The sequence below is a fragment of the Phalacrocorax carbo genome, chromosome Z (genome assembly GCF_963921805.1).
Source record: "Phalacrocorax carbo chromosome Z, bPhaCar2.1, whole genome shotgun sequence".
In the NCBI taxonomy this organism is placed as follows: Eukaryota; Metazoa; Chordata; class Aves; order Suliformes; family Phalacrocoracidae; genus Phalacrocorax; species Phalacrocorax carbo.
In genome coordinates this window covers 73,399,954-73,462,305 of record NC_087548.1, presented here as the reverse complement: position 1 = coordinate 73,462,305, position 62,352 = coordinate 73,399,954, and the positions used below count along the sequence as shown (strand labels likewise).

Sequence of the window (62,352 nt, the reverse complement as noted above, 5' to 3'; positions counted from 1 at the left end):
CTCATATCAAAATGAGATGGTGGTTCAAGTCCAGTCCTGAGGGCTGAAGGGAAACTGGAGGAAAGCAAAAAAAAATAAGGCACTCTGATTTCACCTGCAGGTTGGGACCCTGTGGGTGCCTTTGGCCATGTGCCAAGAACAGAGATGGGAGATGCACATGTGGCACTCTCTGCATGGAAAGACTCCTTATCTCAGCGAATAAACTCACCCCCACCGCACACACCCCCCCCAACAGCCCCCCCCATTCTTCGCAGGTAAGGATGTGACTCATCTTGCAAGGTGCTTCTCAGCAGGTATGACCCAACTAGCCAAATGCTAATCTTAAAATGTGGTGGGTGCTGGGTGTTCTTTGTTAGCTGAGAGATGTGTACCTGGTGGCTCAATTTTCCTTGAAAAGACTCATGTTTAAAGAAGTCTGTGATTTCCACAAAAATGCATGCAATTGCTTTGGCATTCCTGACACTCCTTACCTCTTCCAAGGGTAACACAGTTCAAGACTTTGCAGGAATAAGGAAACAAAATTTGACCTCTTAGATGAATCAGCTCCTACGTTTTCAGAGGCACTACCAGATTTGTAGACTGATACAGTGTTAACATGATGCCATTATAAGCCCACATGTGTTGCCTTCCCAGCTTGCCTGTAATCAGAATATTGCTGATTGAAACCTTGATTTCACATTACTAAAAAGCTGCATAGGCCCTCTAGGAGATAAGAAGATTGGAAAAGAAAGGTTGGAATGGGCAACACAGGGAAAATAATCAGTGATGCCCGAGTTCCAGGAAAAAGAAACTCCTCTGGGAAAATGTCTCTTCAATCACTTACTGTAACTACAACTGCCCACTGATAACCCCAAGGCCAGGATGAGACATCAGGTGTGCTGGATGGCACAACCTGGCTGATTTAATGAGTTGTTTCAATAGTTGATGTGAATTAATCTCCTCACTGCATGCCTGGATCTCGTTGTTAGAAGTCAGGTTGCCTGTTCTGGCAGACAATGCATCCTGGAAGATCAGCTCCACAAGCAAGGCTAAGCCATTGGAAAGCATCTTTTCTGAGGCAGAGATGTAGTTCTACTTGCTGCTTAAATACTGGTCTATTAATTCTTTCTCTAATTCCTGAGGGTGCTAGGGGATGCTGCCCAGTCTTCAGCAACAAAAAAAAATCAGTGTTTATTACAGTGTTGGTCTCCTCTGGGTGAAAAAACAGAGCAGAAAAACCCGCCTCACATGGAGTTTGCCCATCTCCTCACTCCTGTGTCCTCACAAGTTTTATTTAGAGATACACAATTCACATGCCAGCTGTCCCTTGAGAATGGTTAGTGGCAAAGGCAACTCACCCCAGATAAGCACTCCTGATATTTCCTTCTTAAGCTAGCTCTGTCCTCACACAGGAAAAACCAAACATGGCACAGGAAGATTTGGGAGCAGAGGGATCTGCAATCAGTGTTGTGAAGGAAAGGTGTGGGACAAGACTGAGAAGCTAAGGACATGCCTTTTTATTCAACTTAAAGTCCTACTCTAGCATCAGCAGACCCTGATGAAAGGGTAAAAAAGAGCAAGGACGTTGGTATTTGCACTATCAGTTCAGACTCATCAGGAAACTGAACATATTTATTAAAATATGCCTTAAGCACATTGCAGTATGTTGGGCTTGGTTAGTGCTAAAAAATGCTTTCTTGATTCTTATTATAAAGTAATTGGTGAGTTTGTCTTTGAAAAATGAAGCTCACCAGATAATTTTGCAGCATTTAGAGAGCTTTTTGCTCATTGCCTTTCAATAGGTCAATAGGATGATGTCAAGTACATTGACTGATGCACAACTCTTAAAGTGAGGCACCAGAAGCAAGTCAAGAAGGCAAACTGGAGAGCTAAGTTGCTGATTGCACTTCACAGGTCAAATGTTCTTCTCAAAAACAAAAGGCATGAGACATGAACAGGAAAAATTCCTGTACTCTTACATCATGCACAGGTTAAATTCTATGTTGGTCTCTTCCTCTTCACATACTCTGTTTAATAAAGGCCATTGTTTAAGGTTAATTAGATTAGTTTCACACATCTTGGAAGCCATGGAAAGATGAACAGCAGCAAATAGATGAGATGCTCAGGAGAAACTTACTTTCTCTTTCTGGCTTTGAGGTTGTCCCATCCCAGTGGCATCTCTCTGCTTATGTTCCTCCTGGAAAAATAATGAATTCAGATCACTTTTTCGGTAAAAGCTTTTGTCTCAGAAGACACAAAACCTCCACAGTGAGCCTGTGCAAGAGCTCCATATTATAAATGCAGCAAAGTAAGGAACCCTTCTTTTTTTTCCCTAATTCTTTTCAAAGACATGACATTGTGGTGAGCTGATCATGGCAGGAAAGAGAGTCAAACTTTAGCTAAGGAAGTGGCCTCATTTTCTCAGGGGCAAGTGGTTTCAGGAGTCTCTACTGGTGCACTTTGTCCCCTGGCAGGGACAGGGAGATGTGCCTGACTTAATGCTGACTGTTCTCTACATTCATATGCATACCATCAGTCTTACTCTTTCTTCATTTGGGCCTTTCACACAACACTAGCAGGGAAAGAAGCATTTATTTTAGTGAAAAATGTGATTGTGAAAATGTAAATCATCAGCAGGCTGCAGGTGTAGCTTGCTGTCTTCTAAAACTAACTGTAACTCACTTTTATTTAGCACTTGACATTGTCTATTTAATTCAGCATTGAAGTTTTATACAGGTTTCTCATGGGTCACACTTTCACTAGCTGACTTCAACAGCAAAAACTAACATAGGTGAACTATATTTAACTCAAAAGAAGCAATAAAAGAACACATGCTTATTAATCAATAGTAGAGGAATCCTACTAATCTATTTCTAAAATTGCTTCCTAAACTAGAAGTACTCATTCTTCAAATGACTATTGGGTACTCTCTTCCCAGAAGGAGTGAGTTAGTATTTGTTATCAAACATTAATGTGGCTGAGAGAGATATGATGGCCAATGACAGACTGCAGTATGAGAGAAGCAGTTTGGAGATGTAGTTATGTCTCTTTCCTCCTGTGGATAAAGACTTCCTAATCTGAATTTATCTGAAGAAAAATTGACAGAGAAATCAATATACTTATTCACAGACTAACTGTGGGTGTATCTTGCACAGAAAACAGAACCAGGAGTTTATACAAAAGTCTACTGAGATCTGTGTTAAGAAATTGTGTTTTTCTGAGCTTTTACTAGTTTGAGAAAATTAAAAATTGTATTTGTTATCCATTCAAATGAAGAGTAAGTGATCTGAGATACAACCACTCTATAAGCATATTAAATTACATATTTGTACATAGACTTTGTGCTAATACATGTTAGTATACCCTGTTGTATCTAGGAAAGTAATGAAATAGATCTTTCTGAATTCTCAACTCTGTGCTATCATTTGTTGTACAACCTTTCTTTTTATCCAGAAACAAAATTCCTTGTGCAGTTTGTTGGTGGGTTCGTTTTTTGTTTTTTTTTTTTTTTCCCTGGAAGGAAGAAGTAATGGACCATTCAGAAAGAAACAATCTCTGCGAGGAAAGATGCAAATCAATCATCTGTGAGTGGCCGATGTCCCCATGCAGTCACTTGTGCTGGGCAGCCTACGGGGAACGGAAGAATACTTGTCTCTGCCGACCTGGTTCATCCTGGGGGAAGCAGTTTGCCATTGCCTGCCGTGTGGAGTTGTCTCCCCTCCTATCCTACCCCACAGACCAGGATTGTCCCTCTGTCTGTCCTGCTGTCCAGTGTACTCCAGGCTCAGAATCAAATGCAAGGAGAATGTAAGAGGAACAAGACTACCCAGGGGCAGAGAGAGCACCTGGAGAGACTAGGGACAGACAGAAACATCAGTGGCTGTAATAACCACCTAGGATTCATAGACTATTTAAAAGGAATACAAAACAAGTATTTGCAAAAGATAAAATTTGCTCCTTTCTCCATGAAGTGCAGGTGAGCTGGCAGCTGCAAAAAATCTGTAGAAGTTCTTGAGGAAAAGGAAAAATTTGTCAGTGGGCTTGAGAAAATGGTTAGACTGGTCTTGGGACAGCAGGATGACTCTCCTGCTATGTACTGCTGGTTCAGGGGCAAAACCTATGTAAGCCATGATAAGCTGATCCTGCCCCACTTCTCGTGGCCCCACTGCTGTAAGAGCTGGATGGCATGATAAGGAGCATTTGTCTCTGGACATATGTAATGCAAAGAGCTCTTCTGCAGAAAGACGCAGATGACTGCAGGTTTCAAGGGAACAAATTTATTTCTTTGCTCCTCCAGTTCATTGCAGTGGTAGCCATCAAATAACTATTGCCTCAGGTTTTTAAACATCAGACTCATCACCTTTCAATCTGGGGCAGTCCACTGTGACACTACAGGGTTTTAGTCTGTTAATCTCTACATTCCTCCACTCTCATCCATTTGTAGCCTACCATTCCCATCACAGCTGTACCTGTTTTAGAGTTTCAGAAGGCTTTAGTAAAAAGTCTATGTTAGCTGTTTTTTTAAAGGCTCTTTAAAACCCTGTCTGGCCTGGAAACATACTCTGGCATGGGGCCCTCAGGAGGACTGTGGCCAGTTGCTAGCTGTCAGCTTGCTTGTGAGCGCAGCCAACTTTCTTACCAGCTCTTCTCTCCTCAGCTTCTACTCAGGGAAACAGGCATGACTATATTTTCCTTCACTTGTTCTTTTTGCAGCAGTTCTACATAACACTGTGGACTCCACAGGATGTCTATCTTCCATACTCCCACAAAAATTTGGCTATCTCAGTGTTACGATTACATGTGCCCCCAACACAAGAGTGCTGACAGACCTCCTTGAAGTCATTACCTGTGCCATGCTTTGGATCAAGGCCTAATGAACTGCAGTTATTTGAGGAGGGGTTTTGTCATGGTTTAGCCCCACCCAGCAACTAAGCCCCACACAGTGGCTCTCTCACTCCCCCTCGACAGTATGGGGGAGAGAATCAGTAGGGTAAAAGTGAGAAAAGTCATGGATTGAGACAAAGAGAATCTAAGAGGTAAAGAAAAACAGTAATAGTAACAATAATAACATAATGAAAAGGAAAAGCAGAAACTGCACACACAAGCAAAGCAAAACAAGGAAAGCTGTGGCTGGAGAGCTGCCTGGTGGAGGACCTGGGGGTGTTGGTTGACAGCTGGCTGAACATGAGCCAGCAGTGTGCCCAGGTGGCCAAGAAGGCCAATGGCATCCTGGCTTGTATCAGCAATAGTGTGGCCAGCAGGAGCAGGGCAGTGATGGTGCCCCTGTACTGGGCACTGGTGAGGCCACACCTCGAATCCTGTGTTCAGTTTTGGGCCCCTCACTACAAGAAGGACACTGAGGTGCTGGAGCGTGTCCAGAGAAGGGCAATGAAGCTGGTGAAGGGTCTGGAGAACAAGTCTTATGAGGAGCAGCAGAGGGAGCTGGGGTTGTTTAATCTGGAGAAGAGGAGGCTGAGGGGAGACCTTATCGCTCTCTACAGCTACCTGACAGGAGGTTGTAGCGAGATGGGTGCTGGTCTCTTCTCCCAAGTTACTAGTGATAGAACGAGTGGAAATGGTTTCAAGTTGCATCAGGGGAGGTTTAGATTGGATATTAGAAAAAAGTTTCTTCACTGAAAAAGTGGCCAGGCATAGGAACAGGCTGCCCAGAGAGGTGCTGTAGTCACCATCCCTGGAGGAATTTAAAAGACATGTAGATGTGGCACTTAAGGGCATGGTTTAGGAGACATGGTAGTGTTGGGTTGACAGTTGGACTTGATGCTGGAGGTCTTTTCCAACCTTAATGATTCAACAATTCTGTGATTCTAAGGAATTCATTCTCTCCTTCCCATGGGCAGGCAGGTGCTCAGCCATCCCCAGGAAAGCAGGGCTCCATCACGTGTAACCGTTACTTGGGAAGACAAACGCCATCACTCCAAACATGCCCCCTTCCTTCTTCTTCCCCCTGATTTATATACTGAGCATGACATCATATCATATGGAATATCCCTTTGGCCAGTTTGGATCAGCTTTCTTGGTTGTTCCCCCTCCCCTCCCAGCTTCTTGTGCCCCTGGAAGAGCATGGGAAGCTGGAGAAGTCCTTGACTGGTGTAAGCACTACTTAGCAACACTTAGCCACTACTTAACAACAACTGAAACATCAATGTGCCACTGGCACTATTCTCATACCAAATCCAAAACACACTATACCAGCTACAATGAAGAAAATTACCTCTATCCCAGCCAAAACCAGGACAGTATCCACCCCTTATTCCATACCATTTCCATCATGCTCAGGTCTCACAGTATCCAACACAACCTCACCAACCACCACCCCCCTTCTCATCCTTTGACGTAATACACAGATATCATTCCTTAGTCTATGAACCAGCCCTGTAAAATGTCCATAAAATGTCCACAAATGTCCACAGAAATGGCCACTGAGTTCATTCAGTGCATGACTTTGGGCTCCATCTGTTCTGGTGGTCACTCAGCACAGGAGAGGCGGTGTGTTGCATGGAGTTACTGGGCACCAAAGCCAGCTCAGGGCGGGTCGCTGCTGCACTCGCACTGCTGCTTCCAAGACTTGTCCTCCATTGGTACAGGTCGTTCCTGCTACAGTAATTCCTATAACATGCAACTCAAATCAAGGGTTATAACACTTCAAAGGTATTTCCATCACAGTCTCCACCCCTGGCCCCTCTGGGCCAGGTTATAGGTTTTAACATTGCAATGAACTCCTCCCCTTGCTCCCAGCCTGGGCAGCATCAAGGGGTTTCTGCTATAGTAATTCCCATAACATGTAACTCAAATCCTGGCTTACAACAATTTAAAGGTATTTCCACCACAGTCTCCACACCAGGCCCCTTTGGATCAGACCATTGGGTTTAACATTGCAATGAACTCCTCCCCTTGTCCCTGCACTCGCTTGGACTTATCCCCAGACTGCCATCCCTTAGGGGAGTACCTGCTCCAAGTGGAGCCTTATCTATGAGCCACAGTCTCTGTGGGGGCATATCTGCTGTGGCATAGACTTATCCACAGCATCAGTCACTCTGAGGTGCGCCTGTTCCAGCGTGGCTTTCTCCATGGGCCTTCAGGGATACACCTGCTCCAGCGTGGTCTTACCCACAGCCACAGTCCCTTCAGAAGTAAACCTGCTCCAGCATGGCCTTACCCATGGCTGCAGTCGCTCCAGGGCTGTACCTGCTCTGTCGTGGGCTTATCCATTGCAACATGCTTTGAGGTGCCCCAGCATGGGCTCATGTACAGCCACTGATGCTTCCGGGTACATTTGCTGCAGCACGGACTTACCTATAGGCACAGATGCTTCGAGATATACCTTGTCCTGTATGGATGTATCCTTGGGCCACAATTCCTTCAAAGATATTCCTGCTGCAGCACAGACATAACCATGGCCACAGACTCTCTGAGATATACCTGCTCTAGCATGGGCTTATCCATGGCCACAGATGCTTTGGGGTGTCTGCTCCCGTGTGTCACACATGCATCCACAGGTCACAGTCCCTCCGACTTGAGTTCACACTGGAGTTCCAGCCTGTCCAGTGCAGCAGCACAGAAACAGCAGCAGGGCCCTGGCCATCTGCCAGCCCAGGCGCATGGCCATTGCTCTTATCAAAAGGTTCCCAGGCACAGCAGAGTAAGGTGATAAGCAGTACAGCAGTACAGCAAGTAGCGAAAGTAAAAAGCAGCCACTAACGAGCACTAGACTCTAATACACAGCAAGGCAAGCGAGCCCCATGGCAAGCACAGAAGGTGGCTGATTAATAACCAAACAGCAATAACAGCTATAAATTCAATCTACCGCATTCCAACCAAAGCTGTGGTTATCTCAAATCCTTTGAGCCCCACATTGAGCGTCAAAAAGGACCCTCATGGTTTAGCCCCAGCCAGCAACTAAGCCCCACACAGCCGCTCGCTCACTCCCTGCCCCTGGTGGAATGGGGGAGGTAAGGGTAAAAGTTAGAAAAGTCGTGGGTTGAGATAAAGACAGTTCAGTTAGTAAAGCAAAACAGAAACAGTAATAATAATATAATGAATAGGAAAAGCAAAAACTGCTTGCACAAACAAAGCAAAACAAGGAATTCATTCTCTCCTTCCCATGGGCAGGCAGGTGCTCAGCCATCCCCAGGAAAGCAGGGCTCCATCACGCGTAACCGTTACTTGGGAAGACAAACGCCATCACTCCAAACATGCCCCCTTCCTTCTTCTTCCCCCTGATTTATATACTGAGCATGACATCATATCATACGGAATATCCCTTTGGCCAGTTTGGATCAGCTTTCTTGGTTGTTCCCCCTCCCCTCCCAGCTTCTTGTGCCCCTGGAAGAGCATGGGAAGCTGGAGAAGTCCTTGACTGGTGTAAGCACTACTTAGCAACACTTAGCCACTACTTAACAACAACTGAAACATCAATGTGCCACTGGCACTATTCTCATACCAAATCCAAAACACACTATACCAGCTACAATGAAGAAAATTACCTCTATCCCAGCTAAAACCAGGGCAGGTTTATTATTAAGCTGATACCTTTATCACTAGGCCAAATCCCTTCAGTTCATTACTGAGGCAAAACCCTCCTGGTTGCAGTCAATAAATCTGTAGGCTGTGGCTGGATGCTGCATGTCTGAAGCAAAGCATCATAGTTTAATTGACTACCTTTTGAATTGGTACATAACTCCTAATAGGTGCCATCTATCAGCATAGAAATAGAAACAGGGACTGAAATGTTAACGTTGCTTAGTTTAGTTCTGTCAGGTGAAATACCCAACTGTTTCTCTCTATGGGAAGAGAGCTCAGCATTACCAAAGCAGGCATTGTTGATTTGAAGTCATGGACTGTCTTCTTTTAATCAGTGATGGAATGATAACGGACAAATGCATTCAGCTGCAAATTTCACACAATATGTGGCCCAAAAGCCTTTGGCATACAAATACTGTAAAAATCCAGTTTGAAGTGGGTTTGCTGCAAGCAGACACCAGCTGAACTTTGCATGCCGTCAGGACCTCGGGGCCCACTGCTACGTGCTGTACTGTGCGTTAGAGTACTAGCCCTTCTGGAGAGATACAGTACTTGGGCAAATCTTATCCTTATGGTCTGATCCTGCCAACAAGGTATGGTATGTGAATGTAAGATACCTGATTAGAAGGTACCACAAAGTGATACACAGGTACTGATTAATAAATAGCAGCCCTGCAAGAAGTCTGGAGCTTGTTTGTAGCTAGACTGAATTAATTGGCTTTATGTTCCAGTTCTGGAAGTTCAGCATGAAATCACCAGAAACAACTATCAAGGTCATAGCAAGCTTCATGTCTGCTGCAGATGTTTACACCTAGCACGATTTTTTAAATTGCATGCTTTCGTTCACTTTGATAGGATTATTTGCCCCAGGTCATGGTGAGTCGTTTGTATGGATCTGGGATTGAGTTCCCTAGCAGAAGTCTGCTTTGCCATTCCTTCTTCTTTTCCTGTGCTACACATTTCTCCTTCTTAAAGGCTACAAATGCGTCCTTCTTCCCTCTGCCTCCTTCAGCATTTCTACCTGCTGTGAAATGTATTGTCCACCCACAGTTATATCTGAAAAATGACAATAGAGAAGACAGGCTTGAGAGCCTCTGAAGAAACGTGGAGCGAAAGCAGGATGACTGAAGCTGATGAAAAAAGATAAGGTATGGTTACCGAGCTGCATAGCTAGCAAATTATTTCAATAATTCGAGCTTAAATCTTTCCTTTTGGGCTTCCTTGCTGGCACAGACCTTTTGGTTCATGATGAAGAACAAGACATGTTTAGTCTTAATTACAGTTCATCACTTCATTATTTTCACAATTTTGATTACTTTGCTACTTGAATCAGCACAAGGATAGAGTCAAAATATCATTTGGAATAGAGGACTAGGAAAATAACTACCAAAAAACTAGCACACTGGGCAAAAATTTGTTGTTGTATTACCTGTAATCAGTAACACGTGAAGTGTGAAGGAAGTAAATGCTGTCCCTGTCTGCTGGCAATGTGCTCTCAGCTGCTGTTATCATTTCAAAATAATCCTCACCTGAGTGGAAAATAATTCCTTCTGCTTTTCCTCAGAGTGACTGTTGTCCTCCTGTTCTTCAGTGTGATGTGTGCCACGGAGAGAGGAACTAAAGGAACTTACTGCACGTGTTTTTCCATCTTACCAAGTCCAGAAATCACTTTCAGAGCAATTTTGTATAGTCACAAAGCTGTCCTTGGTTACAAGATTATTGTGACATTGTTATTAAAAATTGCTGCAGCAACAACTTGCCAAATGAACCATTAAAAGCAAACCAGACTCACTGAACCACAATAAAATTCATTAAAGGCTGCTTGGGGCAACATAATGGTCTGTGAAGGTCTTTATATTTTTAACTATTCGTCTCTTCCACTAGCTGTGACAGAGCCCTCCACCTCTCTTTTTATCTCATTTGAATGCAAATAGCCATTTCAAAAACCAACTTCCTTTTAGTGACAAGCTCCTTTGGTGGTATGTCACTGTTAAAGAGGACAATCTAGTGACATGTAGAAAGGTGAATTAGGCAGGGAAAACCACCTTTTTACTATTAAAGAAAACGATGTGTTCTTTCTGCTTTGTCTGACTCTGCTTGAGTCTTTTTGGCTGTTGCTTTCCCTCATGAACTCTGAGTACCTCTTTTGTGGTTGTTGGTCTTGAGGCTGAAGTTTCAGAGATGCTAAACCATTTTTTCTTCAGATGACAAAAAAAGGAAGTCCAAAACTGATTCCTGTAAATGGAGGGCGCACAGTGAGAGCCTACTGTGCAAAATATGAGCAGTAGCTTGCCTGTGTCTTAGAGTACGTGCCAACACTGCTGTCTAGCTTCTGCAGAGGTTTTGTATGCTTGCTTCGCTTCAGTTGCTCACATTCATGTGTTACACAGCTTTGTTGAGCCTCCAGTGGTGAGTCAAGGTCCTCTAGCATTGACTTCTGTTCAGATACAGAAACGTCTGAAGTGGTCACAGCACAGGATGAGTGATGGCAGATGGCTGCAGCAAACAATAGAGGAGACCTGAAGTGGCAATGCAGCAAGAAAACTAGCCTGTATTTGCAGATAGGGAATTGAAACCTATCTGTCCAAACTCTTACAGGATTTTCAGCAGCACCATAATTCAGAGAAACCAGTCCTAAGTCTGTTCAGTGTTTCTAATCATAAGGCACAGGTAACATCCTTGGACATGGTCCTCTGACATTTCACCCTCCTTGGGACTCAGTGTTGTCTTCTGCTTTCCAATGTCTCTCTCTTACCCTTATCCTTCTGTGTGTCATACCGTGCATGCATCTTTTTTCCTCTTCCACCACAGAATTTGTAGCTTTTGTTTCTTTGTCTGTGGTGATCTGGGAGCTACTTGTACTCTGAAGTACTGTCTTCAGATTTATATGCATTTTATGTCTCATCGCCACTGGGATTTTAAGATTGTCAGGTTTCCATTTACCAAGAACTTGCGTGTATTTACCAAAATCTGTGTTATACAGCTTTTAGGTATTGCATAAATAATAGAGAGGGTAATAAAAGCATATAATTATTATTAAGAAGGTAGAGGGTTCTATTGAACTCTAGTTTGAACCCCCATAATTCCTCCATTTCCAAACAGTGTGTGATGCAGGAATGAACCAATTATGTTCCAGCTTCCTTGCTGGTATAATTTGGGAGAAATTGATTATCACCAGTATGTTAAAATGATTTAAAGCCAAATTTAGCCCATGGTTGCCTGGCTAATGATTTTGTTTCCAGTTTTGACTGTTTTCAATAGCCTTCATTATATAATTCAGCCACAACGTTAGCTATCCTTACATATTCTTATCAACCTGATAATTAACATGTCTCCATGGGTACTGCCTCATGTTAGTGAGGCAAGGTTGTATTTGAAGGAGAATCTTTTGTATCTGTTGAAGCAGCTTTAGTGTGGCTGCATACCTGGCTGAATCAATTAATCATTTCATTAAACAGAAGTTTGCTTAGCTATGCTAATCAAAAGCATGCTCATCACAATTTTTCCAAACAACACTCTGAAACCAAAACATACAAACAAAACACTTCAAACCAGCCTTGCTCTGATAAATAAGCTTTGCTTTATTAAAAAGGATTTAAAAAAAAAAAGATCTGAGTGGGATTTCATCAGCATTTTGAATATATTCCTTTAGGGATGATAGCATTGGCAAAATAGCCATCTCTGCTGATTTTGTCTGAATGGTTAATGCTGCCTAAGGAAAGTTATTTGCTGTACTATTTTGAAGATGTCAGGAAACACATGCTTTCTGCTACATCTTTGTGGGCAAGGAGAGGATGATGGATGCCGAGCACTGGATCCAAGACCTTCTAGCAACATCCCAGAAGCAAGCTGTGGGGGTCTGCATGAGCTTCTTGACTCCTGTGAGGAAGCACATGAGCTCAAGCTGAACAGAGAGTCTGAAAGGGAAGGGAAGGTGGAAGATAAAACATACATGGTAACAGTGTAAGTGAGCAGCTTCAGACACAGCTTCTTCAGAGACAGGTAGCCCAGTGTGTTAAGAAATGAAACAACCTGCATCAAAACTGCATACGAAGTGAACTTTTAATTCTATTGACAACATGCTGAGCTCATCTTCTCTTATTTTTAAGACTAGTAATCTACTAGAGGTCTTCTTAAATTACTTTCAATCCTTTTCTGAGGAGCTTGATCCGGGACAATGATCCTTATGGGCTTGTCTTCAAGACAATGCATAACATCTGGGCAGAAGAATCACAGTGAATATTTGCTCTAATGTGGGAAACTGAGCTGAATCTAAAACTCAAATTTCTGGGATCTTTTTGGTGACCTGGAGCTCACCAGTGTATGTTTTATTATTATTTTGGTGTTACAACACAGAGAATTTTCATGCTGAGGCGGCAGTTTCAAGTCCTTGGGATGCACATGATTTTAATTCTTGCTTTCCTGAAAGAGCTAGTGTTATTGGGCAAGTAGCAGAGGCAAGCAGAAGGGTGAGCTACAGAGACAGAAGCTGCAAGCTGTGTCCCCCCATTAGACTTGAAGGAGGTACTTCTCAATCTCTGTGTGAGTTTTGATCCCATTCACATGTTACCTGGGAGAAAGAAAGTTGCTTATTGCTGCTGCCATCATCCTGACATGGCTTCAGGCAAACGTCAGGATGTGGAGCTGAGGATGTTTCTTAGACACTTGACACTGACACATGGTGCTGTGATAGCAGCACAGGAGAGAGAAGAGGGAGAATAGCCAGGGCAGAGACTCTCAGTTCTCTTAATATCTGCAGAAACATCACAGGTTTTCTAAGTTAGCTAAGGACAATGATATAAAAAGACCAAGTTCTCTTTCTGCCTCCTTGCTGTCACTGTGCAAAGTCCTAGTTGGTGGCAGGGACATTTTACAGAATCACAGAGTCACAGAATCCCAGGTTGGAAGGGACCTCAGGGATCATCTAGTCCAACCTTTCTGGGAAAAGCAGAGTTTAAACAAGATGGCCCAGCACCCTGTGCAGACGACTCTTGAAGGTGTCCAACGTAGCCAAGTCAACCGCTTCCCTGGGGAGATTATTCCAATGGTGACTGTCCTCACTGTGAAAAATTTCCCTCTGGTGTCCAATGGGAATCTCCTCAAAAGCAACTTGTGTCCATTCCCCCTTGTCCTCTCCGTGTGACTTATATGGTGTTTCATCTCTGCTGCATACAGCCACAGGCTCTGCCTTGGACTTCCAGGGACCAGAGACAATGGGCAGGTCTTGGTCCTCTGGAGGCTGTTGGAGGGGCGCTTCTGAACGCAACGAGCAGCAGCTAATGCAAGGGGAGAGAAACTGAGCCGCTGCTGCTGCTTCCCCGCAGCCATCACGGCTCCATCCTGCGGTGCTGGCAAGCAGGCTTGGGAGCCGTGCTGGGGAGTATTTTGCCATCTCGTGGCAGCTCGCAGGTAAACCAGCTCCGTACGATCACGAACCCTTGATACCCAGAAGGAACAAAGCCAGAATGGGTGATTTCCATCGCGGTGGCTGCAAAATGGCACTTAGGTTTGCAGTGGAGCGAAGCAACCCAAAACCCTCCAGTGACCGATACCTGCTCACCTGCTGCTCCAGGTGCATGCCAGTGGTGGCACCTGAAATGAAGGCGGAGAAGCTACCAGTGAGAGGCCACAGCCTGGGGCAGGCTGGTTGGTGGTCAGAGTGTTTCTAACACAGCTGGCCAGCCCGGCACCCATCACTCCCGCTCTTGGCGCTGTGCTGCTGGAAGTGCCCGTGTGGCCAGGGAAAGAAGACAACTGCACCTGGCAACTGATTGACCACCAGAGTGAGGACAAGAGCACACGAGGCTCAGCTTTTACATGGACAGCGAAGGGTGATCTGGCCACTCAGCTTTGGCTCACAGAAAAAATCAGCAGGGAGGTAGAGAGCCTCTCTGTCAGCTCAGAAATCTTTGAGGGGCACTGCCAGGGCCCAGAACAATTTTCCTGTCTTTGTGGGGTGATGCAGCTAATATGGGAGATGCTAAAAAAACCCAGCAATTGAATAGCCTGAGCCTCCTGCTGACCTCCTTCCCCAGAGGAGCTGTTGCTGCTGTGCTCGAGAGTGCGTTGTCCCAGGTGCCAGGGCGAGCTAGAGAGAGGGCTGGGGGTTGTCCTTGCCCAGGGACTGTGGGTCCCACCATCAACAGCTGGGGCACTGCCGGTGCTGTGGCTGCTGCTCAGGACACAACACTGAGGCCCCTCCACACTCATGCTCCCACAAAGCTGCCCGTGGGGAAAAGCCCTGCTGCTGACCAAGCCATTCCAGAGGACCCGGTGGCCCAGGAAGCCAGGCCAGGCCTCCCTAGGGAAGGGCTTTTCCCTGGCCTCAAAGGGTCTGTGGGTGGGATGAGGTACTTCCAGTCTGTGAAGGCTGCGGGAGAAGAGCCACAAGACGTCTGCTTTTCCCAGCTGTGTAGAAAACCAGCACCCCAAAGCAGATCCATTTAACTTCCACAACTGCTTTTTTTCAACTCATAAATGAAAACACCCTGTGAAGAGCCTAGGGCATCTTCCATCTTCCCATGTTGGTGACTCAGGGAGTTCCAGAGATGGACTTTGCTAGTGGATGCCATCTCACCTATGAGCCAACACGTGCACATAGCACTTAGGAAGTTGACTGAGTAGGACTATTCTGGATATGGATCCCTCCTATCGTGCCAGCAATGGGAGTGGGTAAAGGTCTCAGTGCCAGCAAAGGGCACAGGAGACAGTGTTGGTCTCAGCTCCAGTGCCTGGGACAGGACCATTACATGTTCCCCCAGCAACTGGGAAAAACAGGGTGAGTAAAGTGAGTCCTAGCACCAGCACGCAAAGCAGGACTGCAGGTCACAGCCCACATGCCTGGTACTGCCTGCTGGGGAGCCACGGTGGTTGCATCTCCCCCAAACACCCGGGAAAAGTATTGGGAGTGGAGATGCAAAGATGCAACTGCTTAACAAATTTCAAGCTGGGCTGGCTGGCACATAGGAGGCCCTGGGTTCAGTCAGGACATCCAGGCATAGGCCCATACTGTTGTTTGGGGACATCTGCGGGTGCAGAGCACCTCTTGGGTAAGTACGTCAGCGCATGTGTGTTTGCTCATAAGCAGGAAGCTGGACTGGCTGGTATGTCTAAGAGGGCTCAAGAATATGAGGCAGCGTTATCGGACAGACAGAAGGGCTGTGCTAGTACTCAGGGGGTCTGTGAGGCCACATGTTTTCACTAGTGAACGTCAACCCTTACCGGCTGCAGAAATAAAGGACATGGCTGGCTCTGCTCATGCTTTATGCAACTCTTGGCAGCACTACATGCAGGTGCTGAGGAAGGCAGCACCACGCCTACGGCAATTTGCAGAGAGAGCTCGGCCAGTGTATTTTTTTTGTCCATGTGGGTACGTGTGTCTCTCACAGATATGCGCTAGTACGAATCAGCGAGGGGAGATCTTCTCTTTCCTGCTGTTTATTTACCGTCGCTTTCCTACGAACCACTGAGGCTTCACTTGCCCAGCTGACCACAGGGCTCCTCCAGCCCCCGATGGGCTCCTCCGCAAGCACTGCCGGGCTGCCGGCGGCGCCCCGGGGGCTCTGCCACCGCCGAGGGCGGCCCCGGGGCCAGGAGGCCGCTCTCACGCTGCCTCCGCCCGAAAGGACACCCGGTCCCGGTCTGCGGCGGGCGTCAGAGCGGGTGTGGTCCCACCACCCCGGTGAAGCCACACCGCCTACCACCTCCCCGCCGCCAAGATGTCGCCCACCGGAAGATGGCAGAAGTGACGCCAGAAACCGGCGACGGCATCCTGTTCCCGGCGGGCTCGGCGGCGGCGGCCCGAGGCGGCCCTGCCGGTGGTGGGGGCAACCGTTCCCCTGGCAACGCCGCTTCTTCTTCCGCCGCCGCCGCCGCTCATGGCGGAGCCCTCAAGGCGCCCGGCGGAGGGCGCCTGCCGCCGTCGCGGCCGCCCGCCGGGGGAGGAGCGGAGGGAGGTCGCCGGCTCCGGGCGCTGCCGGACGCGACAGCGGCTGAAGGCAGGCGCGGCCCCGGCCCGCGCGGGAAGCCAAGGCCCGGCAGCGGTGAGTGCGGGTCACCCTGGGGCCGGCAGCGGCGCCGGGCCCTGCCGGGGCGGGGGATCGGCGGCTGCCGGGGCGGTGGCGGCGGACCGGGCCGAGGGAGGGGGGGGCAGGAGGCGTCACGCCAGGGTGGTGGGGTGGGCGTAAGCCCCTTCCCTTCCTTTCTCTTCCCCCCCCCCCCCCCCCCCCCCCAATGCGTGCCCGTGTGCCCTTGTAGCGCCCGCTGCGTGCGCTAGTGACGCCCCGTGCGTGCGTGTGTGAGGTCGTGGCACCCACCGCGCCCCCACACGCGGGGCCACGCCGTGCTTGGGCCCCGCCGGGCCGCATCTCCGCCTCCGCAGGCGGCGGCGGCCTCCCGGGCTCCCGAGCCCGGAGGCAGCACGGTGACTTATTTCCGCTGAATTGTAACGCCTTACGATAACGCCGATACCCAAAATATCTACCCAAAATATCTATTTTAAGATTTATTTGTTGCCAACCACGCTGACAGCCCGGCTACGTACAAAGGCAGTGTGTGCCTGAGGATGGAGGTAGGAATGGCACCTGGCTGTTTTTGCTTCAGTCTTAAAAACAAAGACTGATTTAGGTTGGAACACATCCCTGAATGTTGTCTAGCCCGGCATGAGCGGCCAGCAAAACACGGGCAGAGGGTGCAGGAAGAGTACAGGTCCAGCAGAACCTGGAAACTGGTAGCTTAGTTCAAGTGCGATTACTCATTTGACTTATTCTTTCTTAAAGGACAGAACTAATTCTCATATTTTTGATATGTAAACGCTGGTCTTTTTTGGAAGCATGTTTCAGAGGATACCATGTTAATCACAAACGTACTGACCACATCAAAGCAGTTACTTATGAGTGGGGAAGAAGACAGGGTCCTGCCTGTTACTTTCGTGTATGCCAGCATGGTTAAAGCTCTGTTTAAAACTTGCAACACCAGAGAGCTAGATCTCACTGTGAAGAGAAGCCAAAGTAGTTAGGTTGCGCAGCCTCTTTGTTTGGTGGTCTCTCAGTGCTAATGCTGGGTTTTGCAACCTGAGGGGTGACTGTTACAAGTTTCTGTGTCTGGACTTTAGCATTTTTGTCTCTCTCAGATAGTGATGATATTTTGTCTCTTCGTTTTCTAGAACATGACATCAGCAGATAAGGGGTTTTCTGAAGATAGCAACTTTTCGCCAAAAGCCAGCACCAGCAAGCTGCCAACAGATGCGTCTCCTGACTCTAAGTGCCCCATCTGCTTGGATAGATTCGACAATGTTGCATATCTAGATCGCTGCTTGCATAGGTTCTGCTTCCGCTGTGTCCAGGAGTGGTCAAAAAACAAAGCAGAATGCCCTCTCTGCAAGCAACCCTTTCTTTCCATTTTCCATACGATTCGTGCTGAAGATGACTTCAAGGAGTACATACTCAGCCCTTCAGAAAATAGCTCTTTTGCCAGCCCTGATGGTCGGAGATTTCGTTACCGTACCACCTTAACAGGGGAACGTCGTGCTGGCCGTTCCCCTTCCCGAAGGACGCTGTTCCCTCCAGATAATGGGATATTGTTTGAAGGGTTGTCAAGCGAACCAGTGCGGCAGAGAGACGGGGAGATTCAGCAGATGATAAGGAGGCTGGCCTCAAGGAGGCAGGCTAGTGCAGAGGGCAGATCTCTGCGGCAGATTCAGGAGGAGGACATGATCAATTTCCGCAGAGCTCTGTACCGCACTGGTGTGCGTATTCGTAGTATTCAGGATGGTGGCCGCTATCGAGACATTTCAGCAGAGTTTTTCCGCCGCAACCCTGCTTGCCTTCACAGATTGGTTCCTTGGTTGAAGCGAGAGCTTACAGTCCTGTTTGGTGCCCATGGATCTTTGGTTAATATTGTACAGCACATTATCATGAGTAATGTAACTAGGTATGATCTAGAAAGTCAGGCCTTTGCTGATGATTTAAAGCCATTTTTACTGAATCGGACTGAGCACTTCTTACATGAATTCATCAGCTTTGCCCGTTGTCCTTTTAACTTAGAAGCATATGATCAACACGCCAATTATGACTGCCCTGCGCCATCGTATGATGAAGGAAGCCACTCAGACTCATCAATTATTACAATATCTCCAGACACGACATGTTCTCAAGGGCCGGATAACAGTTTGTCTGCAACTGGTCTTGGTCAGGCCCCCTGGGATGATGAAACTCCAGGGCCTTCCTATTCCATTTCAGAAGAGGTTCGTGCAACCATAGCTTCTCCTCTGGAGACGTCGGAAAGTTCTGATGAGGACTCTGCTGCAAAGAGTCAAAGAACCAAACTGCAAACTCAGTTACAGGCTAATGCCGACTCAAACGACAGTGACTCTTCCTCAGACAATTGTGTTATTGTTGGGTATGTTAAGCCATTAGCCGAGAGGACACCAGAAGTGGTTGAGCTGTCCTCAGACTCTGAGAAGTCCATCAGGGAAGAGAAAAGAGAAGATGTGAAAAACCAGCAGCCAATCCAGTGTCGCAGTTGGAGTGATAGTGAGCCAAGCAGGAGTTTCTCGCCACATTCCCCCACATATAAGGAGGACGTAGGTAGTTGTAGAAGCTGCTTATCTCCTGCAGCTGAGAAGGCAGAGTCAAAAAAGGGTGAAAAGAACAAATGTAAGGTAAAAGATCTGTCTCCACAGGCCTTGAGCTGGAGCCCCTCTCCAGGGAGTGACACAGTATGCTCCCCTTGGAATCACAGGTTCTCTAGAAAGGGAAAGTCCAGGAGCCCACGGTCCTGTTCACGGAACAGTCGAGGCAGCCATGGTCATCGGTCTAGAAGGGAGCATCGTAGCAAAAGCCAACTTAAAAGGAGACGATCGAGAAGCAGAGATAGTAGCAAACACAGGAGCAAAAGAAGCAGCAGGAGATCGAGGGCTCGTGACAGCAGAGGCTCTCTGAAAAGCCAGAGAGGCTCTCTAAGTCATGAGAGCACTCCATCTAGAGAAGTAAGCCGATCACGATCACGCAGCAAAGGCCATGGCAAAAGGAGATCAAGGAGTAGAGACAGTGATCGTTATTATGTAAGAGACAGTTATCAGAGTAGATACCAGTGGGGTTATGCTTTGTGTAGTCGAAAGGCATTCGGAGATGGCTATGAATCCTCCAGCAGGAGGAGGACTCCATCTGATGCTTTCTACTCAAGGCAGTCTCCTAGTCCAGAATGCAGGATACGATCATTTATTGAAAGGACAGATTCACATAGCCAGAGGGGAGTCCGTGAGAGACACTATTACTGTTATGAAAGATGCAGGTCAAGGAGTCGATCAAGCAATAGGTCAAGGACCCCTTCTGGAGGAACTGACAGAATGAAAAGTGAAAAGCCTAGTGGAAAAAGGAAGTACAAAACTCGACACTTGGAGAATGCATTCATGGAGAGCACAAGTCTGGAAAGAGAAAATGACCCCAAGAAAACTTTCTCAAAATTCAGTGACAGCTACAAAAATGAGGATAGCCTCTCAGACAATCGAGCAAGCAGCGAGACAAAGCGTAAGAAAAAGAAAAAAAGGATGAGGAGTCCAAGTGTGGAGATAGTCTATGAAGGAAAAGTGACAGACACAACAAGACATCTTAAAAAGAAAAAGAAAAAACATAAGAAGAAACACCGGAAACATCACATGAGTAACTCAGCACATTCTTCTCCAGTGGTGATTACAATTGATAGTGATAGTAGCAAGGAGCCAGAAAGTAATGAGTGCGACAGCAGTATTACTTGGACAGGCACAACTCAGATAAATGAGAGGGAAAATGAATCTCCATCTTCTTTACTGGGAAGGACAGGATGTGAACATCTTTACAGAGTTGGTGAGGAGACTGGAGGAGCAGCCAGGAAGTACAGTGTTACTACCAGACAGGGAGACTTAGACGGTGACATTAGAAATGCTGATGTCAAACTTCGAGAAACAGCAATTGAGCAGAGTCTTATAGCGGATACCAGCAGTAACACAGAAACTGTAACCAGCTACGTTCAAGAAGCACCAGCAGCGCCTTCCAGTCAACTGCCTTCCCCCAGGATTTCCTTCCTAGAGTGTCCAGAGAGACAACCACTGATACTAAGACTGCCAAAGAGACTTGTCAACAGATCCTCTTGGTTTGATTTCCCAGAAGAAAAAATGTAGCAGACTTTCCACAGAGCACTTCTTAAAATTGTGAATTTGTTCTAACTACCTTTTTCCCCTTGAGAACAAAAACACCGGATGTGATTTGTGTATGTTAACAGATGTCTGGGAAGTGTGTAAAACCTTTGAATGTGTCTGCACTTTTAAGTCAAAGAATATTGCTAGTACATAAGTCTTAAAGTTTCTCAAAAGACTGTTTGGAAGCTGTAATTTCATAAAGCCATCCTGTATTCTTGTAGTATGTAAAATATATCCACAGAGTATTTCAAAGTTTTGTTTAAAACAAATAGCAAAAAAGGACCCCAAACCAAAAGCCAGAAAATGCATTTTATGGGGATTGCTCTTCAAGACAAAGGATAAATGGCTTGGTTTGTAAGAAATTATGCAGGCTGAATTCTACCATCATTCAAATCTATTTGATTTGAGCTGATCTCTGCTGAAAAGTAATTAGTGATTTCTATATAGATCTTCAAGGGGACTTCCAGCAACATAAAAGTAAGCTATGTCAAAATCTGAATAAAGCAATAAGACTTTTTTAAAATAAATTTAAATGTGTGGACTGTGTGCTTTACAAATGGAACATTTATCTTTTGTTTTGGGGTGTATTACGTGTACAGACCATTAGATGTTCATGCTGTCAGGGGTACTCCAGGTTGGAAGGGACCAGTGGAGGTTGTCAGGTCCCAGCCTTCACTGAAAGCAGGAACAACTTTGATCAGATTGCTTGGGATTTGTTCAGTTTTGAATATTCCCAAAGCTGGATGGCCTCTCTGTGATACCTATTCTAATGTTTGAGTATTCCATGGGAAATATTTTTTTTTCTAAATTTCTTCTATTTTCCTTATTGCAGTCTCTGTGTCTTCTACCTTGCTTCCTATTGCTGTGCAACTTTTGAGGAGCCTGTTTTCCTCTTCTGTAGGCCCTGCTACTACATACTTGAAGACATCTGTCTTGTCTGTAGCCTTGGCAATAGAGCAGTTCCTCCTGACCTTCTTGCTTTGGGCAACATTCACCCAGCTCAGCTCACCCTAGATGTCCTGCCTGTATGTGCGAGGCACAGAGCTCAGGCAGGGTATTGCTCTCCAGGTTTGGGCCTTCTCTATGTGCACAGCAGTAACTATCAGGGCTGAACTATGAAGTTCCCTTCTGCCTCTCCTGTATTATTGCCTCTATGAGTGGTGGGTTTGACCTTGTCTGTTTGCCTGCCAGGTACCCACCAAGCTGTGCTGTCACTTCCCCTCCTCCATGGGATGGGGGAGAAAATAAGATGGGGGAGCTTACGGGTTGAGATAAAGACAGGAAGATCATTTAATGATTACTGTCACAGGCCAAATAGACTCAGGGACAATTAATTTCATTTATTGCCAGTTAAAAATCAAGCAGGATGATGAGAAACAAAGACAAAACTAAAGCCATCTTCCCCTCCCTTCTCAGGATCAACGTCACCTCTTCATTCCTGACACTTCCACCTCCTCCTCCCCAGCAGTTCAGAGGAATGGGGAAAGGTCGTTGTGGTCAGTCCATAACACACCACCTCTGCTGCTACTCCCTCCTTACACTGTTCTGCTCTAGCATGGGTCCTTTCTACAGGGTGCAGTCCTTCAGGAACAGACTGCTTCAGTGTGGGTCCCCCACAGGGTCACAGGTCCTTCCGGAAAACCTGCTCCTGCGTGGGCTCCTAAACACAGACTGCAGCTCCTGGCAGGAGCTGGCTCCTGCATGGGGTCTTCATGGGCTGTAGCTTCCTTCAGGGCGTCTCCACCTGCTCTGGCATGGGGTCTTCCATGAGCTGCAGGTGGATATCAGCTCTACTGTAGTCCTCCAGGGGCTGCAGGGTCACAGCCTGCCTTACCATGGTGTTCACCAGGGGCTGAATCTCTGCTCTGGCACCTGGACTATCTCTTCCTTCTCCTCCTACTCCCCCTCATTCTCTGACTTGCAGGGCTGTTTCATGTTTTTCTCACTCCTCTCACAGCTGCCCTGCAGCATTTTTTACCCTTCCCTTTAAAACAGGTTTTCACAGAGGAACCACCAGTATGGCTAATGGGCTCGGCTGGGTCCTGCGGCAGGCCTGTTTTGGAGCCAGCTGGAACTGTCTGTGTCTGGTACGGTGCAGCCCCTGGTCTCTTCTCACAGAGGCCACCCTGCAGCACCCCCGGTTACCAAAACCTTGCGATGTAAACCCAGTACAACCTGGGCTGACAGATGTGGATCCCACGTGCCAGCTGTTAGTTGACTGTGTATGCAAAGACAGTGATGAGCACATCTGACAGCACTGAAGACTTGGTATCTAAATCCCAGAATGAGTCATTTCAGCACACTACTGAACATGTGTTGCAGTCTCCCTCATTACCTGCAAGGGATGGTGATTTCGTAATCATTCTGCATTAATGAGGTGACACCACACCTAAGGTTTTCCTCACTTCCAAGGGTGCTATTCTCTCTGGAGCATGGGGGATTATTGGAGAGGTTGTTGAGCAATTCACTGCAATGGCAGAGAGATGGAAGGATTTGCATGAGAATGAGTGTTCTGACAGAGCAGGCTGGTGCAGAAGATCACTCTGGGGCTGGTAGAGGAGGAGACCATGACTGATGTGTACAGAGTTCTGAACTGATGATCAAGTGGATGTTGCCTACATGTCATCCTGTCTCCAAGAATTTTGCTTAGGCTATGCGCTGTGCTGGGTGCAGCGGAAGCCAAACTGCTCCTGTGCAGCAGATCAGTGACAATGGTCATCACATTCTTAGTGTGGTCAGACAACGATTATTTGACATTAGATGTCCCAGGCCCCACAGAGCCATCAGCTTAAAACCACCAGGATGAGCAGGGAACTGCGGGGCCAGTGCCCAGGGCTTATGTGGGCAGCTGAGGTCTGGGCAAACTTTCAAGAGCCACCCAAATAACATCAGGCCCTTGCTGCTGTGGCTGCGGTGGGAGCTCAGGGTGCTTGCTGAGGACCAGCAATGGGACGTGGCTGTGGCAGAGGGCACTGTTGTGGCCCACTTGTGCCTGTTGGGGCTGGACAGCGAGGTGTTGGTGCGGCAGCTGCAGAACTGCCTGCCAGAACGCACAGAAACATTCATCTGCCAGCTCATCACCACTGCCTTGTGCCTGTGCGGCAGGGAGACCTGCCAGCACCTGGACCAGCAGGACCACCGTGCTTCTGGCAGGGAGGATGACAGCCCTACAGCCAGCCCCAACCCCACCACCTCCTGGGGGGGACTCACCCCCAATCTGGCCTCCTCCAGCAGCCCTGCAGGCTCCAATGTGGAGCTGGGGTACGACTGCACAGCCCTTTGCCAGTGAGGGGATGGGGTGTTAATGGTGACGGCTCCTTCTAGATAGCCCAGGCGCTATATCTTTGTTTCTCACCCCAAGAGCAAGTTCTGCTCAGCTCCAGGGCTGCATCTCAGTGCCAGGTCCTAGAAGAGGTGTTTGCAGCCAGGGAGTCTTCAGGGCCAGCCTGTCCCACATTGCTTGTCACCCCAGGCCTGGTCACCTCCATGCCTTGCCCTCTGCCCCGCATCTCGGGGCTCTGCTCCCCTGCCAGCCCACGCTGCTCGGCATGTCCTCAGTACATAGCACCAGGGCTTGGTGCCACTCTGTGTAAGCCCAGGGCTGTGCCCACCGCTGATTTTGGTACAGTAATCCCAGCAAAATCCCTGTTCCATGGCAGGGCAAGGCTGAGCAGCCCCAGCTGGGAGGCCTTGCACTCTTGGAGCACAGTCGGTGCCCTGCTGCTAGCAGTGATGGTGCCCTGTACAGTTCAGTGACGCAGGGACCTGGGTGGTGCATGGGATGTGCTGCAAACACTGGAACAGAGCAAGCTGTCAAAAGCATTATCAGTATTTCAAAGAGGCATTTACACTGTGGGAACTTCATCTGGCTGTTTTTCATAACATGCATTTGTCCTGATTTCAGCTGGGATAGAGTTAATTTTATTTCTAGTAGCTGCTATAGTGCTGTGTTTGGATTTAGCATGAGAATAATGTTTGTAACACACCGATGTTTTAGTTGTTGCTGAGCAGTGCTTGCAATAACCAAGGAGTTTTCCAGCCTCCCATGCTCTGGTGGGTGCACAAGAAGCCGGGAGGGGAAGGGGCACAGCCAGGACAGCTGGTCCAAACTGGTCAAAGGGGTGTTCCATACCAGATGATGTCATGCTACGATATTAACTGGGGAGAGCTGGCCGGGGGAAGCAGCAATCGTGGCTCGAGGGTTGGTGGTGTCTGTTGGTGGGTGGTGAGCGGTTGCATCGCTCATTTGTTGTTCGTTGTTTTTTTTGTGTTTGGGGGGTGGTGGTTTATTTTTTGTTTTTCCCTGGGTTTCACTTCTCTCTCTCATTGTTTTCATTATATTATTATCATTAATAGTAATAATAATTGTTTTTGTTGTTAATATTATTACTATTACAATTTTATTTTAATTATTAAACTGTTCTTATGTCAACTCATGAGTTTTTTTGCTTTTGCTCTTCCAATTCTCTCACTGCCCCACTGAAGTGTGGGGAGGGAGCGAGCAGCTGTGCAGTGTTTAGTTGCTGACTGGGGCTAAATCATGACAGCATTATTAGGAAATTGGTATTAAAATGCAAAGGATTGTTTTCCATGTCTAGGGCAGTAAGCTTAGTTTAGGAAATCAAAAGACTGTCACAGGCAGCCATAGCTTTCCAGTGCTGCTTGGGGTAAACCAGCTCATCACTCCCACTGTACCCACCTGCAGAGCAGGAACAAGAAAGCTGATTTACAGCATCAGCTGCTATTAAGCAACCTACTTCTGCTGAAGACAAGTGAGGTGCATTAATCAGCTCTGGGTAGGAATGAGACCCATTACACCTCTTCCAGGGTTCACCTGGCATAATTTTGTAGGCTTAGACAAGAAGACTTCTGCTGGCAATGGTGATGGATTTAGTGGCCCACATATCTGGTGCCATTTGAGATGCCCTGGATACTCTGCCTGGCTTCCACGTGCCTTTTGAGAAAGAATGTGTCTTATCTGCCAAACCTGGGTTACCTTGAAATCTCAGGTGAGACATGTGGGCAGATATATCCACTGAGGGTATCTCTTGCTCTGCATGCATGCAGGACCTGTCAATACAGGACTGGGATCTCCTTTAAGGCCTGTGCTGTAAGGAATAGATAATAATCCAGGCTGCACTGCAAAGGGCTCTCCCCCTTCAGCATCCACCTGCTGTGATTCAAATGTGTACTTAAAGATGAAGGGACATTCCATGGGTACAATGTTCATCTCATTGTAGAGAAACTCTCTGGGGAAGAAGCACGTTGCAGCGTATGTTCCTGCTTCTGAACTGGACCTGCATCCAAAGGCTGGCCACAGAAAACACTGTTGCTGCTAGCAGGCATATCTGTTGAACATTTTATTAGTTGGCAGATCAGTGACTGGGAGTGCTAGAGATACTTGGTGCGTCAGTTTTAAGAAGTTTCAGGTCTCACTTTCCAGCAGTTCCAGACAGGGGCTGTCTGCAGTTCAACAGGTTTCATGGCTTTTGCCGTGGAGTGACAGAGGACCTGGAAATGGCTTCACCCTATCTAGGTACATTTTCAGTGGTTTCCAAAAAGGGAACTAATTAACTGAGGCAAGTCGTCTGGATTAGCAAAGGCTGATGGAAAGTAGAGGAAAAGCCCCCCTTTCTGGGATATTGTTAAATGCTTAGATCTATGGAACCTTTGCATGAAGTGTAGAGTGAACCACTGTACAACTAAGTTAGTCTTCAATCCTGATTAATAATATGGCTGGCAACTTACCAAAAACATATGAACCAGTATGTGTGGCAATATTACTATTTATCTTTTGAAAACCTGCAGCCCTTAGAGATTAGGTATCCAGCATGTCATACACAGAACAAGCCTCAACTAAGTGACAAGCTGCTGTCCAAGGCATTGAGGTGAAAATGAAGTGTGTAGAAGCAGAGATGCAGAGCTGTGAAACAACTTTTTTTAAGATCATTAACCTGATAAGTGAAGTTGGGATAATAACAGTTTGATCACACAACTCCTTCAAACCACAGGGCTTTGTGCCTTCAAATTATAGTAATTTCTTCTCCATTAGCTGAAACAGAAAAAAAAATGTATGTGCGTATTTATGTGTTTGCACGCCTTTAAATATTATGTGTTTATGAGGAGAGAGAGGGAGAGGGAGAGAGCATAAGTGACCTGTCAGATGCCTATCATACCCTGGAAGAGCAGAGCAGAAAAGCAAAGGCAGATAGTGTGCATCTCCTGCATGCACATCTAGGTTTTTATAGACATATGAGAAAGACATGAAAGAAGGGAGGAAAAAAACCCCATTGGATGGGCTGGCCTCTTGTAAGATTTAGGAACTGATAAATTTAGAAAAGTCATTTTGCTGTCGCTTGTGTATTGCAGAGTCTTGTGTATGAGTCAGTGAGAAAAAAAAAAGTCACTTCCTCTGTGATAGCATGCACAAGTAGCATAAAATGGGCTCAATTAATCTTTTTAACCACTGAATACACTCTGAGTAAACAAAGTGTGTTTCAAATTATATGCCCTAGAAAGTTACTCAGCCTTATCAAATGCTTCTCTTCACAGATCTGCTTTTCTCATTGTTGTATTACAAGTAGTTTTCTGAACGGAAAAACTGTTCAAGCAAAATGTTAAATAGCATTCATTTGTCATTTTCCTGCACGGACCAGGCAGCAGCCTGCTAGATCTCAAAACATGTGGTCATTATGAAGCTTGTATTGAACTGTTTGGGGTTTTTTGCACCTTCTTCTCAGGCAGTGTTCCTTTGTGACTGGTAATTTCCAGCACTCCTGCTTGAATTGGCACAGGTGAAAACTCTGCAAGAATCACACAATGGATCATCACAAGCTAGTGATCGGGCTCTTTTCTGGTGCTGTACAGGTGATCTCTATTGCTTTATCTGTAGCCTTAGATGTTTTTTTCACAGGGGCCAGCTACGCTCCAAACCACATCACCAGGGTCATTACCAAAGAAACCAGTAATTCTGGGCTGAGCTATTAATGAGTGGAAATAGATTTTTTTCAGTCCTTTTGTAGTGTTTATTTTTTTCAAGAATAAAAAAAGGAAATCTCCACAGTTCATTTTTCATGGCAAGTTATAAGTTTGATGCAGAAATAACTCGGTAATGCCCTTTGGCTTTTTCTATGGAGTGGGTCATAGTAAACAATTAGACTAAATTGTCCCTTCCAGCCTAAAAAAAGGGGGGAAAATAAAGGTATGAAGATAAAGAGTTCAGCCACAAATCAGACCCTTATGTTGTTTAATGGCAAGGTCTTTTGTGTTGGCATCTTGATTTCAGAGTGTGAGAAATTACTATCATCATTACACACTAGGTGCTGTTGCTGGCTTTAACATTAATGCAAGAATTCCAGCATTCTGAAGTATGATTAAGGACAATCAATTATATTATATTTTCATTCCAAATTTTCTGTTGCTTTATGTGAGCTTTAATATTTTCTATCAGATTTACATGGCTGTATTTTATCATACTTTACAGTTGGCTAAACTATGTTGGGGTGATTATCCCTGGGAATATCACTAATCCTTGTTTTAACAAAATCTATACTATTGTCAGAAGTTAATTGCACTATTGCTGTCTTTTTGCACAGGATTACTGATTGCTACAGGGCAGTGGTAGACAACAGTACTGGTGTACAAGGCATAAGAAAAGAGCTTTATTCAGATGCTAACAGCTGACACCACAAGAAAGATTGCCAAAGAACAAATCGATGTCACAGAATACCCATACTGTGTCGTATAGGTGAAACAGGTGAATCATAGAATCATTAAGGTTGGAAAAGACCTCTAGGATCATCCAGTCCAGCCGTCCACACAACACTACTGTGTCTCCTAAACCATGTCCTGAAGTGCCACGTCTACATGTTTATTGAACACCCCCAGGGATGGTGACTCCACCACCTCTCTGGGCAGCCTGTTCCAATGCCTGACCACTCTTTCAGTGAAGAAATTTTTCCTAATATCCAATCTAAACCTCCCCTGGCGCAGCTTGAGGCCATTTTCTCTTGTCCTGTCGCTAGTAACTTGGGAGAAGAGACCAACACCCACCTCGCTACAACCTCCTTCCAGGTAGTTGTAGAAAGTGAATAATGATGCCATTTCCCACACAGCACTGAACAGACATGTTAAAATAGTGTTGGCATATTTACCACTGCTGCCAGTGAGATAACTTCTTATAACAGTGCCTCACTGTCACCAAGTAAAGATAATACGTATCAGTGCCACTTCCATATATAGTTCCTCCAGTGATATTAAAGTCATTTAGAAAATGAAGGTCAGCTGTTCTCAGTTGTTCTGAGTAATTGTGCTTAACCATATCCCTGCTCTTTTAAGCGTACTTTCTGAGTGTGAATCTTCCTTGCTACATGTCGTCAAGCTTCTGGATTTCTAACCTCAAAAAACATGTCTGTCTGGAGTGAATTTGGATCGGGTGGGTGTATATAGGAGGGTGTAGATGTAGGAAGAAACATTTCTTTCCTTATGCACAGCATGGGACAACTAGATGAATGTGGGTACCTTTCGTTCCTAAAAAAGGTGGCCTAGAGAGCCAAAGTTATGCAAGTTTAAGTGGATTTAGGATGAATGATAGGCTGCCTTGGCCTATTTCCCCTATGTGAGTGTTCATCACATGAATTTTATGCTGTTTAGTGTGATCCTACATGGATATAGGTGTCTAGGCTTTCAGCTGAGCTGAAGTTATATATGTATCTTGGAAGATCTGGACTCTTTCATTACAAGTGACTTGATACAATCTGGGAGTGTGAAGCCATCTTTCTGCATCTCAGAGTTTGAGATAAAGAATGGAGACTAGCAGCAAAGCCCTGCTTCTTGTCAGGAGATCATAGGCTCTTCTGCAAGGTCCATGTACTTAGAGTGCTTAATGGCGATCTTAAAATCATAAAAGGATAGTTCATAATCTAAGCTCTGACAGTTCCCAAAAGTGGTTACCTAGTCTCCATGGATACTAAGACAGAACTGGTTAGCTGACAGTAATGCAAGAATGAGGAAAGTTTATGGTATTGTGGTCATCGGCAGCACAAAAGCATCTCAAGCCAGAGTTACAAAATACAGATAGCTGAATAAATGTTGTATGCACATCATCCTGCCTGGGTTGGTTGTTTTTAACAGCATTTGACAGATTTCCTTTCTATGAAGGCCATGATTCAGGCAGTGTGACTCATCCATCCAGCCACTCTCTCAGACTGTAGGATTTTCTGTCACTGGAACCAGGAAGAAACAGATTTCTTCTACTGGTTGAGATGCTGTGGTGGCCCTACCAGAGCTGATGTTGCATCCAATCTCAGCCATGCATGCTTCCTGACAGGCAATGTTCCCCTGCGCTGGGCAGCAGTTTCTGCAGCAGTAGCAACATCACAAATATCCAGTGTTACCCACAGCCATTGAGACACTGAGAAAGCCATCATACGGGTCCACTCTGGTTTTCTTGTCCTGTGTTGAATACAGCCTAGGAGAAAGAGTAATGTCTATTTTTTCCCATCCAAAAAAATATCAGCAAGGAGGCCATACCTCCTGATATTCAGAAAATAGTATTTGGCAAAACCTGCATGCAGTTATATAGATGCATTTGTTTACACTTAGTAAAGGTGTCCCTGAAGGGACAGCAGAGGTCTTGCGTGGAGCTTCTTCCTCCCTGTTAAAACATCATAAAGAAGCTCATAAATCATAAATCCCATCAGTGATTAGCAACGTGTCTACAAAATGCCTACCAGCTCCAGAGCTGACATTTTTCCCTCCACTCTTTCTTCTCTTCTTTCTTCATCCTTTTCTCCTTTTAGCACTTTTCCTTTTTCTCTATGTGCTCTGACCATCTCAGATATCTGACCAAATAGGCTAATACGGGCAGAGCATGAATCACATGAAGTTAATGTCGGGACCCTGAGTCACCCCACTGCAGCCCACTCCCCGGGCCTTGGCTGTCTGTGCTAGCGGCTGGCTCCGGCACGGTGCAGCTGTGTAGCCTGGGGTTGGGCTGCCAGAGGCAGAGGTGCCAGGGGCTGTGCTGGGGGCCTCCCCATTGCCTGGGAGTTGTGCGCCAGCTCAGCCCCTCTGGTCCTTCCCTGAGCCTGGGCTCCCAGCTCCCCTGCCGAGGAACCTGCTCTGGCTGCTGGCTGGTACTTGGTGGGGATGCAAACTGGTTCAGCTTCCAGCTACTTCAGCTTTGTGCAGCCAGCCTTGAGTCTGGCTGGGTGCTCCTCCAGTTCCATGTCCTGAAGTATTGTGTTGCCAATGCTGCTTAGCACTGGTCTAACAGGAGACGTTGGAATATTGTCACAAGGACGATTTTGTGTCAGCCCTGCTGTGCTTTCAAGTTGCTCATTGTCTATGCAGCCCTTGGCTAAAATGGCCGGGGAAAAAGTGTGTCCATAATGATGAACTGTTCTGCACAGCTAGTACAAGTTTCTGTTTCCTGCTTTCCCACTTTCTTTAGCACTTAAGTTTGTCCATGCTTTGCTCATTAACTTCTGAATGTACTTTCTCTCCAGCAACTTGCTCAGGCAGTTTATTTTCCTGTTTCTTCTATATTGAAGTATACAGATATTTCAGAAGTACAGCTTAATTCCTCCACACCTGTTAAATTCTCTTCCCCTCTCTGTATATTTTATAGCAGTAAAACTGGAGTTGCAGGGTGAAGTTGAGAATGAGCAGAGTAATAATAACCTTACTGGTTATATTTTCTCTGTTGTAATAGAATTCAAAGTGACATCTGTCAAGATTAAACCTTGCTAATATCCATAGGCATATTCTTCGCTCAAACTCTTTTTGTATGGATCTAAAAAATCTAATTTTCAGTCTTGTTCCTGAGGACAACTTCAATTAAAGTCATAACTGCATCTCAAATTAATAGAAATTCTTGAGAAATATGCCAGTCATGAAAGAAAATTCTTTTAATTATTTTGAAATTACTAGGAATAGAAGGCAAGAAAAGTTTGGGCTGTTGTCGTAGTTTTAGCTGGGATAGAGTAAATTTTCTTCACTCTAGCTGGCATAGTGCTGTGCTTTGAACTTAGCATGGAAAAAAATGTTGAGATAACACACAGCTGTTTTGGCTGTTGCTGGGCAGCGCTTGTACTAGTCAAGGACATTTCCAGCTTCCCATGCTCTGCTGGGGGCACAAGAAGCCGGGAGGGGAGGGGGCACAGCTGAGAGAGAGGATCCAAACTGACCAAAGGGATATTCCATATCATGTAACATCATGCCCAGTATGTTAACTGGGAGGAGCTGGCTGGGGGAGGGAGGCAGCAATCGCGGCTCGGGGACAGGCAGCGTCGGTCGGCGGGTGGTGGCTGGTTGTATCGCTCGTGTTTCTGTGGTTTTTTTTATTTTTTTCCTTTCCCTTCCTTTTCCATTTTATTATATGAACATTGTTGTCATTATTATCATAATTATTATAATTATTATTTTATTGTAATTATTAAACTGTGCTTATCTCAACCCACAATTTCTTTTGCTCTTCCGATTCTCTCCCCCATCCCACAGGGGTGGGGGGAGTGAGCGGGCGGCTGCGTGGTGGTTAGTTGCCAACTGAGGCTGAACCTCGACAGCTGTTGAAGTAGAAAAAGCATCTCCCTAAGCATTCAGGTGAATGAAATGAGGTTAAAAGTTGTGGCACATTCTTACCTTTCTAGGGATAATAAACTGTACAGTGGTTTTGATATCACCTTGAATTCCCTACAAAAACATGTTACAAAACTGAGTGGGAGCTGGCAAGTAATTTTTCAGAAAAATGAACAGTGCTAGACTTTGTATGTGAATTCTGTGTGCTTGGAAACCTAGATGTGTATAATCTTATGTTTGTCATTCTCTCTGAAACACTTCTTTTGCCCAGATCAATCATTGCTTATTTAAATGCTTCAAGAAGCCCATATTTGCAGAAGACAAAAGGAAAGATATCGTGGGTCATCCTCCTTTAGCAGGTGATATTGTGCCTTATATGAAGATTGAAATTCTCACCTAATTGGGAATACTCAGAGATACTCGATGACATGGCTGTAGAAGAAGGTGAGAGGATTTAGCCACTGGTACTCTGAGGATGAAATTTGTGGTTTTAATATCGAGCAAAGCCCAAGAATTTATAAATAGCATGCTTTCCCACCGAAAGCTTCTTCCATATTCTGTGTCATCTGCTGTCCTATGATGTCTTTCTTATTATGTCTGTCTTCAAATTGTGGGCTGAGAAACATCAATGACTTCCGTGGTTAAGAAGTGTTCTGCATATCTGGGATGATAATTCAGAATATGAATGTTGTCATCTACATTGAGTACTGTCATCCACAGTATGAATTGTACAAATATTCTGAAATACTAGCCATCACTTTCTCACAAAAGATAGAAGGAAAATGTATTTACCAGCATTATGCAATGGGAAGTGATGGGCATAGTGTAGCATTTTTTTAGATCTCATCCTAAGAAGATGTTAACATGGCACAAAGGAAAACATGGGATTTCCACAAGCCATAATTAGCTGGACTATTGTGATAGGATGAGATCTTATCAACTAGGAAAGGACGGTATTTAAATTACCAGTCAGAAGAACTAAAATTCATGTACCATATCTGGCAATTATGCAACATGTTAAAAGTAATCTCCAAAGCCTTGTATGAAGCTTTTTGTAGCACACCACCAATCTTCCAGAGCTCTTACGGGCACTGGAACTCCATTGCAACCACATTTACAATGTGTACTTTAAACTGGAGAGAAGCTCTCTAAAATTTCCCAGTGTGACTGGCAAGCTTACTCTGAATGTATCTATTTAACTGAAATTTCCCCAGGATGCACACTGTGCTTTTTTTCCAAATAATTAACTTCCTTCTCTCTCTGGGCTTGGACATAAAACACATGGGTGATATTTAGAATGCTTCCTAATAATTCCAGGTACTTTGAATGATTATGTTATTTTTAGTTATAGTACAACTTCCTAATAAAACAACTGGCTTGTTACTAACTACACACATGAAAATAATTGGACTTATGGTATCTTATGAAAGCAACACGCAGCTGTTGTTCTAGGTCCAAAGTCTGAATGGAAAAGGAAGTGCTGTCATTCCAGCAAACTCCTATAAAATGGATGGTAGAAGGTTTTGGGTAGTAGCTACATTGGTGCCTTATAAAGTGTCTTTCATTACAGAGTTGACATTTCATACATGCTGCTGATTAATGCTATCTGTGCTACCACCTTGTGGTAGCTGTTATTCTTCAAAAGCAGAAAGTACAGCTGTGTTTGCTCATGGCAGAGACAGTGAGAAATCTACAAGGATGGCTGTGTTCTTAGATGTTTGCACTTTGCTTCTATTTTGCAGTACTGAAAGAAAATATTAATTCAGGCTTTTGTGCAAAAGATCTGGTATCTTCTGCTGTACTGGGTGTATATGTTTTGTTTATGTATACGTAGAAGTTTTGGCAGAGTGGGGCTGCAGGGGTGGCCTCTGAGAGAAGACACAGATGGTTCCAGCCAGCTCTCCAGTGGACCCACTCCAGCACACAGCTGAGCCCGTCAGCCAAGATGGTGGCACCTCTGTGAAAATATATTTAAGAAAGGGCAAAATATCACATGGCAGTGTAAGGAGTGAGGGAAAAAGTGTGAGAAACAGCCCTGTAAACAGCAAGATCAGAGAAGGAGGAGGGGAGGAGGTGCTTCAGGTGTTGGAGCAGAGAGTCCTGCAGCCCCTGGAGAAACTGTGGTGGAGCAGGCATTTCCCTGCAGCCCATGGAATTAGAATACACTACAGAAACAGATTTTTTTATATATATATATATGATTTTTTTTATCCTGTGTGGATTCAAAATGTTATTGGAAGATGTTTGAACCTTAATCTAGAAGTATATCACCACAAAGGTTCTTGTAAACAAAGTAAAAGGTTTTCAAGAAAGTCTCAAAACTTATACTGTAATTTTTTGGAAGACTTAATTCTAAATTCTTTCCTGTCCCATCGGTGTTTAACTGGGGTGAACTGCAGAGCACAAGCCCCATTCCCAGAGTCAACAAAATAAGCTGCAGGTGACATCTACAGCGTGTCACTTTTCTTTCCTATGTACAAGAAAAGCAAGCTTGGAATGACAAATAAAAGGATTTCAAGTCATCTTACCACAGACTAATTAACAATAACTTTATGATTATGAAGTTCATCTCTTCCTCGCATTTCAGATGTGGAAAAAAGCATTAGTAAGAGGCTGCCATCATCTTGCTGGAGATTGTTTAGCTAGTGCTGAGCCTTCAGTGGGAGGAGCAAAGTTCAGCTGTAGCACTGGCAGATACCATTGATGGAGTGATTAATGAGTCTGATGTTCCTTCTTTTGTGTTCCGTGCTTTGGACATCACAGCAGCTCCTGTCTGCATGTCACTTCTTCATCTGTTCTGCCTGATTCCCTCTGGAAATGTTCATGGAGATGCCTTTGCTGATAGCTGAACTTTGGTTCTGAAGGTGTGTGCCTCCTCATGAGGGAGGTCAGGCCCCACAAGCAGGGTGCCAGCATGTGTTTGCACCTGGTGGTTGCAGTAGGGGTCCAGGGTGCAGAGGGTCATGCGTGTGCTGCTGGGGATGATGTGGGGCTGCTCAGAGATTGCAATGTGATGGTCTCAGTATGGTGCAAGGCATCCTCTGCCACCAGCGGTGCAGGTGCCCTGGATTTTGGCAATAGTGGGAAGGCTTCTACTCCACCTGGAGATTTGCAACAGGCACAGTGCCTGGCACTGGTGAGGACAAACACTCAACAGGGGATGTATCAGAGCCAGCTGAGACTGCACCTCACATCTGCAAAAAGGGGAAAGGAAAGCAGTAGTGGTGGGAGGCTTCCTCCTGCAGCGATTGGAGGCACCCATCTACTGACATGACCCGGTATCTTGGGAAGATTGTGTCTGCTGGAGGCCAGGATGGTGCAGAGAGACTGCCACACCTTGCCTGGCCTTCAGACTATTACCCTGCTGCTCTTCCATGTGGGCATCAATGATACTACCAAGGAAGTCCTGGAGAGTACCAAGAGTGATTAGAGAGCTCTGGGGGAAAGGGTGAATGAATGGCTCAGGTGGTGTTACTTTGACGCTGCCAGGAAAACAAAAATGCTTGAGTAGAAGCAGGCTCATCAGGTGGGTCAGCAACTCACTGCATGGCTGGTTTTGCAGGCAGGACTTTGGCATCTATTGACTACAGGACCCTCTTTGAGGAGCAAGAGCTACTAAATAGGAATAGGATAAGCCTGACAAAGCAGGGCTGGAATGTCTTTGCAAATGAGAATGCTGAAATAGTGAGGGTAACTTTAAACTAGCTATGTGGGGGAATGGTTTCAACAGTATTAAGAGAAATGAGAGCACCAGGGCAGAGCAGAGGTATCCAGATGAAAGCATGACCTGCAAAAGCAGAACAGCTTATGGCCCCTGTCAAATGGCTGCACATGAATTCAGGTAGCTGTTGGGATAAGGGGGAGGTGTTAGCAGTGGGTACAAAGCGGGCAGAGCTGTGACCTCAGTGGAATAGCAGCAGTATGGTGGGACACCTGCAGAGAGCTGGAGTGGTGGGATACAGGTGCTGTAGGAAAGGCAGGGTGGGCAGACATGGAAGGGTGCATGTACTCTTTGCAAAGGGATGGCTCGAATGTGTGGAGCTTCACCATGGGGCAGGTGTTGAACCAGCAGAGAACCTGTGAGTAAGGGTAAGAGGACAGAGCCAGTGATGTAGCAGTAGGTATCTGCTCCAGTCTCTGGATCAGAAAGTGGAAGTAGAAGAAGCCACCTTCTTCAACACCATCACAAGCCCTGATGTTTGTAGGTAACTTGAATCACCCCAGTATCTGCTGGAAAGGCAGTACAGCTGAGCATAGACAATCCAGGAGTTACCTGGAACTTATTGAAGATAAATTCCTGATGCAGGGCATCAACAAACCAAATTGGGGAAATCCTCTACTTTCAAATAAGAAATAACTGCTTGTAGCCATGAAGGTCAAGGGAATCCTTGGCTGCAGTGACCATCAGATTTTGCCATTTAAAATCCTGAGAGGTGTGAGCAAGTCAAACAGCAAAACTACAACGCTGAACTTCAGAAGATCAGATTTTGGCCTGCTACAGCAATGGACTGATGGGAAGCCTATGGGGTTTCCCAAAGACCAAGGCAAAACCCATCTGCTGGGGCACACTCACCCCCAGAGCAGGACATGCTGGAATAAAGTGGAAAGGAGCAGCAGCTCAGTGGAAATGCCCTGGGGGGCAGCAAGTTGCCAGGAGGCAGCAGTGCTTCTGGGCAGCAAAGCTGGTGCAGACCCACACCTGGTCTGGTACCACCATGGGCAGCAGGTCCAGGCACTGATCCAGGCACCGGTGAGACTACATGGGACTGCAGGGCCCAGGTCTGGGCTCCTGGCACAGAACAGACCCTGCTGCACCGCAGTAAGTCCAGTGGAGGGACCCTGCAATAATTAGGGCTGGAGCCTAGCATGTAGGAGCAGAGGTAGAGGGTGCTGGGATGGTTCCTCCTGGGGAAGAGAAGGGTAAGGGGAGACCTCACTGCTGTCTGCAGCTGCCTGATGGGATGGTATAAGAAAAGGGAGCCAGACTCTTCTCAGAAATCCATAATGACAGCAAGAGGTAACAGGCACACACTGCAATGTTGGAAATCCCATACAGATACTTGTGACAAATTTTTTATGGTGTTGGTGGTACAGTACTGGAACGGGTTGCCCCAAGTGGCTGCTGGGTCTTTGGGTCTTCAAAGGTGTTCAAGACTCATCTTGAGGAGAGGTTAACTGGGCAAAATCAGGCTGAAACTAAAACATACTTCAGTAGTGTTCAGAAGGCTATTCCTGTTGTACACTTAATAGGTTCTGTGCCAATTACAGCACATATGTGTAAATAGACTGCAGGCTAATTATATACTCTTTTTTCACAGAAAATGATAAACTTATGGGAGTACACTTGAAGTTTCATACATCTCTATGTACTGGAAATATTGTACATCTGAGGAAATGACATTTATTTCAGAAGAAGAGACACAAATCAGGGTAGGGTAAGTAAATTTTCAGCCATCTGCCTCCTCAAAACATGCTTTCAGCATTCATGCCTTGAGTTGAACCCCATAGCATCCTATCTTCTAAAGGTGGAAAATAAGAAAACATGGACAAAATGTATAGCAATATTTGGCCAGCCTGTGTAGTCTGATTCTGAGTCTGTACATTACTATAAAAAATATACAGGTTTCCTCTGCAGGCCTTTGAAGTGGAAACCCTGCAATGTTCTTTGTCGCTCCCTTGCAGCTTTCCTGGCTCCAGGGTAACTCTTACGGAAAATGTGGGATACAGGACAGAATAAGAAAACTTCATAATTATATTGTGACAGGATATTTGGACAGCAGTATGGTTTTTAAGCCTAATCTCATCAATTTTTCTGTGAAACTACTACTTCTGTTTTCACTTAGTTTTGTGGGCATTTGCATGTACAAAATTCAATCAGACATAAAACTTTCTAGTCAAAGTCTGTAGGATTTATTAGTGAATTATTTTATTTCTACAGATTTTGTGAACTATTCCATAGAACAAAATTTCTGTTGGTATAGAATTTGTGAATAGCTTAATATAGGGGAATAAAAATGTAAATATTCTAAAGGTGTTCAGGGTATTTCCTTAAAAGTCCAATTAAAAATAGAGGTTCTGTAAGACCTGAGTTAGAGAGGAGGTGATTCTAGATAAGCCACTCCTTCTGAATTACAGCCTCTGATAGGAACATTAGAATTATTTGTTTCATTTCAGCACTTTCTGGAGACCTCTGAAATTCCATCTTTTATGCATTTTCCTTCATCAGAACTCTTTCAGCATCTTGACTCCAGACTCCCTCCTTCTCTACAATGTAAGTGAGAAAACCGCACAGTTCAATCACAGTTACTGATGTGAAGGGCCTTAAGAGGGACTTTGTGCAACACGGGAATACTGAAAGTGCTCTCAGCCTGTCTGGGGCATGGATAAGAGCCAGCAATGCCCTGTGCACCATTAGCAGTACCAGCACTTGTCATCAGTGTAGGAAGATCGTCCAACAACTTTTGATGGTGTCTAGAGATCCTGGAAAGTACACTAGTCAGGCATAATTTTCCCTTTCTCTTTACCTGCCTGGGCTGGGTTTTTGCCTGGCTTTGGGGTGCAGAAAAAAATATGAAGGTGTAGACAGCCCTAAATCCTTCTCCTGCACCTTTTATAGCATTTAATGACTTCTTTCTGTTGTATTGATTTTAAGTTTACATATGCTTTGAATAGGTAACCTGAAAGGCCTTTTTCTTTAAATTGTGTGGAATTTCACAGCATTTTTGTAGCACATGTTATTCTCTTTTGGTATCTTGTGTGATGTTTGTACAACACAAGATAAAAATAGGTCTCCTCTATCTTTACACCTCATTCTGCTGCATGGACACAGAGACAAATGCATGCCTACCTTTACAGGTAGCTTTAATCCCCTTCCCTTAAGTCTGCTCATGTTTTCTGGTCCCAGTACAGCCTCTCAATGGCTAACTGATCCATCTTCAACAGGTTTACAGCTGATTAAATGACTGTCACAACGCATAAATATAGTGATTATGGGACACTAGCATTTTAAGTGGTGTTGCACACTTTGGATTTATAATAGCTGTTTTTCATAAGCATCTGTATTAATCTTTATTCTGGGATTATTTTTCTTTCAGGCAAACTAGAAGCAGAGCTGAGGGCTTTGTCTCCAGGATAGTTTTGAGCTTCTTGCTTCCATGGTTTTATAGTCTGAGTCCATCTATGGTTATCATGTGTGCAGTCTGTGTATGTGGCTAGTGAATTCTGGCAAATTGTCTGTCTGGAAAATTGTAGATGGCTTTCAGATATACTCTGAGTGCCTGTGACTGTACTAGTATGCAGACTTCCAAGCCTTTTTTAGGAGTATTTTGAGTTTTGACTGAGGTCTTCATGGTCATGGACTAGTGACTGGTGGGGAGGAGCTGGCTTTTGATGGTGCTGAAGTCATGAACAGAGCCAGCCAGAGGCTGACAAATCTCTTTCCCAGCCAGAAGTTTACAGGTCTGGTTCTTCCATATGTTTAAGCAAAATGCTGAATTTTTGAAGGGCCATGATCCATCTGAGCACTTCAGCTGTGCAGAGATGCAGACAGCACTGCTTCTTTTGCCAAAGGGATATGAATTTAGTACCAAAACTGTTTTTCTTCAGCCTATCTGAGCCTCCACTGGGAGCAGGTAGGGCTTGGCCTGGTGTACAGGAGAGAGATGGTGATGTGCTACCTTCTGAATAGCTCCTCAGCTAGAACAAGGAATGTGGAAACAAGAAGACCGTTCCCATTCATCTGTAGATGAAGGGGTGGCAGAGATTCCCGAGGACTTCCAAATGCATGCCTCGAAGCACAGGGAAGGAGAAAGATGAGCTGATTTCTTAGCCAAGCCCTGAAGTCCTGCCTTCAGGAGGGGAGGCTGGGAACTTGTGATTTTAATGGAGTTTCAGTGGCACCATTTCCAGCCCAGCCCTGGCTCAAACTCCTCATCAGCCTGGACCAAGTCAGAAAGAAATCCTCATCCCAGATTTCTTGCATGCAAGGAATGAAGTTCATGTTTTCTCTGTGGTTTTGCATGGTTTCACTATGGTTTCACCTCCTCCCCCAGGACTACGGCACTGCTTACATTGCAGCTTTTAAAAAATTTTAATTACTATGAAAACGGTCTTGCTAGCTCTGATCACTCTTGAAAATGTAAGCATGCAAGAGTATAATCTGCCGAAACAAAAGTCAGTCAGCCAGCCTTTGCTGCTCAGCTTTTGCTACCCAATCTGTTATAACTGTCACAACAAATTGTCAGACTGTCAAAATAAATGGCCCAAGTTTAGGATGTTGTTTTGTTTAGCTTTCTTATTAAATACTTTTAAGCACATTTTAGTAGCGGAGTGTAATTAAAGTACAGCAAATGAATTCCCAAAGAGGAGACTAAGTTACACTGTAGTTTTAAATTACTGGAATAGGATTTTCTACCTGGTTTTTGGCTACTTGGAGTGACTGTAATTTGCCACAGTTGGTTCCAGTTGGGAACACTGAGCAAGCAAATAAATATTGATTAGGAAATTATTGCCTGAAAACTAGCAATCTAGGAATGTGAAGATTTCATTTGCTTGTTCAAATTACTTAACTGGGAATTGCTACTCTTATGCAAGTTAACATAGTGCAGCCTGCCAAATATTCGCCCCATTAGAGGAAGAAAACCTAGTGTTTGTTCCAAGAAACGACAACACCTAAACATCAGTATATTTTTCATTAGGTATTCCTTCTCTGTCTGATTTTCCACAGAGGTCTGTAATTTTTCTCCTTTTTTTACTGCCTGGAGTTGTCTCCAAGCAGAGATGTTAATTTGTTTCAGTTGTTTCAGTTCTTACTCCTTTTCTAGACACTGATGTGCCTATGACCTTTTATATGGTCTGTCACCATCTATTCAGCCCTCTCTGTCAACTGTCTCTACAGCCACCCCTTGTGCATTTTGACATCACTCAGCATTGTCAAAAACAAACCCTTCTGAAACAATACTTCTCAAGCCTGCCTTGATCTCCCACTTGCCATTCAGACCTATGACCTTGGTCATCCTTGACCTCTCCTCATCCTGATTCATAGCCACACCTTTTTGTTCCAGTCAAACTCTTTCAGAGGGACTATCCTTTCCCTCACCATACACAGAGAACTTTCCACCCATACACTTGTGTTCTCTGTCTTGGCTTCCTTCACATGCAATGCATTGCAGGGGCAATGGATTGAAGTTGGAACATGGGAAGTTCCACCTGAATATGCGGAAAAACTCCTTCCCTGTGCGGGTGCCAGAGCAGCGGCACAGGCTGCCCAGGGAGGGTGTGGAGTCTCCTTCCCTGGAGACATTCAAACCCCACCTGGCTGCGTTCCTGTGCCCCCTGCTCTGGGTGTGCCTGCTCAAGCAGGGGGATTGGACAAGATGATCTCCAGAGGTCCCTTCCAACCCCTGCCATCCTGTGATTCTGTGATTCTATGTCTTTTCTTCTTCCCACTGACCTCCTTGTCATGCTCTGCCCTGTCTGGTACACCACTAATATGGTGCCTATTTCAGTACATCTCTCTCTCTCATTTTGTCCTTATTCACTTCTCCATGCTAATACACAAGCCCCTAGAGTATAGCACTTTGATTAAATTCCACTGAAATTTTGTATTTTGAAAGATGTGGGAAAGATTTCCCGATCAGAGAGTGGCTAAAATACAGATTATCGGCATAACAGGAGATTCTGACAGGGTCAAAAAGGTCACCAAATGCACACCGCTGTGTTTAATGCCTTCCCTAAATGTCAACTTCTAAGCACTTACTAAGGAGAGCCATCCCTGTGAACAGTATGTCCATGCCACTGTAACCAGACTGCAGGCCAGACAGAGAAAAGAGCTGGCAACAGTCTGCAACTGGTATTTCCGGAGAAGCCTTCTTGGAGTGCAGGGTCATCCTAACTCTTCTCCTGAAACACTTGTACTTCACTCATGCCAGACTGCATGCAATTTGAGGGTGGAAAGATTTTGCCTTTTTGGGACCTGGCATATTGAAGAAGTTATGAGAAGTGATGAAATAGCAGTATTTAATACAGAAAATATTATCACTACTATTAGGCTTTCATATGTGCTTATATTGCAGAACATTGCAGAAGCAAGCAAAAATGATGGTGTTTTTCAAAATTAAAGAAGAAAGACTGTTAATTATTTTTGTGTAAGGAAGGGACAGGAAGAGGTGAGTACCGCAGATCATGTAGTTAACTTTAAAAATCAACGCAATTTGTTTTGAAATTATCATAAGTGAATTAAGATTATAATTGTTTATGTATACATACACAGAGATTCATTTTCTAGCTACATAATTGCATCACAAAGATATTTTGTGTTTCAACAAAGAGCAAAAATGAGGACTGGATCAGGCAACCTGTATACACATAGCGCTCTTAGTGAGTCTAGTCACGCCAGAGAGGTTGCTGCTGCGAGTAAGCCTTGCAGATGCTGACCATTAGGTAAAATTTGTGAAAATATCCCCTCGCCAATCAAAGTCAGCCTCCACAGGTTAGTGTGTAGGATAGGTCATCTTGTTCAGCACTGCCCTAAGCTTCAGAAATTTGGACAAATGCTTCCAGGGACCTTCTTTGTCTTGGTTACACATGAGCCGTCTCTCTGCACTGAGTCTAACCGCTGCAGCGTGGCCTCTCAGTCATTTTGTACAAGACCTTACAGGCCATATTGTGGCACGTACAACACCAAAAGAGAGGTGGTCCTTACTACAGAGATCTTGCCCTTCTGATAGGCAAGAATCAAGGTCAGCAGAAAAGATGTATTATCACTGCCCTTTTGATGATGTGGAACTGAAGGATGAAAACCACGCCAGTTAGCCAAAGTCACACAGCACTGAGCCACATCCTTCTGGTTCCTCAGCCAGGATCTGAACCAGAAGCATTCCTTCTGGTTTGTCTTGAAGGGAAACTGCAGCCTCCTTGGAAATGAGGGCCAGCAGAAACACTGGGGTTCAGCTTAGGAAAACTATTACACTTAGTAGAATTATTTCCTCTAGCAATAATGTGCACAGTGTCACAGAACAGCAAGAGAAAAACATGGTTCCTGGATAAAGGAATCTGAGGAAATAGGTAGGAAATAAAATCTACTAATTTAAAAACCCATGTAAGTTAAAGCTGCTTAATTTCTTAGGAAAAAATTAACTACAGGCAATGGCATGGCATCTTCAGTGGTAGTGGTGGGTTTCTAAAGGAATTATTTTTAAGAAAGTATATGATTGAAAAACATTATTACTCAGCATAAAGGCAGAGGATGACTCTTCAGGGCTGATCCTTAGGTTTCTGAAATCAGTGGAAAGGGTGCTATACAATAGCTACTGTGGTGTTGGGTCAGTTTCACACTGGGACAGGCGGTGTGATTTGCAAGCTAGCAGAGACCAGAAGGTGCACTGGACCCCAACGGACCAGGTATTTAGCTCACATAAGCAGAGCAAAACTTTTTTACATAATTTAGAATCTGACTAGTGCCCTGTGTTAGTACTTCTATGCTTTGGATATCCGGAAAGACTGTTGTCAATGCCTGAAGTTTTTATACAATTCTTATGCTGTTTGTCAGACATGCTTGCAGAATTGATCTACAGCGCATCCAGTGCCATCTGTTTTTCCCACCTACTAATGATATTATCCTCATGGTGCCATATATTGGTTTTTCAAATGACATAGCCTTAGATAAACAGCAAGGCTTATCTTCCAAGACAAGGCATTGTTTGTAGAAAGACACAGATGCTTACAGAGCTCTGTGGCTGTGTGTTATGTCGAGCAGTGTTCAGAGCTCAGGAGAGCTTTTGTTGCTTTAAATTTGATGAATTGTCCACTCCCATGAAATGTCCTCTTCCCTTCTTCCTTACTAGTTTTCTATCTTTTAAGCAGCCTTTTCCGCACCCCATACTTTCTTCATTCGGCATACCAGCACTGAGTCATATGTAGACATGGCAAGACAGAACAGTGATCTAAACATTTAGATTATAATTTTCTACATTAAATGCAATTTAATCTTAGAATATATTTCCCTTCTATGTTTTGGACTTTTTTATCCTAATCTCTTTTGGCTTTAACCAAGGGTGTTCACTTAGAGGATTACAGAACTGCTGCAGCTGGCGGGCACCTCTGAAGATCATCTAGCTGACCCATCGAAGCAGGGTCTCTTGGAGCAGGTTGCCCAGGACCATGACCAGTCAGGTTTTGAATATGTCCAGGGATGGAGACTCCAAAAACTCTTTGAACAAGATGCTCAACTGCTTGACCTCCCTCAGAGGAAGAGGTGGAGGGTTTTTCAATATTTAAATGGAATTTACTGTAATTGAATTTGTGCCCATTGCCTCTTATCCACGCACTGGATACCACTGAGAGGAGTCTGCCTCTGTCGACTTTATTCCTATCTGGTTTATATACACATATGTATGTGTATATACCCCCAGCCCCTGCCTTCTCTTGTCCAGGCTAAACAATTGCAGCTATCTCAGCCTGTTAGCTGACAGTTAGCTAAGTCATTGCACAAGATTGTGTATCATTCTGATATGATATTACCCCCAATTTTATTAATTTAATTTTTACCCATTATAAACGGTGTGAAGAGACACTGTGCAGCTGCAGACAGGATGGTAGACAAGGTTGCTCACAGAGCCCTGCGCTAGTATCTCCCACCCAGGCTCTCAGTGTCGCTTCTGGACCTGTTCAGGCTGAACTTTCACTGGGCTACACAGGGGAGTGAGGAACCCGAGAAACAAACCCCTGTGCACCACAGGCACTTCTGCTGACAGCAGCACCTGCGCTGCCTCGTGCTCCAGCTTCAGCGTGACTCCTCGCATCGGCGCACAGCTGCACCATTGTCTCAGCCAGAAAGCTGTCTTGAATAGAAAATACATCTCCAGGGCCCACCTTCCTGATTTCAGTTCCTGTAGCATTATTTTAATTACTGGAATTTGTTTTGCATTAATTAGGTAATTTTACTTTCTAGTTTTTTCAGTTTTAAAATCTTTTTGACTGCTCTTATTTTTTTCTCTTTACTAAATGTGGGAGCAAACCGCTGTGATATCAATAAACTGTACAAAAAACAGGCCTGAGATATAGATCCCCATTGATTTTTACTCCATCTGAACAAAAAGGCAAAAAAAGTACCTATAAGTTTTGGCAAGTTTAAAGAGTTGACAGAAGGTAGTCTATTGTGAAAATGTTTCAGTGGAAGGACCATACATCACTTTTTTACTAAACAAGTACTATTTTTAATTTTCCAAATGTTATTGCCATTACAAAGGAAAATAAATTGTATATCTCAGTTGTCAGCCCTGGGTTTATTTGGTAACTTATCTGCATATAATGCTGTTCTGATGGATGTGCGCATGTGTGTCTGTGCATCCATGTGTGTGACACATGTGGGGGAAGACTTTGCTATGCCTTTTGCAGTGAAGGAAAGGAAGGCAGATTGTCATCAGCAAAAACCTAGCCTTTCAGCTAATGTTAAATTCTCAGACATGCATGGAATTCAGCTGAGGGTCTGGCCCAGTGTGTTTGTTATCTCCAGATAAATCTGCCTGTATGAGCCTGCTCTGTATGAATGAGAGTGAAACTAAATGGTCCCCAAAAGCAAAAGGTCTGTGATGGACTTGCAACAGCTAAAAGCCTGTGACTAGGTGGACATGAACTTCTGCCTGGTATACTATGATTTGATTTGTGAGATGTGCAGCATCAGCCCTGTGAGAGTTGCTCAGGGAGAAAATAGTATCTTCTATGTGACTGGCTGGCAAAAGCTTTTTGTAGTTATAATCAAGCAGCAATTATTTTGTTGGAGCATAAACAAAACAAACAGTCTGTGAATTAAAAACTGCAACATCATTTCTTATTTCACCACTGGATATGTACAGCAGGGCCTAAAATACATCCACTTCTTGCTTTCAAAGCAGCTCTAGCGAAAGTTGAACCAGAAGAGTCTCTTCTGGATTCACAGGAGCTAATGCTGCTACTCTTACCTCTGCAAAGCTCAGTCCCATGTGACTGGAGCTTCCACCCTGCTGTTTTCCTGCTTGCTTCCACCTCTCTCAAGCCTCAGGGTCAGACAATCCCTCTGCTGACCCCAGTAATTTCTATGCAGTTTCTTCTGAGAAGAATTCACCAAGTTTGGCTTTTTAAAACCATGCCCCACTGAGAAGCATTTTCTATGACCATTTGCCACTCAGTGGTTATGAACTGCTCTTTTGCCATTTCCCTCAGCTGACTGCAGCGCTCATGATCTGAATGAGGACTACAGGACTCCCTGCAAGCCCTCGCACAAGGACTGAGCATCACTGACAGCACGTTCCAACGGCAGTCTTGAGAAGCGCTTAAATGTTAAAGATGACCTCTTTACTTGGCCACTTAAGCCCACAGCACCTGTTGGTCTATCATGTATTTCAGTCCACTGAAAGTCCCTTTGGTATATTTCTCTGTGCTTCATATTTGTTGAGGATCAGCTTGAACTCTTTTGCTTTAACTGCACAGACAAATGTTTTGGTATGAGTCATCTGGCACTTTAACACATTTTATTAATACTGGTTCATAAGTGTGAAATGCCTTATCTGCTACCAGTAGATCTCTCCTATCTTTTGCTTCTTTCATGTTATTTTGCTTTAAACTTTCTCCAGCTCCCACCTTCTGCTTTTTGTTCTTTCCCAGCAACTCTCTTTTTTTTCCAGGTAATGTACATGAATTACACCTCCCACCACCTACAGCTTTCCCTGTTTCTTTGTTCAGTTAGATTTTTTAACTGCTTTGGCTTATGAGAGTGTAGCATTTATAGAAAGGTGTTACAGGTGGGTCCTGAAGTGGGTGCTGCAAGTGTGCTGTGACTGTGTTGCAGCGGAGGTCAAGCTGGGTGAAATAATGGTCCCTCCTTGCCTGAATGCATGTGAAGGAAGCACAGCGGGGAAAAAAAGCATTCAGAAACAAAATGCTGTACATCAGCTGGCATGATGTAACTTTTCTGGAGCTAAACAGTTTACCCAAGCTGAGGATGAGTCCTAGATGTTTCAGTTTCTGAAGTGAGAATAGAGCACTAGAAGCTTGCGTATTTGAGTAGGGGGTTTATGCCATTAAGTAATGTAGTGAAGTGTCTTCGTGATGAATGAACATCCCAGAGATGTCTGAAGGAAATTGTAGAGTAAAAAAAGTGGGTTTCTGAGACAGATTCTTCAAAGTGACAGTAGTAACAATATTTTAATTTTTCATGCTGCAATTGGTGTCATATGCTTAGTTAATATTTAGCAATTCATATTCTAATTACCATATTTGATTATTTTAGAAATTCCTATGGCATTTTGCCTATTAGAAAAACATTTAACAAAGTGTCTAGTCATTATCTCTAGAAATCCTAGTTTTCCTGCTTACAATATCTAATAGGCTAATCTTTTTTGAGATTAAAAATTTAAAACTACAGAAGAAAAGGAGCTTGGATGTGCCTTGGGAGTCAGTTCAAATTTGTTCTAAAATACATCTCTGTTTTCTTAAATAGATCAAGGTTTTCTGAGCCAAAGATTTCATCTGCTACAGAACCTGGGAGCACAGAAGGTAGAGGCAGTGCTCCATCCAGCTCAGTGTTGTGGTTTAAATCCAGTCGGCAGCTAAGCACCACACAGCTGCTTGCTCGCCCTCCCCACCCTGGTGTGAGAGTGGAGAGCTGGGGAAAAAAAAGTAAAAACTGTGGGTTGAGATAAAGACAGTTTAACGGGAGAGCAAAAGGAAGAGAAAATAATAATAATAATGATTAAATAATATACAAAATAAATGATGTGCAATGCAATTGCTCACCACCTGCTGACAAGGCCCAGCCTGTCCCCAGTTGCTGCACCCTGGCCAACTCCCCCCAGTTTATATGCTGAGCATGACGTCATATGGTCTGGAAAGTCCCTTGGCTAGCTGGGGTCCCACTGTCCTGGCTCTGCCCCCTCCCCTCCCCTCCCCTCCCCTCCCCTCCCCTCCTCTCCTCTCCTCTCCTCTCCTCTCCTCTCCTCTCCTCTCCTCTCCTCTCCTCTCCTCTCCTCTCCTCTCCTCTCCTCTCCTCTCCTCTCCTCTCCTCTCCTCTCCTCTCCTCTCCTCTCCTCTCCTCTCCTCTCCTCTCCTCTCCTCTCCTCTCCTCTCCTCTCCTCTCCTCTCCTCTCCTCTCCTCTCCTCTCCTCTCCTCTCCTCTCCTCTCCTCTCCTCTCCTCTCCTCTCCTCTCCTCTCCTCTCCTCTCCTCTCCTCTCCTCTCCTCTCCTCTCCTCTCCTCTCCTCTCCTCTCCTTTCCCCTGCCCTGCCCTGCCCTGTAGTGTGAGAGAGATAAGAGGAAAAATTACAGACAGAGGCAGGATTGTTGAAAAGGGGCAGTAGCTCAATATTTCAGCAGGAAAGGTACAAAATTTTTCAAGAAAAACAAAGAAACAAAACAGATGGGGTTGGGTGGAGTGTTTTTTTGTAGGCAGTTAGGTTATTAGAGCACCAGCACTGGTGGAAATGGTGCCTGCCCATCCCAGCAAAGACAGTCTGGGGGCTGATGAGGCTGGCAAGGTAAAGGGCACTATTAGCCTACTAAATTCTAGCTGGTTTTTATGTGTGATGAATCATTATATAATTGCTGTATATTTTAAGGTTCTTTTTAACTTACACTAAGAGTCTCTGCGTGTAGAGTTAAAAGCAGCTGTACAAAATGACCCGCGAGAAGGTGGCAATAAGCCCTCAACAGGCAAGAAAACAAATACTGGAAGAAAATATTTCCCCAAAACAATTTGTTGAAAAAAAAAAGCAAAGCTACCTGAAATGACATTTGGCAAACAAACACTTAAAAATCTGAAGTAATCATAAGAGGTGTTTTCTGCGGCAAGAACACGCAATACTTGCTGTGCAAACAGTATTCAAGCAGATAAAGCAGTGCCATAGGAAGCAAGTTCCTCTTGACTTTTCCTGGTAAACCTGTGCCATCCATGACAACCATACTGTTGCTGTACTTATCCTGAATCTCTTCAATGTGATTCTGTAATTCTGCACTTCATTTCTTTCAGGCTTATAGGGGCTAGAAGGAACAGCGTGTTTTCTTCTGTGTGTCTGTATTGTATTATAGCCACTAAATAACCTTATGTTCTTTTAAGTCAGCTATATTCTGCTTGTAAATTATCTCTGAATGATTAAATTGACCCAGAAGAGGGGCAGTAATACGTTATTAAGACATTTCACCCCATCCGTTTGTCACAGCTATTTGGGAATACTTTGACTACCAATAGTAACAATGCTGACGCCAGGTTTTGCAGTCATTGTCTTTACCATGTGCAGAAAAATGCAAGGACAAGTAAGCCTGAATACTGGCAAGACCATCAACATTAAAATTCCTGGTGAACCAGAAGCTTCCTTTGGGTGCAAATATTTACTCATAATAGGTGTAGAGGAATTGAGCGAACAATTAGTGTTTTGGCATCCAGAAATAAATATAATTTTGTGCTTGATTCTCACTGCTGCTAGTTAAATGGTATCATGCAAATAATGCTACATGGGAGAAAGCAATAGAGATGACAAATACTGATTTGTTCTGTGTTGAGTCCATATGGACAGATTTTTTCCACTGGCCATGTAGATTCCCGGTAGGTTTAATCAATTCATATTTCAGTCAGGGTTTATTTTCCTCCCTGCCCAATTCCTCTTTTGCTGTTCAGCTGTGCTGATGGAAAACAATGAAAAGTGTGTAAAAATTCTAAAATGTCTTTTACCAGCTAATTAATAGTTCATTCAGAAATTATCTATGGAAGCTCTAATTGCTTGCTGAGCAGTTCTGGTGTCAAATTTAGAGACTAAAAGTTATCCCTGAAAAGGTAACCAGTCCAGGGTTATATGCTTTTCTCACTGCAATGTTTATCATATAGCTATTCATACCATCTCCAGTATGTCATTACTAGAGCAATGTCTAAAGCCCCTCATTCAAAATTTGATACCTGGAATAGATCTGATACTACGTCTATACGTAACTCTGTCTGAAGTCATCACCAGTATAAGATGCCTGATTTGATATCAAAGAGACAACAAATGCAGAAAAAATAATACAGGAGTTTCTAATAATTGCATGGAAAACAATCTCAATCTTTTATTGCATTTAAATTAGCTGGTATGGGCTACAGTCTGATCTCTGAAAGTCCATTATAACTAGGTTTTGGGAGGATATTTACACTGTAATAATTACTGACAAGAATATGTGTCCTTCATAATCTCTAATCTCCATCCCAAACAAACTGAACGATGAGGACATACACATACATTTACTATTAAAATATATAATAGACCTGTAAGTAGTTATTGAACAAAGATTTGTAAAAGCCTCATTTGTTATGGTTATTGTACAATTTTCTTAAGTTGTCTGTACAGAAGTCTTGCATTGTCTTAGATCATTGTGAAGTACCAATGGTTAATATATAAAATCATGAACAAATCTGTTTACAAATACAAACATTGCACACAGGACGCCTCTAAAACGTTCAGTCAGACTGGTGACGTTTACACCTTGCTGTATTTAAAAAGCATTTCTTTTACAAGCTTATAATGTTAATGATTTATTGAAAAACAACTGGCTCACTTGGAAAAAAATGTTCCGCTATGAGCATTAGCAACTGAAAAATCCCACACACTGATTTTGGACGTGAGCTGCACACTTCCAGAATGACTTGGATTTGTTAGGGTTGATCATGTCATGCAGTTGTGACAGAGGATGATTTTCTCAGCTGCAACTCTTGCAGTCATGCATGACTGACTTAGGTGGAAGAATTATTATGAGGAATGTTTTCCTTACTTAAAACATCCTACTCTTACAGTGAAAGTGTAAGATACAGTTCTATTTGTAAATAACTGAAGCGTAATATCTGCAACACATCATGTAAAGGTATAATCACTGTCAAAATGACAAGGCAACATTACAGAAAACGACTGCTGTAATTGACAGAGATGGTGATCAGGCTCTGAAACTGTTTTCTGATTGCATATTCATGATTCCTCTCTATAATATGCTACAGTTACTGTGCGAGTTATTCTAAGCGGATGTTTTAACATGACTAGACTGACACCTTGTACTTTCAGATTTGCAATTCTAATCTTTAACACTGTTCCTTCCAATTTTTTCCAAATGTCTAACTCTTGACATGCACACTTAGTTGTGGGACACATCAAAGAACATATGCATGCAGGAGTACACCAAGCAGTTGCATCCATGTTGCTACACTGGTGGTGATGGTTTACTGGCAAAACCCCAGTGTCTGCCACCATATAGCCCACCCTGCCAGTAGCTGTGAGTAGTTGATGAACTCTCATTCAGCAGTAGCAGAGAAACACCCTCTAATACATGCCCATGAAGAGATAATTTGTCAGAGTTGCTCTCTGGTCTGGGGTAGCTCTTTGTAAGCTGGCTCTTTTATTAGCTAATTTTTTGACTCGTTTAGCTTTTAAGCAGCTGCTTCCAACATGCTGTGCCATAACTCCAGCAGTTACTGGCAAGTGAACGGTGAAGCCACGGAGACTTACAGAAATAAACTCCTATGTCTGTCTCGTGCATAAGTAGAAGGCAATGATCTCTCTCCTTTTCTGAATATTCTGAATTTTACATTTTCTTTCAAGCTCAGAGAGAAGTTTGGAGGGAACAAATGCAAAGACATTGTCTGTTCTTATTCTTCCTTTCATCATTTGTATTTCTGACATAGTCAGAAGAGTTAGGCAATTTTCCAAATAAAAGCTGATTTTAAATTTTTTTTTCTTTTCCCAGGAATTGACAATTTATCGAAACCTGAAACTCTATACAACAAGTACCTTCCTGGAGTTTTTCCACATTGTATAAATACATACTCAGTGCACCAGAAAGGAAGTGACTGTAAAGGGCATTTGTGCCCCTTTCAGATACATGAGGGAAATGCCTGTTTGCTCCTCTTTCTGATCCTACTGTTAAACGTACACAAAACACTTCTAACTTGATCTCAGTGCAAAAGAAGAAAGGTGGATTTTATAATCTTAAAAATATCTTGTGCAATGAGAAAAGAAAATGTATACTAAAGGGTGTAATTCAAGACTCAAAAGCATGTGAGAGATTTCAAATTTACTGTTGCTTTGTCCACTTACCGTCGTATCTTTGACCTTCCTCAAATCACACCCTTTCCATCAGCTTCCTTGGTGCTTCTGCCCATGTTCTCATGGCAGAAAAATCCAGAAATCTTAACATCCTCTAGTGTTGCTCTCCATGCAGTTCACATCCAAAAGCCACCATGCCCCTCAGCCATAAGGATTTGAGTTTTTTGTTTTGACTGAAATATGCTTCTGCTTCAAAGAAGAGAAAGGCCTCTGTCTGCAAAGTGGACAAGCTGACAAACCGCTGCATGGACTGCTGAAAACACACTTTTGTGCATAAGGGGCAGTGGCCAGGACAAAAGACACTTTCATTTTGCTGTCTCTGTGCATCTATTGGAAACACTTCTGTATTTGTTGTACATTCAGCATGACTAAATCACATGATTGGAGGATCTGCTGAACCTAAGATCAAGGCAACGCATCCTGCTATTTTGACAAAACCAATCAGTGCAAGCCTAGATTTTCAGACAGTTAACCTGCATTTAAGATATTTGCAAAGAGCCAGCCAGACAGAGAACACTGGTCCTATAAAGGGGAGAAGTTGATGTGGCAACACTATAGACTGCTTACAGCAATTCTACAGTTTCAGGTTGGCTTACAGCGGCAGGCACTGCAAAAGTATTCCACGGACCAGAAAGCTTTGCTTGATTTTGATGCATGCCTAAAAGGGAGAATGCATTTAAGAAGATGGATGGAACACCAAAAAATCTGCTCTTTCAGGACACAGCGTTAAACCTTTCAAATATCATCCTGTTCTCCCAAGCTCCAGACCAACTGGCAGCTGAATAGAGAGAGTAAAATCACATAAGATGGCCAAGCTGATCAAACCTTTCTGTTAACAGAGAGAAGGTACAAATGACTTTTCCATCTGCCTCTCCCCTGCTGTGGGGACCTACCCCATCTTTTGCCCTGCTATGAGAGCCTTCAGTAAGCTCTGTGTCCAGTGTGACATCTACTCACTTCGGAGCTTTGTGTCCTTCGGTGCCCTCAGAGAGTGGCTTCCTCTCATTTCCTCAGTAGGGCAGTGTCTGTGGCGCACCGCTTAGCTGCTGCTTTCCTTACACTTTGCTAGTCACATGACAATGACCAGAAGTGCTCTTCACCACTCTTGACGCACAAAGGGCTTTTTCCGAAACCCAATGGTCCCATGATCTTCACTGCAGGATGGACACCAGGATGTAGCTGCCAGGGCAGAAAGTCTGTGACCCTGCTGTATTTACATGCAAAACATCAGCTTTCCAGTTGGGTGATGAAGCTTCAAAAAAAAGTGTAAAACATCCCCTTGTTCCACCTAAAATGTTCAGTTGTATTTTATGTTTGAATGTTATGTTTTGATTTTTTTCTTTGTTTGATGTTTAAGTTTTCCTTCTTTGCAAATAAACACACATATAGATATTAAAAAATGTTAAAATAATTTACAATTTCTGGTTGGCACTGAGACTGGCCTCACCAGTATACTTTCACCACATAGTTATCAATGTCCATCACAACTACGGTCATTCCAGTATTTCATCCAAGCACCTCATTTTGCTAATGTTAGCACAATGTGTTCTGAAAGATGCCTGGAATAGGGGTTCCAAACATCCTAATGAGGTGAATAATACAACTAGACTGGTAAGGGATCTTTCTCCTATATAATTCCATGTATAGCAAGAAATAATTTATATGTTGGTAGATCCTCCCAGTAACTCTAAAATAGGGCTGGTTCAAGGCCTTCCTCTCTGCTCAATATGGTCACATTCATTGCATAAGCATTGGTCTGAAGAGTCTTTATTATCCAGAAATCCACATGGTAGCATGTGTGCCGTCTATCTTGGGGATCAGGACACATAAGATGCATCAAATGCTGTCTGATTCCCTGTTCATTCCTACACATTTCTCTTTCTGGACTTCACAGGCTAATTCATCTCACTATTCTGGCTCAGGAGTTAGCAGGCCTCGTTGAGAGGGCTTTAAACTAGATACAAAGGGGGAAGGGGATAAAACCAGGCTTGCTAGGGATGAGCGTAGGGGTGGCATGCCTGGGTTGGAGATGAGATCCATAGCTCAACTGAAGTGCCTTTACACCAGTGCACGCAGCATGGGCAATAAACAGGAGGAACTGGAAGCCATTGCGCACCAGGGAAACATCTCCCTGTGCTGGGAGATGGAGATAGTATGCAGGATGGAGTCCCAGTTGTTGAAGAGGTGTCAGTCACATACCTGCTCCTTCACCTGGATGTTCACAAGTCCATGGGGCCAGATGGGATCCACCCAAGGATGCTGAGGGAGCTGGCAGAGGAGCTCGCCAAGCCACTCTCCCATCATTTATCAGCAGTCCTGGTCAAGCAGGGAGGTGCCAGATGACTGGAAGTTAGCAAATGTGACACCCCTCTACAAGAAGGGTCGGAAGGAGGATCCAGGGAACTACAGGCCTGTCAGCCTGACCTTGGTGCCAGGAAAGGTCATGGAGCAGGTCATCCTGAATGCCATTACGCAGCACATGCGGGACACCCAGGGGATTGGGCTCAGCCAGGATGGGTTTATGAAAGGGAGTTCCTGCCTCACTAACCTGGTCTCCTATGATAAGGTGACCTGCTCAGTGGATGGGGGGAAGGCTGAGGACATTTTCTACCTGGACTTTAGCAAAGCCTTTGAGACTGTCTCCCACAGCATCCTCCTAGAGAAGCTGGCTGCCCATGGCTTGGACGGGTGTACTCTTTGATGGGTAAAAAACTGGCTGGATGGCCAAGCCCAGAGAGTGGTGGTGAATGGAGCTAAATCCATGTGGCGGCTGGTAATGAGTGGTGTTCCCCAGGGCTCAGTGCTGTGGCCAGTCTTGTTTAATATCTTTATCAGTGGTCTGGATGAGGAGATCGAGTGCACCCTTGGTAAGTTTGCAGATGACACCAAGCTGGGCAAGAGTGTTGATCTGCTCAAGGGTAGGAAGGCTCTGCAGAAGGACCTGGACAGGCTGGGTCAATGGGCTGAGGCCAATTGTATGAGGTTTAACAAGGCCAAGTGCCGGGTCCTGCACTTGGGTCACAAAAACCCCATGCAATGCTACAGGCTTGGGGAGGAGTGGCTGGAGAGCTGCTTGGAGGAAAAGGACCTGGGGGTGCTGGTTGACAGCCGGCTGAACACGAGCCAGCAGTGTGCCCAGGTGGCCAAGAAGGCCAACGGCATCCTGGCTGGGATCAGGAATAGTGTGGCCAGCAGGAGCAGGGCAGTGATGGTGCCCCTGTACTTGGCACTGGTGAGGCCGCACCTCAAATACCGTGTTCAGTTTTGAGCCCCTCACTACAAGAAGGACATTGAGGTGCTGGAGCGTGTCCAGAGAAGGGCAACGAAGTTGGTGAAGGGTCTGGAGAACAAGTCTTATGAGGAGCTGCTGAGGGAGCTGGGGTTGTTTATCCTGGAGAAGAGGAGGCTGAGGGGAGACCTTATCGCTTTCTACAACTACCTGAAAGGAGGTTGTAGCAAGGCAGGTGTCGGTCTCTTCTCCCTAGTAACAAGTGATCAGACAAGAGGAAACAGCCTCAAGCTGCACCAGGGAAAGCTTAGGTTGGACATTAGGAAAGACTTCTTCACCAAAAGGGTTGTCAGGCACTGGAACAGGCTGCCCATGGAGGTGGTTGAGTCTCCATTCCTGGAGGTATTTAAAAGAAGGGTAGACGTGGTGCTTGAGGATATGGTTTAGTGGTGGACTTGGCAGTGATAGGTTAGCGGTTGGACTTGGTGATCTTAAGGGTCTTTTCCAACCTTAACGATTCTATGATTCTATGACTCTCTAACTTTTGTGATTGTAATATAGTCTGTTCTGATCCAACCCTGTTTTTCTCAGCTTCAGGGGCAGGGAAGAGAAATAATATACCAGTGAATTTCCTACTCAGATTACAGGGTGGGTTGTCTTTTCAGACACACAAGACATCAGCTTTAGGTAACACTATAGAAATTTGAGTGTTTGCATCACTGGATCCATTTTGAAGATGTGAAGCTAGAATTCTGCAGAACTTTCCCTGGGGGAATTTGTTTACTCTTCTGGTTTGCAGGTGTTAGCATCTTCCAGAGAAGAGATGCTCCTAGGCAGAACAATCCTTGTAGCTGCTTTGGCTAGAGAACCAACTCCTGCATTTGGAAAGTGGATTTGCCTGGTTTCCTTCTCTTTTGTGACTGCTGTAGGCACTGCAGTGCCTAACAGTGTGTGTCCAAGGATTTCATGTGACCTCAGTCCTGCTATCAAATCTTGCCATTACCCCAGTAGACCAGAACATATATAAGGACTTACTCAACTTTTTGGGGTTCTGGATTTATGTTAAATCTAGTTCTCCTTTGTTTAGTTTGAGTTTTAAGGACACTCTATTAGAAAGACTTAGACGTCCCTTTCCAGGTGAAGCTTGGCTGTTATGTTGCCTGGGAGGGTGGGCATGAAAGTCCCATTAAAGTACTTGGATGTCCCATCTCAGGCTCCAGAAGGAGCAATATGTCTGCACTCAGTGACATCCTGGTAAGATGGGAAAAATTGTGTTATAAAAAGGAAAAAGTGTTACACGTGAAAAGGCTGGTGTGTCTAAAGAGCATAATCCACAAAATTCCTAATAGAAGACTAACCCTTAATATTGCTCATTGAGAGACAACCTGATGAGATTGTTGGTTATTGCCAAAAAGTATCAAACTTCTATTTTGAAAGAAACTCACTGTAAGCATCATCATATTACAGAATCTTCAAGGCTGTGGTAGGTATCGGTACATCTGGAACATTCATGAAGCATAGCAGTATGTCATATAACACAAACCAGAATGATACTATGCCATAGTTTGGGTACAATAACTCTTGCATTATGTGAGGAGGCAGCCAGTCTATTATACTGCAACTACTGACCTTGAAACAAATACGAGGGTATTCTCTTTCCCCTACCTGAGTGGTCTAGAAAATTAGATCATGATGTATTTATTTTTGCAGTTGTATTGGGTTTGCATGGTCAGGTTTTTCTTTTTAAGAATTTTTTTTTTGGTGGGGGTGGCATCTGTGAGAAGCTGCTAGAAGCTTCCCCTATGTCTGATAGATCCAATGCCAACAGGCTCCAGGATAGGCCTGCCGCTGGCCAAGGCTGAGCCCATCAGTGACAGTGGTAGTGCCTCTGGGATGACATATCTAAGAAGGCAGGGAGCAGGGTCCTGGCAGGGCCTGTGGACCTGTGGAGAGAGGAGCCCACGCTGGAGCAGGTTTTCTGGCAGGACTTGTGACCCCGTGGGGGACCCACGCTGGAGCAGTTCATGAAGAACTGCAGCCCATGGGAAGGACTCCTGTTGAAGAAGTTCATGGAAGGCTGTCTCCTGTGCAAGGGACCCCAGGCTGGAGCAGGGGAAACGTGTGAGGAGTCCTCCCTTTGAGGAGGAAGGAGTGGCAGAGACAACATGTGATGACCTGACCACAACCTTCATTCCCTGTCCCTCTGCTCCACTGTGGGGGAGGAGGTAGAGAAAATTGGGAGTACAGTTAAGCCTTGGAAGAAGGGAGGGGTGGGGAGAGGTGTTTGAAGACCTGGTTTTATTTACTTATTCCCCTACTCTGCTTTGGTTGGTAACAAATTAAGCTAATTTCCCCAAGTCGAGTCTGTTTTGCCCATGACAGTAATTGGTGAGTGATCTCTCCCTGTCCTTATCTCAACCCATGAGACTTTTGTCATATTTTCTCTCCACTGTCCAGCTGAGGGGGGGAGTGACAGAGCAGGTTTGGTGGGCACCTGGTGTCCAGCCAGGGTTAACACACTGCAACACTTCTACAACTTTTTAAAGATGTCGTACATTGATATGAAACACTGTACATTTTGAAATCATAACCTGACTTTATTTAATAGCCTTGCCAATTTTTAGCGCATGCTGGCACTTGTTTTTGGGAAAAAAAGTCTATAGTAAAATGCAGTTTGTGAAAAATTGAACTATTTTGTAGAATTATTTCCCATTGTTACAAAAAGTCAAGAAATCAAAGCCCTTTAACATATTTTCAGTTATCTTCTGTCAAAGCATTTCATAAACGTCAAAACAGCTCTTGCTTCAATTTAGAGTGCATCAATGTGCTGTATATGTATATATTCTGTTATATTAGTATATGCTTAATATTCCACCTTTAAAGTTTTATAATAGAGTGTTTTCTTTGAGAACACAGAAATTTTGATGGTGTTGGCAAATGTTCAGAAGTTTATGAAATTATTTTTTGGGGGGGTTAATTTCATGTTAAATATATAAATCTTATGGCTTTTAGTTCCTATATGGAGTAATATTTTTCAGCTAACTGCTAGCAATGTCTTCAGAACACAAATTGTATTAAATGAGTTTCCTTTTTTTTTTTTTTTGGTGAAGAACGAATGATGCACGATTTTTCCCACAAGATGGCAATGAAGAGTTGTAAAAGTTACTAAAAAAGCCGTACGGAGACACATAAAAACCACTGTGAAAATAGAAGGTACCAGTTTGATAAAACAGTGAGAATGAGGATATTAGTCATAGGGAAAGCTCGAGCTTTAGTTCACTCTTTTGTGGCCAGACAGAGCAGAATGTATTTTATTGTAAGATCATATACTATGGTGCTTTTGGATAGCAAACCAAAGTTGGCTGCGACATCTGATTACAGGCACATAAGATTTTTTTTAACTGAAGTTGTGTATTTGTGTGTACAGATTTCTCTCTCACATATGTATTTTTGTATGCATATGACTGCAAAGTGTTCATGTATGAAGTTTGCCGTTAACTGGGTAGTAAGAACCCATGAAGTATTTTGCCTGGAAAAAAAATTCAAGCAGAAAAGGGATCTCAAGTGACAAAAAAAAGAGAAAGTTATTACAAATATAGTGACAAATGCATATTAGGAAGGTGGTATTCTTGTAAGAATATTAATATTTTGTTATGCCAAATCTTGCTCTGAATCTCATTCTAATCAACATTAAAAATCCCTACGTCATTAAATGCTGCATAGAGGTGAGTTGCTGTAAACAATAAAGAGCCTGTTCACTCATGATGGGAACCATCATCAGAACGAACACAACAATTTTCCCGATTTCTAACTGAGAAGTGCAAACACATTTTCCCACCATCACCACAAAAATCCTGCAACTCTTTCATCTCTGATTTCATCTAAGCTTGTCAAGAAAGCAAATGGGAATAGGGAGGCCAAAATAGCAAATCCCGAGTCTTAAGCAAAAGCTGGTTTTTCTCCCTTTTTTGTATGAAGCAAGGCAGCTTGGACTGTGTGTCTGTCTTTCTACACACACCTGTGTGCATGCACACACACACACACACACACACACACACATGCACACGCTCTGAGTATTTCCAGTTTTTCCTACCCTATTTCCCAGCAGAATGTACACCTATATTCTTACATACGACTACTACTTACTGTGACAAAGAATAAACATTTTCTGAAGATGTCAGTAGAGAGTAGGTCTCCATCTGCTGAAAAGCAGTAGTCTGCAAAGACAGATAGCAAAGCCAGCTCAGGTGGCTCAGGAGCTGTCTATGTGATTTAGGCGCCTACTTAAATCACAGCTGTCTATGAAGGATAGCAGATTTACTAGAGGTAATATAAAGCCTTCCTGAGGGATTTGTATAAGCAAACATCTCATCCAAGTAGATCCCAACTAAAGTTAAGAGTGACCATTCAGAAGTCTGTCTTGGTCCCATCAGCACATACCCTCGCTGGTAAAGGGTCATATTCAGATATCTGTGTCTTTCCAAAACACCAGTGGACTGGCTGAGGATGACCGCTTCCAGCATAGCAAAGAGTCATAGCTGAGGCAGCAAACAGACTCTTGGTACTTTCTTTTGACATTGCAAAGCCAAGTTTCTACTTTGCAACTTCAAGACAAGTTTCAAATAAGGTGACATTATTACAATGTCAGTTCAAGCACCAGGTTGCCCTTCAGAAGCAAGGTTCAAAGGTTCAAAGCCAGGAATGCAGCAAACTTGGAAATAAATTGCTTTCTTTCCCAACGGCTCTAGAGTGGACAAGGAGAGGCATGGCAGAGTGCAGGGGACAAGAAAAGCTTGAGCTGAGCCTTTGTATAACCTACGTTGCCCTGACTGTCCTTGCATCGCTATTGCTCTGTCTGAGCTTTGGAAGTACTGTGATTTACAGAAATTAATGTTTAAAGGTCAGAAAGACTGTAGAAGTCATCTCCCTATTGTTGAGCAGATATGGATGTAGGCCATGGCTTAAATTGCTTGCCAAAGCTCTTGGGAAAGAAATTCCAGCAGGAATGATGTTCCACAAGTCACCCAAAATGTTCCTGCCCTGAGAATTTGAGAGCTTTTTTTTAATCTCTAGCATAGCTTTCCTTATAATCTATCATCTGTATTTAAAATCTGTCATGCTGCCAATGACATACAGGAAGAACAAATGGTCTTGATTCTCTTTATAAAAAAGATGTCCTTACTTGAGGAAAATTGCCTTATTAAACCTAGTCTTCTTTCAACCTTTTGCCACCTTTTATTTTTTTAAGCCTGTTTCAAACTCTTTCCAGCTTATCACCGTATTTTGTTTCAAATATGGTGCCTGGAACCAGATGCAGTAATCCCAGAGTCAGTGCTTCTGACTTCACTGAGGAAGGAGTTCCTAGTATTCTTTTTGCTGAAATGGCATTTATTATAATTTGGGGTTTGTTTGTTTGTTTGTTCGTTTTTCCACTATTGGCTAATGACTAAATTCTTGATTGCTGTGTCACTGCTACATCCATTGAAGTCTTTGAAGGCTGATTTATACTTCCTGTAGATCTGTTTCTTGATCTTGACTACAATAACTTCTTTTTTCTTCATGATATATTACGTCTTTCCTGCTCTATGTAAATTTTTATTAACTCCAATCACTAAGACTTAGATCCCACCTCTGCTGAAATCATCAGGAGTTGTACTATACTCATCAGCGAAAGTTAAATCGAGTTCTGAATGCCTAAAAGCTAATTGAACCATCATTTAAGTATTACACTGGCAAATGTAAATAAGGTACAGGTTGTATCCTGGCTTTTTCTTGGTTTGCTTTACTTTTTAACTCCTACTGAACTAAAGTGACTGTCAGATACCTTTATGTTTTCAAATATATTTTGTTGCAACATAGAAAGACCGAGAGGATTTTGTCTGCTGAAGTGAAAGCTTATTTTACAGCTATTAGATGTGCTTTTTGACTCATTACAGTGTCAAGTTGACACTGCTGTTTTGATGACTCAAAGAAGAATGGGAAGAGCCTCGTTTCCATAAATACTCCACTTTATTGCATTGGAGCAAGCTGTTTTGATCTTTATTCATTAAGGTTGTTTGGGGTTTTTTTAAGTATATCAACATGAATCATGAATATGTGTGTGTATTCTTTCCCTTTCTGAGATTTTTAGGCTGACTTTGGACCTTCAGATGTTGCTAAAGGCAGACAAAGCAATGAATTATGATGCAATTTAGCTGTGCAATGGACATAAAAGCAAACCAAGCAGAACATAGTTTGTACATATCAGTTTACCAGAAGAAAAAACATCTTGGCTCCTAAAATGAAACACTTGCAAGAAAAAACACAGAAGGTGAAGTTAAAAAGTTGTCTAAAATGTATTTTCACTTTTCTTCTGCCATGGTATCATCTCTTTGTTATAGGGTTTATCTCAACCAAATACAGAATTCCAAATAGAAAGCACTAGTGCTGTACTATAAATGAGTATTATTATTACCTTTTCCATGTCTACACTACAGTGTCCTGAAAAGTTTGAAAGTTTTACCTCCATTGTGAGTTGACTTAAGCTCTGTTGACTGCATTGTCACAGAAGGAAAACATACTAATAAAAAAAGTCTCCATAAAGCTTTGTTTGGAAATAAGTTTTTATAAAACCTGGATTCCTGAAAAAGTAACATAACAACCATTGCAAAGTACAATTGAAAGGTGTAGGAGTAGAAGTGACTTTGGTGCTTTTGATTCTTCTTACTGTGAACACAAAGTATATCTCTGATGTGATGTTTCAGGTGTTGTTTGCACTAT

At 44.2% G+C, this 62,352-nt stretch overlaps 1 protein-coding gene and 1 long non-coding RNA gene across 4 annotated transcripts; both read left to right on the top strand.

Moving 5' to 3' along the window:
* Positions 1-15,979: 15,979 nt before the first annotated feature.
* TOPORS (TOP1 binding arginine/serine rich protein, E3 ubiquitin ligase) lies at positions 15,980-21,542 on the top strand. Its single transcript, XM_064438089.1, has 2 exons — positions 15,980-16,562; positions 17,684-21,542. Exons 1-2 carry the CDS (start codon positions 16,398-16,400, stop codon positions 20,675-20,677), a joined length of 3,159 nt encoding a protein of 1,052 aa, XP_064294159.1. The 5' UTR covers positions 15,980-16,397; the 3' UTR covers positions 20,678-21,542.
* Positions 21,543-31,785: 10,243 nt separating this feature from the next.
* On the top strand, positions 31,786-45,537 carry LOC135310556 (uncharacterized). Of its 3 annotated transcripts, XR_010370645.1 has the most exons (5): positions 31,786-32,299; positions 37,594-37,710; positions 38,450-38,546; positions 42,349-42,441; positions 44,328-45,537. It is a non-coding gene; the product is annotated as an uncharacterized LOC135310556 (long non-coding RNA). The 3 variants fall into 3 exon arrangements; XR_010370644.1 differs by lacking the exon at positions 38,450-38,546 and having other exon boundaries at positions 31,790-32,299; XR_010370646.1 differs by lacking the exons at positions 31,786-32,299; positions 38,450-38,546 and adding an exon at positions 32,320-32,719.
* Positions 45,538-62,352: the final 16,815 nt, after the last annotated feature.

Bases quoted from the DNA above. Each gene is read 5' to 3' on its own strand.
- TOPORS (XM_064438089.1), top strand. From the start codon at position 16,398: ATGGCGGAGCCCTCAAGGCGCCCGGCGGAGGGCGCCTGCCGCCGTCGC. The intron at 16,563-17,683 runs GTGAGTGCGGGT...TTCGTTTTCTAG, and splicing joins GAAGCCAAGGCCCGGCAGCG to AACATGACATCAGCAGATAA.